The 72089-nt window shown below is 32.3% G+C and overlaps 1 protein-coding gene across 1 annotated transcript; it reads right to left on the bottom strand.

Moving 5' to 3' along the window:
• Positions 1-24009: 24009 nt before the first annotated feature.
• On the bottom strand, positions 24010-51946 carry LOC149542250 (uncharacterized). Its single transcript, XM_089795705.1, has 5 exons — positions 51908-51946; positions 51669-51748; positions 51564-51579; positions 25213-25851; positions 24010-24750 (listed from the first exon to the last, which is right to left on the bottom strand). The coding sequence occupies exons 1-5, from the start codon at positions 51944-51946 to the stop codon at positions 24010-24012; spliced, it is 1515 nt and encodes a 504-aa protein (XP_089651831.1).
• Positions 51947-72089: the final 20143 nt, after the last annotated feature.

The following is a 72089-nucleotide window of genomic DNA, read 5'->3' as shown; positions in this document are numbered from 1 at the left end:
TTACTTTGCACTAGTTCAAAAATATCATTTGAAGTGTATTTCTTTCTTGAGAATTTTGACTTTTTCAACTTATCGAGCCAACATTCTTTACACATAGGATTCTCATATTTTTTAAGATTCAGTAAGCTTCTAACTCTTTACTTTCTACTAACCTTCACCATCTTCACAAAGTTTACATGATACAACCTTTTATGCACAACCATACATCCTAAACTTTATTAAATAATTATGTCTCAATAATAGGATCAAGGTAGAATAAGTTACCTTTAGTTTGTATCCCAATTCCAAATAGTTTTACTTCATCATCATAGATCCTCAATTTTCTATTTTGAAACCCTAGTTTGGGACCTGAATTATTCAATTAAGTAATACAAATTTTTTTTGCCTAAGCATTTGTACCAAGTCTGTATCATCATATCTAATCTTATCATTCAACATTACTGATCCTCTACCCTTTATTGGACATGAAATGACATTACTAAAAATAAAAATTCTAACATCATCCATTTCTTAAAATTTTTTGAACTTTCTTAAGTCACAAGTCATGTCATCTGAACATCCACTATCCATAGTCCATGAATTATTTTTGGTAACATGTGAAACAATGAGAGTTTCAATCCTATCCCTTTCTCCATTGGGATGTTCCTTGATAGAAACATATACCATCTCAATGACTTCCTTCTCTTCATTAGTACTAGATTTGGTGTTCTCTTCTTAAACAAAGTAGCATGATTTATTCCCTTTATCTTTACAATCCTTATTCTTCATGTATTTGTAATATTTCTTGTCATTTTTATCACTTTACTCATGTTAAAACACTTAGTAGAAAAATTACCAACTTCATTGCACTTGAAATAAATTAGGGGTAGTTTACCTTTGAGTTTACCTTTACCTCTTAATAACCTTCCTACAAGAAATGGCTCAAGTTCACTTAAATCATCTTTAGATTTGGACTCACTTTCTTCCTTAATTTTCTTATATTTCTTTAAACTTCAATTATTAATTAAGACTTAAAATAATTTCAATGTCTATCCATAATATTATCATAATTTCTCAATACAAATGTAGTCAACTGAAAAATAAACTATCAAGTTTGAAAACATTACCAGGGATTGCTCTTAGTTCTTAAATTTTTGAAACTTTGATATAATAGATAGGTAGAAGAGTTTTAAGAATTTTATTTACAATATCACTATCACTAATAATACCTCCAATAGCTCTGATTGCACTTATGACTTCTTTGTTCTAGTTCGCATATTGTGCAACATTTTTACCTTTTTTCATTCTCATGTCATCACATTTGCCTCTAAAATTTTTAACTTTAGCTCTAGGTACATTTGGATGTCCACCTCAAGTAGAAGTACTAATTTGTCCCACATTTTTTTAGCATTTGAGTAGATCTTGATATTGTCAAACTTCACATTATTAAGTGCATATACAATCTCAATCATCAAGATGTTATGATTCCTCTCCCTAGTCATTTGTCCCATAATAGTACAAATAATAGGTGTAGTGTATTCATTATCCAAGTAGTGTATAATGTTGTCTCCAATTCTAAATAGATATAACTTCATTGTGTCTTGCCGTGATGATAAATTATTATTGTTAATCTTTGGAACCTCTCTTTATACATCTTTAGAACTTTAGTTGAAGTTCTTTAAGCTTCTTTCTCTAAACACTATGCTCTGATACTAATTGTTAGATAAATGAGAGGGGGAGGTGGTGAATATGTTATGTCCTTTTATCTTACAATCCCTTTAAACAATTTAGTAGCAATTCAATCTTCATAAACAAAAAAATTAATCACTCATTTCTCGCATTCATATTTACAATTAATACACTCAATTACTTCATTCCAAACTATTGAATCACTATTCTTATTATTACCAACTATTAGTAATAAAAGTTATTTTGTATCTATTTGTTACTAAACATTTACCGAGTTGGAGTAAAAACTAAATACCATGAAAAATAACTCGAAACATGATAACATTCACACATTTGACAACATAATTTTTTATGGTTGAACCCTCTAAAGAGAACAATCATCTGGGACTAGCAACAATTTTTTTCCACTCTTCTAAAGTGAGATCTAGTAGGAGCCAACCTTGTCAAATGTTTATATAAATATTTTTAATGTGACCTAGTTAGAGGAGACAATGACAAAAGAAGGGAAAGAAAGTACAAAGGAAAAAAAGATGAAATAGACAATAGGAGAAACAAGAACTACAAAGAAAAAGGTAAGAAATCTTGTTATATTGTTGAATAAGAAATTGACAATGAGTCTCATAGTAATGATGAAGAAGTTTTCTATGTTGCTATTAAAGAAGATTTTGAAGAAGTTAAGAAAATTGTATAAATTTCCTATGTGATTAAAGGTGATAGATGGATATTTGATAGTGTCTTCTCACATCACATACTGGTGATAAAATTAATTTTAAAACCATGGAGCCACACAAAGGTAGTTGTGTTAAGTTTGTTAATGATTAAACATATCTTGTGAAAGGTACAGGATCAATTCAATTAAGTGATAAGATCAAGTGTCACAATATTTATTGGGTTCAAGGAATTAACTATAACTTGTTGAGTGTTCCATCAAAAATTAGGATATAAATTTGAATTTCATCACAAGAAGGCCAAGATATTTGATGTCATAGGTGAACTAATTGGAAGTGGTGATCATAGAAAATGTAAATTGTTCTATCTAGATTTATATGATGAGACATGTTTGTTTGCACTAAATAAAGTTATATAGTTGTGACGTTAGATGTTATGTAATGTGAACTTTGATAATTTGGTAAGCATTAGAAATATGAAAAGAGTATTATGATTACCAAAATTGAAGAAACCTAATACTACTATGTGTAATCAATGTCAGTCAAGAAAAATGACCAAGTCTAGTTTCAAGAGAAAAGTCTATTCATCTAATGATTTTTTTGGAATAGTTTAATTCTAACCTTTGTAGACCATTGGAGTGTAAAGCTATTGTGGTGACATATATTTCATTCTTTTTTTTGATGACTGCAATGTTTCTTTTTCAAAAAAAATTGATGCTTTTCAGTTGTTTAAGTGGTATTTGGCAAGAGTTGAAAAGGAAATAGGTGAGAGTTTGAAGTTCTTGAGATCTGATAAAGGAAGATAATTTATCTCTAATGAATTCAACATATTCTACAATGGTAGAGGAATCAAAAGGTAGATGTTAGCACCTAGGTCCCCTCCACAAAATGGAATAAATTATAGGAGAAATAGATTAATCATGGATTGTGCTAGAACACTGATGATAAAGAAGAATGTGTAAAAGAAATATTTGAGAGAAGTTGTAAATACAAAAATGTGCACTTTGAACTGAGTACAAGTCAAGAAAGGTACAAATTTTACACCCTTTGAGTTATGGTATGGGTGTCCACCTAATATAGAGTATTTTAAAGGTTCTGGAAGCAAGTGTTACATGTTGAATTAAAATAGGAATGAGAAAATTGATGCTAAAAGTGATGAAGGTATATTCCTAGGATATTCCAATACGAGAAAAGATTTGAAATGCTCAAATTATAACACTAACAAAGTTGTGAAATGTGCAAATGTGAAAGTTGATGGAAATGTAGAAAATAATGAAGTTGTGTGCAAAAGAGAAACTAAAGATTACATAACCTTCATATATGTAAGTGAAGGTGTTCCCTACACCTTTATTTGAATTTTTAAAAAAAAAACTACTGAGAAAAATACAAATGTTCACTAAGATGCCGAGAAAAATACAAATAAGATGCTGAGAAATAGACTATGGGTTTCAAGCACTAGTAGGATGATCCCAAGACACATGAAGAAGATGTCAAATATCAAGAAGACAATTTCAAGAAGCCAAAACCAAAAGAAGAGACACCAAATGGTTTTGAAATACAATTTCAAGATGAACCTGTGGATGAAAGAAGGAGAAAACAACCTAATTTACCAAAGTATGTGAGAAGACATCATGGACCTCAACAAATCAATGGAGATAATGACTCTAGAGTAATGACAAGTAAAAGAATCAGAAGTGATAAATGTTTACTCAGTGAATTTTGATCCTAAACTAGTGAAATATTATTTGAAGTATGAAGATTGTATAAGAGAAATGAATGAAGAAATTAAATAAGTAGAAAATCACAAAACCTGGTCATTTATCCCTAGACCAAAGGACAAAAATATTATTGGTATAAAGTGGGTATTTAGAAAGAAGTTGAATGAGAAACGAGAAGTAACAAGGAAAAAGGCTAGATAGGTATGCAATATATATGCACAAGAATAAGGTATTGACTATGAGAAAACATTTTCCCTTGTTCCAAGGTGAAAAGGAGTTAGAACATTACTTGTATATTCTACTTACAAAGGATTTAAAGTGTACCGAATGGATGTCCAATTTGCATTTCTATATAGAGTACTATAAGAAGAGGTTTACATTGAATAACTAGGATTTTTTGATCCCAACAAGAATAACATGGTATGTAAAATATACAATGCTCTATCGGTATGTGCAGGATCATGGTCAACCAAACTATGCTCTTAAGTCAATAAAAAATCAAAAAATTAGGGTTATGTCAACTTCACGTGCAATTTTCTACTTGTTATTAAATTTATATCAAAAATTTGAGTTCAAAGAATCTCTAGGAAATTGTATTTAGTTTATGAACTAATAGGCCTTTTCTATAAAAAAATTTAAAAAATTGGTCAAAATTTTGGATTTCAATGCAATAGTACAAAAATTTTAGGAAAAAATTAAATAGATGTACGTTTGACCACCTTAATAAAAAATCAAATGATAATATTTTAAAATAATATTCTAGATAGAAGAAGTAGACTCATGCTTGGATGTGAAACATATTTTTTGGTATTTTTATTCTAAATAAATAAATAATTATTAATGATCTACTTCAATATTTTTGGACTTTAAAAAAAACTCTTGTGTCTAATCACCTTAACTAATTCAAAAGCTCTGCAAAATATATATTTTTATTTATTTTCCTTATAGTAGAAGAAGTATAGAATTTGATGCATCTTTTGGATTTAGAAAACGTTGTACCATTAGAGTTTTATAGTTGTTTTTCAAGTAGTGCGTCAATCTACACTTTATATGTAACTCGATTAGAAAATAAGTAATAATTACTTGTTGAACTTGTAATTTGACAAAACATAGATTTATGGAAAGCTAAGAACATTCTTAGGAAACCCTTTTCATTTCATCAAAATTTGGTTAAAAAAAAGAGTCAACTACATGTTTGAAGTAAAAAATACATGAGAACAGGCCAAAAATAATTTTTTAGGATTGTTTTAAAGTTGACCATATAGGTTTGGTATCAAAAGATATAGCAGTCCTTATAAAGGTATTAATTTTTTTTAAGTATTAGGATGGGTTGGAAAAAAGTTGAAATAGATTTTGAAATGCTTTGAGGCATTTCAAAACTACATATTTTTCAGATCACAACTTTTTGGAACACCATGATCCTACAAATACCCCTATATGGATGCAAACACGCTCCTAGAACATGGTATGAGAGGTTACCTAACTATTTGGTAAATATTTGTTAATTTATGGTGACTAATCAGAGAAGTACTATACATACTTCATAATTCTTTGAGATGTTTGTACTGTAAAAAAAAAACTATTTGCTCATATTTTATCATGCCTTATTTAGATAGGCTTATTGTAATCCTAAAGCGGGAACATATCATATAAGATAGCTTAGGGTTAGGGATCAAAATAATGTGATGTATAATGAGATAGGTTGATTTTGTGGAAAGATTAAGCTGTAAGGGTGTGTACTGTAATCACTGGATAATAAAAAAAGGTTGGACGACTATGTAGGTGGACGTAGCCCAAGTTTTGGGTGAACCACATTAAATATATGTATTATCTATGTTTTTATGGTTTTCTTCTTTTGTTTCTGCATTTAACTATTTATTCTTATATTGTTCTGGATCTGTCAATTCCTTACAATATTGGTTTTGCAAGAACGAATAATTATATCAATCTATACTTGAAGAAATGAGGCGATAATGAGATATTTTTATCTAATTTTTTTTTTTAAGATATCAAACTTGCATGAAAGGAAGCATTATGAAAATTCATTTATAAATGATATGAAGAAGGATTTTGGAATGTCTATATTTTGTGAGATCAAATTCTTTGTTGGTTTACAAGTATGTCAAATTAAAAAAAGGATCCATATTACACAATTAAAACACATCAAAGGGACATTAAAAACTATTGGAATGAAGATTCAAGACCACTTAGCACATCTATGGCTATAGGACATAAGAAATCTAAGAATGATGATTCTACTAATCTGAAGAAGACATTGTATAGATCAATGATTGGAAGCCTACAATATGTTGTTCATAGAAGACTAGATATTGAATTGGCATTTGGCATTCTTGTAAGGTTTTATAAAAATCCTAAGGAGAATCACACAATAGTAGTAGAAAGGATACTGAGATATATATGAAAGGAACAAAAGACTATGGCCTATACATCCACGGATAAAAATATTTTTCTACACCTACATGTTCATGTTGTCAAAGTTCACATTTTACACATGCTCCTATTCAATCATGCTCCCTTTTGCTTCACATATCCATCCGTTAAAGGCTTTTGCAAATTTAAATCATCTTGCAAGGTAATGTTGGAGTGGGGAGTCCTGGTGGGCCTAGTAAGAGAACAAGGAAAAGCATAAGGAAGAAGGTTGCTGAGGCTCTTGAGGCTCTTGTTCATTCACCTACTGAAATTATCCTATGTACTATTGATGTAGGAGCATCTAGAGGTATAAGGGCAATCCTGTGTCACCCAAAAAAATGTACTTAGACTTAGTTTCTATTTCATGTGTTTTCATTTTTGGATACCCATTTGGGTCAAATAAAGGTTCCAACTCTCATAGTTGAACTATCAGTGTGCTAGAAAATCCTGAAAAAATAGGAGCAGGCAATTTGGCAACCATTTTGGTGACCTAGAACATGTGAATTGGCTAGATGAATGTAATTGTGACTTAGAGCATTCCAGAAAAAGAGTCAGGTCAAAAGGCCTCACGGTTTGAAAGTTATTGCATTTTTTTGGGTTCTCGAGACCTCCTAAGAATGCTTCAAAGTTAGGTTAGGGGCATTAAATGACCTTGAAAAGGGCCAAAAAATGGGGGACGAGGAAAGCTAGTCCATAGGGCTATAGAGCGCTTCGAGAGCTTTTCAAAAATGTAAACAGTTCGTTAATCGGAGCTACAGTTCAAAAGTTATGCCTCTTGGAAGTTCAGTTACCATTTCTGAATTCTTCTGGATTTGCACCAACTTCTAACGCAGCTTTTGGAACCTTCTATTTGGTTAGTGGATGCCTACTAGCACTTTCTAGAATGTACTCCTAGTCCTTAACCCTTCGAGGTCTATTTAAGGAGATTTCTGGCATTGTAAAAGGCAGTTCGGAGTGGAGTTTGAGAGGAGGTACTGAAAGGAGAAATTATGTCCAGATTTATTCTATTGTAAGCCATTAGGGCATGTTTTGAAGTTTATTTTCCTGTACTGTTGTACTAGCTTATTTTCTCAGTTAATATAATTTTCCCTTTGCTGTTGTGTCCATTTTGGTTCTTGGGTTTTGTCCCCATCAACTATAGAAGTAGGTAAAGAGGTGCCAAACATTATCAAGGAGTTGCTAAGGTGTAATCTGTGGATTGTGCATGCTGGTTTCTGATCTAGGTGATCTTGTTGGTTTTGTCCTTTTTCTTTCCCATTTGATTAAAACTCTAGGTTCTAGGTCCTTGTAAAACCTATTCTTTTACGTGGTTTAAACTCTTGGTTTTAGGCCCTTATAAAACCTAGTTTGGTTGTTTCTGAACTTTAGGTTTCAGGTCCTTGTAAAACTTGATAGTGCTTTAAATGTTTATCTTTAGATGTTTGTAAAGGGTTTTTTGTCCCTTCAAAACTTTCTTTTACCGCAATCTAAAACATCATTAAATTTTAAAAATTATCCAACGATTTATAATATCTCCAAAATACCTTGAGAATAAATGAGTCACATAGCTCCTATCATCAAACTTATCATCAATGGTATATAAATAAAATGCCTTGATAGTAATGTGTTCATTTTTTTCCAAAACCTTTTATCACATTCACATCAAATTGTGTGTTTTTGTAGCTCAATTTTAAAAATATCGCAACATATCTAGCATGATAATATTGATATTGAATGAATAATTGAGGGGAGAATATATAGTTCTTAGAGAAATCCTCAATTGATAGAACACAATCAGGTGGAAAATAAATGTTGGAATCATGAAACTGTTTATCTTGTCATCATGCACCATGACAATGTTGGATATTTAGATATATCATAGGAAAAACTTTGGTTAGAAAATAAATGTAGTATAATTCACTTTCCTTCAATATATGTTTTTTGGATTCATTTCTTGCCTTAGTTTAATATATCTCATATTCAAATCTCTTCCATGAAACTGGAATCATCAATATTCTCAATTTATTGTGGAGATTAAGAAAATCTTGTGAATCTTTGCATTAATGTTTTTACATTATACTTTGATTCATTTGAATATTAGATAATTCATCACATAATATAGACTTCACAAATTGTGGCATATTTCTAGGGATGACCATATCTGAATTAAGTGTTTTTACATGATTGCAAGTATAAATCAAATTCAACATGATTTTAACAACAAGTTTCACATATCTATTTTATGTATACAAAGAAAGGATGCAAGCTCTCAAAAATTGTCTAACATATTTTAAGGTTTGAGAATTCTTTCTTGGATACTTTAAATAGTCCACTTTGTGTTATATATTTATAAAGTGTTTTGGATGTTCAATTTTCTTAGCTATTTCTTGATCTTTAATTTGTATAGTATTCTTTCTATGGTAAGAAACACGAGAGCATATGATCCAATATTCAACAATCTATCTTTTTACATGTTCATAGATTATGTATTGTTGAGGATGTCTAAAAATAAATAAACAATAGTGGGTTACACCATTTTTTAGGAAGAAATTCCTCCTAAAAAGGGCAAGATGAATTTTTGGCCCCAAAATTTTTGATAGAAAGTACTCTTGTAGTTTTGATAGAAACTATTAAAGTTTTGATCAAAACTATTAAAGTTTTGATCAAAACTATTTTTGAAGGTACTTTCAATCAAAACTAAACACGGCCTAAAGAAATTGTATCAAAATTAAAGATTAATTTTTGGCCTAAATAGTTTCTATCAAAACTAACTAAAAATTGCTTCTATTAAAACTATTTGAAAACTTTTGATAGAAAGTTAGTTTCTATCAAAACTAGCAAAGTAGATGTCTTCTACAAAGTTTATAAGATTTTTGGTTATTTTCATGGCTTCCAAGCCCAATTGATACATTTAGATGGAGCACTAAAGACGTGTCATTTTGCATGAGATGAGTCCTCAAAATGAGCTTTCTAATCACTATGGATTTGATATAATTTTTAAATTATAGGTATACAAATTTTAACATGAATTGAATAGAGGTTCGTTATAAAAAATATATACTCTTTATTGGATGCATATGGAAAAATAGTAACTTCGAGAATATGTTTCCTAAAAAATAAAAACATTCTCTCTATTCATGTCCACTTTTAATCAAAAAATAAAAATTAGAAATTGGATAAATATATAATAAGTTACATGCATCAAAAGTTGTGTATGTCCAAATTAGAGTTAGGTCAACCTTAAAAACCAATCAAATATGAAATACTAAGGATAAAGACATCAAACCACCTCCAAAATTTTGGTGTGGACGATAACAAACTAAATTTAAAAGAATTGCATTGATTCTATTTTAGAGAGAAATTATGCGTTAGAAAAATAGTGTTTGTCTTTAAAAATAAAGTTTTTATAATGTACCAAAATTTGTGATAGAAAATATAATTTAATCAAATCCATTCAAGAAGAATTAAAAAATAAATTTTAGAATATACACCAAAAATATGAAAAACTATAATTTACTTCATCTTTGAATTCCTAACCATTAAAAAATAATTTGCATCTAAAATTGAAACTTTTCTTTAAAATTCACAGTTTAGTGTCAGTTTAGGTAAAAAAGTGCAACCCATTATTATGGGTCCACTTATCCAATTGTTTTCATCAAACATATTCGTTCTCCTAATATAGATTTAAATATTTCTTCTATTAATCTATGGTAAATTAGAAATTGCATGTACTTATTTTCTCTATGTCAACTTTAGATACTAGATATTGTAGGCATCAACACTCTACATGAAGTACTTAAATTGCATTCTTCAGTTGTGTTGAAATTTTTTGTAATGCATACTGAAATTTTTTAACCATTGTTTTATTAACATTATGTGCGCAGTTTTCTTGTTATCAACCTCCAAAAACTCAAAAACAAGATCCATCTCTCTTCTCCTAAATAACTTGACAACATATTGTGACATCCCAAATATACTTAAGTTATTTTTGAAATATTCATTCTAAATTTCTCTACAATATATTTTAATAGTGCTTTCAGATAAACATATCTTTAGATGAAATATAACTAAAAATTTGTACATACATTTCTACCTTAGGAACTATAAATTTATTCGTCTACTTGAATTCCATTCTCTTCAAAATTAGCAGTCTCTCAATGAGCTTCAACAGGTTAGTTTTGGTTGCCATTTTTTATGACCTTTCATTTTTTTGACTCTTTCTCATATTTCCTTAATCTAACCTTCCCCCATTAAATACTATAATCTACAAAAGAAAACTTTAGCTTAGGAAACTAAACACAATAGTGCTTCAATTTAAAGAAATTAAAGTATAAAAGCATCTTGAAAAGAAAATAGACCTTATTAATGACCCTTCATAATTGTCTTTAAAACTCCACCAAAAATATGATCGAAAGCACTTCCAAAAATTACAATTTCCTAAAAGTTAGGTAATTTTTTCTATTTAGATTGATTAAAAAAAATTATTTATATGTGCCAAAGGGATAAGTTGGCATGCAATCGCATTTAGTTGACCAATGTTATAGACGAAAAGGGTTTGGCTAGAGCGCTTTCCATGAAACCATGTCCAATAAAAACAAATTATGTGGCATCCTATGTTGTAGCAACACAAGCAGAAAATATAGTTTTATAAAATTTCAAAAAACTGAAGTTTCTTCAAAAACTAAAAAATATCCGTTTGTAGATCTTAGAGTAAAGATTATGACCTTATATAAATTTTATAGATTTTTTTTAATAAATAGTCCTTTTCTATTAATAAATAATTGACTGAGTTTACAATTCAAAAAAAAGGGCCAAGGGATACTATTAGAAATGCTTTAGAATAACTAAGAGGAGGGGATGAATCAGTTATTCAAGGTCCAAATGTCTTGATAAAACTTTTTCACTAAGTATAGTGAGCCCATTTAAACTAACCATGTATCCAAGCTAGAAATTCATCTTAGCAAGTTATTGAAAAATCAACATGTAGGAATAACACATGAAAGATCAACACATAACATAGTGATTTATGTGGAAACCCAATTTGGGAAAAACCACTAATAACATGCTACTCGTTTCTCACTCTTCTGAAGCGATGCCCTGTGAAAGGCTTGCCCTGCTAAAGGCTAGAAAACACACTGTTAAATGTGACCTAGTTAAGGGATTTCAACCACCCTCTTAGAAGTGAGCCTGGTTAAAAAACTTTAGAACATTCACTTGGAATGTCACCTTGTTAAAGGATATAAAACATGGTTGTTAAACCAACCTATGTCCATAGGATTTTTCACTAACTGATACAATTTCTAGAGAGTAATAATAAGGGCTTTTGATTTGATATAACTCACAACATAACTTGTTGATTTCAAATTCAATTTAGTTCACAAATTTTCCTAGCTTTGAATCTCTATAGCTTTGACAGTTTGTCCTCCTTTGAAGCTTTTTCTCCTTGAGTCTCCATGCTCATTGTTCCAATGCAATCACCTCTATGGTCACCTATCAAGGCAGAGTCTCTTTACTCTATTCCTCTTTCTCAATGCCTTCCCCTCCACATCACATACTCTCTCTAACCAACAACTCTTGCTTCTTGATCTGTAACTCATTAAATAGAATTCTGGAGTACTTTTCCCGCTGTATTCTTCCCACTCTTATTTTTACTTTGAATGAATTAGGTAAGATACAATGTATCTACCCCTTATATTGTTTCTTCTAGAAACATTATGTAGAATCCACCAATATTCACCTAAAAATGGTTCACCTAGAATTTTGTGCCACCAACTCAACATTCTTATCTTCCATCTGGTTCAAAAAATTCAAGGTAACAAACTTGTCGCCTTGAATTTGGGAATATTTGACTTTTCAAATAATGCAACAGGTCAACACTACTGGCTTTTTGATGTTCGCAACATACTGTGTTACTCGGCACCTACTATGGATTCACTTGGCATCAACTAAGTTTTACTAATGCTCAACACCTATTGCATTTTTTCTAGCTTAGTGCATGAACTTTCTCAACACCTTCTATTTCACTTAGTACACAATAGATTTTATATTTTCTTGGCATTAGTAATGATCTTCTCAGCATGAACTAACTTGCTTAGCACCCACTAATGGATTTAGTCAAGCTTTGCAGACAACTTTGTTACAATTTATTCTTCTAGAGTTTCTAAGTGTAGCCAACCTCTATATCTTCAAGTGTATTATCAATACATCATTTTACCATTGTCTTAACTGATCCTTGTACTTCATTATGAAACCATAACTCAACCTTTCCCTTAGGTGCTTTTGTTACATCTTATTGATTAAATCTTCTTTATCAATCAACTAAGTGATAGTACTTGGATCTTATAAGAAATTGTCATTCTAGAAAATAGTAGGTTTGACATTAGTGAAAAAACAATGATTGGAAACATTTTTTTATCAACAATATCCCTTTAATCTCCCTTTTTCAACAATGATCTTTTCAATCAGATTTCAACAATCTCCTTCTTTGGCATTGATGGCAAACCAAACTGATCAACCAATTTATCAAAATGCTAACAAGGTTAAAACTATAAGTCAAATTCCAAAAAGAAAATCTTTTTATCCAAAATTATTCATTGTATCAGTAACTTTGAATTTCTTATGACTCACTCTAAATTCTGCAAGTAACTCCCTCTTTCAAAGTATTAGGTATATCTCTTTTGTTGATACATTGTCTCCTCCTTTTTTCTCTACTCCCTCTCTGATCTTGTCATCCTCATCCTGATTAATTCTTGTCTATGTTTTTTTCTCCCTCTTAGATACTATTTCATTATCTTTCCTTTCTGCTATTTCTCCCTCATTTTTGTAGCTTTCCACTTTGATTAGTTTTTGTTATTTCTCCCTCTTTGACAACAATAACTAAAACATATTGTTTCAACATCTTATCATGCAAGTGTAGCATTTATAGGAACTCCAATTTCTCCCTCTGTCACCTTGCTTGTAACTTATTTCAAATTTTATTATATTATTTACTTTAGGAAAAACCCAAAGTAAGTATCCTCTGCGTCAATTTATATCATTTCAGCAATCAACTCATTTGATGTAGGGTAGTCTTGTTGTTACTTAAGTAGCCTTGGATAGGGGTATCACCCCTAACTTACCTCTAAGATACTCAAATTCATCTTTAGGTAATGGTTTTGTGAGGATGTCAGTAATTTGTTCCTTTGAGTTGACATATTCCATCTTCACTTGTTTGTCTTTGACTAGTTCTCTTACATAGTGATACTTAATTGCAAAGTGCTTTATTTTGGCATGCACCACAGGATTCTTTGATATGTTGATGGAACTTGCATTATCACAATAGAGTATCATAGGTTCACTCATCTCTTCCTTCATACCTTTCAAAAAATGCTCTATCCATACAATATTGATGTAGTTGATAGTAGCAGCAACATACTCAGCTTCAACTGTGCACTGTGAAGTACAACTTTGCTTTTTTCTAGTCCAAGTGACTAATCTTTTACCTAAGAAGAGTGTTCCTCCACTGGTAGTTTTCATGTCATCTATATTACCTCTGCAATCTACATCAGTGTAGGCATTCAACTCAAACTATTCAGTCCTCTTGTAGTATATACCAAAGTCATTTGTTATGTTTAGGTACCTCAATATTATTTTTACTACCATAAGATGATTTTCTCTTGGGTTTGAAAAAAACCTTGCCACTATTCCAACAGATAATGCAATGTCTAGTCTACTTTGTACAACATATTGTAACTTTCCAATCATTGATCTGTACAATGTTTGATTTACATTAGCTAACTCATCATTCTTGGATAACTTATGTGTTGTTACCATTAGTATGTTGACTAGTTTTGAATCTTCTAAGCCAAATTTTTTGAGTATCTCCTTGATATATTTAGATTGAGTCACAAATATGCCATGTTTTAGTTGATGTACTTGCAATCCAACAAAGAATTTTAATTCCCCAAACATTGACATCTCAAACTCATGTTTCACCTAATCAGCAAAATCTTTGCATAGTGCATCTTTTCCTCCAAATATTATATCATCAACAAAGATTTTAGATATCAAAATGTTCTTACCTTTTTCTATCTTGATATACAGGTTGATGTTGTCATCTGTTTTCTCAAATCCTATCTTCACACGATATTTGTGAAGTCTCTCATACCATGCTCTACGAACTTGTTTCAAACCATAAAGTGCTTTATGCAGTTTGCAAACCATATCCTTTTTATTGTCATCAACAAATCCCTCTAGTTGTTCTATATAGACTTCTTCTTGTATACCATTCAGAAAAGAAGACTTTACATGCATTTGATAGACTTTAAAACCTTTGTAAGAAGCATATGCAGGTAGAGTTCTTACTCCTTCCATCCTTGCAACAAGGGAAAATGTTTCCCCATTGTCTAGTCCATCTTGTGCATAACCTTTACAGACTAATTTGGCCTTATTTCTTGTGATCTCACCATTGTCATCTAACTTGTTTCTAAATATCCATTTGGTACCAATCACATTCTTATCAGTAGTTGTTGGAACTAAAGTCCAAGTTTTTTTCTTGTCTATCTAATCAATCTCTTCTTCCATAGCTTTACACCAATCATCATCTAGTAGTGCATCTTTCACTATTTTGGGTTCAATTTTTCTCAACAGACATGATTCACTTCTTAGTCTAGTCCTTGTCATTGGTCTAGCTTCTTTGTCACCAATTATTTATTTAGCAGGGTGATGTCTTCTCACATACTTGGATAGCCTTGGTTCTATCATTGTTTCCAAGTTTGGTCTTTTAGCTTTAGAGTCACTATACACATCTCTTTTAGGTAGCTCTGCATTTCTTTCATGTGTACTAATTTCAGAGTCAAAATGTGCATTATCTTCATTCTACAACTCAACTTATAAATGCAACTTGGCATTCACTAGTTGTGACTTGGCTGATATTGAAACTCATTGTTGATTCCCAACTTGATTGTCAGCTTCTTCTTCAGCAAACATTCCTTCATAGAAGTATACAAAGGATATGTAGTCTTCTAGTTTCCTAGATTCATCAACCTGAACATCTGTATGCTCATCAAAGTTTACATTTTCACTCTCTAGAACTTTTTTAGTGTTAGTATATAAACACTTGTATGCTTTACTTCTAGTGGAGTATCCAAGGAATATTCCTTCATTACTATTTGCATCAAACTTTCCATTTCTATAATCTATAAGAATATCACACTTAGAACCAAACACTTTGAAATTTTTTACATTGGATGAGTGACCATACCATAATTCAAAAGGTGTTACACTTGTACCTTTCTTAATTTGTACTCAATTCAGGGTATAGACAACTATACTTAGAGCTTCTCTCCAGTACTTTAGAGCAACATTCTTTTTCATCATTAATATTCTAGCACAGTCTATCACTGATCTATTTCTTTTCTCTGCAATTCCATTCTGTGGGGGAGTTCTAGGTGTTGATGTTTGTCTCTTAATTCCTTTATCATTGCAAAATGTCTCAAATTCTTTTGATGTGAACTATCCTTCTCAGTCTCAAATTCTACATTGCATCTTACACTACCTAATTGTGACACACTCAGTAGATTGTAGTTTAATCCTTCAATATAGTATGCATTATCACATGAAATTTTCTCTATAAGCTTAATGAAACCTTTTCCTTTGATTAGACATGGAGTGTCATTTCCAAATCTAACACTATTTCCATCATATTGCGTAAAAGTAACAAACTTACTTTTGTCTCATGTCATGTGACTGAACACCCATTGTCTATGATCCACCTGTCATTCTTTTTTACACAGGTTACTAGTTTTGTTGCCTCATCTTCTTCTGACTCATACTTCATGGCTACATAGACTACCTCATCATCATTTCCATCAAAATCCTCTTCTTCAGCAATGTAGCACTTTTTTCCTTTGTCTTTGTAATCTTTTTTATCATCTTCTCTTCTACTCTTGTGCTTGTTTCCTTCATTGTAGTTCTTTTTTTGTGTGCACCTTGAAGCAATATCTCCTCTTCATTGTAATTAAAACAAATGATAGATAGCTTACCTTTAAATTTACCTTTGCCTCTGTGAAATCTTCTAGGCATCAATAATTCCAATTGTTTCACATCTTCTTCATTTGTGCTGCTATCACAAGATGCATATTTTATCTTTCTTCCCTTCTTCTTTGGTTTCACTTCTTCAATATCTTTCAAAAATAGCCTGGCCTTAAAAGAAGATTCAAGATTCTTAGGTTTGTAGTTATCAAACTTGGATTAGTCAAATGTAGTAAGTCTTCCCACCATACCTTCTAGAGTTAGATTGTTTCTGGGTATGCATCTTAACTTTTGGATGGCTGATACTCTAATAGCATAGATGGGGAGCAAGGTTCTTAATAATTTTCTATTAATAGTATAATCATCTAAATGAGCACCCAAACTTCTTATTGTACTTACTACTTCCTTTATTATAGAGCCATATTGAGCAATGTTCTCGCCATCCTCCATTCTCATGCCATTAAATTTTCCTCTAAGGCTTTGTATTTTTTCTCTTTAGACTTTCTGATCTCCTCCATAAATATCTAACAAGGCTTTCCACATCTTGAATGCAAAGTTGTATCCTTTGATGTCATCAAATTCAGCATAGTTGATGGTAGAGGCAATCTCCAACATTACCTAGAATCATTCTGCTTCTTTTTCTTCATATCTTCTATAGTAGGGGCACTAGCTAGATCAACATGTTCCACTTCAAATTGAGGTTTGTGCATGACCACCTATTGATCTAATATGCAACTTCATTAAACTTTTCCATGCAACGAAGTTATCTCTATTGAGCTTGAGAACTTCTCTCTTGGACATCTTGATCTTTCTGATTCTAGTACCTTTAAACCAAATTAGCAGATGCCTCTAATACCAATTTATAGATATGTTTTAGAATAACTTACAAGGGGGTGAATCAGTTATTCAAGGTCCAAATGTCCTGATAAAAATTTTTCACTATGTATAGTGAGCCCATTTAAACTAACCATGCATCCAAGCTAAACATTCATCTTAACAAGTTACTAAAAAATCAACATGTAAGAATAAGACATGAAATATCAACACATAACATAGTGATTTACATTGAAACCCAATTTGGGAAAAACCAGCAGTAACATGCTACTCCTTTCTCGCTCTTTTGAAGTGATGCACTGTAAAAGGCTTGCCCTATTAAAGGTTAGAAAACACACTGTTAAATGTGACCCAGTTAAGAGATTTCAACCACCCTATTAGAAGTGAGCTTGGTTAAAGGACTTCAAAACATTCACTTAGAATGTCACCCTATTAAAGGATTTACAACATGGCTATTAAACCAACCTAAGTCCATAGGATTTTTTCCTAACTGATACAATTGCAAGAGAGTAACAATAAGGGCATTTGATCTAATATAAATTACAACATAACTTGCTAATTTTATATCTCAATTTAGTTCACAAATTTTCTTGACTTTTAGTCTCTACAGCTCTAACAGCTTGTCCTCCTTTCAAGATTAGTCTCCTTGAGTCTCCATCCTCTTTGTACCAATACAATCACCTCTGTGGTCACCTATCGAAGTAGAGTCTCCATACTCTGTTCCTCTTTCTCAATGCCTTCTCCTCAACATCACATACTCTCTCTAAGAAACCACTCTTGCTTCTTTACTTGTAACTCTTTAAATAGAAGTGTGGAGTAGTTTTTCCACTCTATTCTTCCCGCTCTTATTTTTAGTTCGAATGGATTAGGAAACATATTATGTATCTACCCCTTATCTTGTTTCTTCTAGAAACATCATGTAGAATTCACCTATATTTGCCTAAAAATGGTTCACTTAGAAATTTGTGTCACCAGCTTAGCATTCTTATCTTCCATCTGGTTCACAAAATTCAAGGTAACAAAATTATCAGCTCAGATATGGGGAATCTTTGACCTTTCAAATAATGTAGTTGCTCAACACATACTATGTTACTGAGCACCTACTGTGGATTCACTTGGCATCAACTAAGTTTTATTGATGCTAAGTACCTATTACATTTTTTTCTAGCTCGACACCTAAACTTGTTCGACACCTTCTATTTCACTCAGTACACACCAGAATTTACATTTGTTTGACACTTACTGATAATTTTCTCAGCATGAAGTAAATTTCTCGGTAACCACTAATGAATTTAGTCAAGCTTTGTAGACAACTTTGTTAGAACTTATTCTTCTCGAATTTCTTAGTGTAGCCAACCTCTATATCTTCGACTGTATTATATATACATCATTTTACCATTGTCTTAATTGATCTTTGTACTTCATTACAAAACCATAACTCAACCTTCACTTTAGGTGCTTTTGTTACATCTTATTGATTAAATCATCTTCATCAATCAACTAAGTGATAGTACTTGGATCTTATAAGCAATTGTCATTCCAGCAAATAGCAAGTTTGACATCAGTGGAAAAAAAATGATCGAAATCATTATTTATCAACAATCTCCCTTTAACCTCCCTTCTTCAACAATAATATTTTTAATCAAATTTCAATAGATACAAGATCACCCCACGAGAGTTCACACAACCGAAGTCAGAATCATAAACTATTCATCAAAAAAACAAATAAATCAACCTCAAAAAACTAGCTATTATGACATTCAAGAGGATGTCACTTCAAAAAAGAAAAAAAAAAGTGAATCATGTGAAAAAAAATTCTTTATATATATATAACACTTGAAGACAGAACCATCTTCAAGAATATGCAATTTATCTTTAAAATGGTGTAGAATTGATAGGAAAAGTTTGGTGGGGAAATTTTTTGTTGATTTTTAAGAAGCTTGACTTAGAGCACTTTAGAAAATATAAATCAAAACATCATCTCTTCGTGTTCTAGCCATTTACCCTACCCCCTTTAAGATTATTACAAAGTAAGTTCTTATTTTATGTGCATATCATCCTCTCTTTGGTTAATCTAAGTCTCCTCCCACCCCATCTATAAAATGGTTTCATACATTTGTTTGTTGGGAATGCAAATCTATATTTCTAGCATTTTATTAAATTTTGAAAATGGACTTGAATTTTTTTATTTTTATTTTTAAAAGATAAAGCTTTATTGAATTATTTTTGAAATTATACGCATAAATCTTATCTAATTGTATATATTTCATCAGTTTACACCATCTTCGAATTCTAAATACAAATGTCACTTTTATATCATTAAATTTGAACAATTTTCTTGTTGTTGTCCTTTCTCTTTATAAAATTGTAACATAAGTTTGTCATTTTAGCCATGTATTAATAAATTCTAAGATACTTCAATGAGCCCTAAAACATGCTAAGTTACATTAATGAGTCCTAGTGGTCCTAGGGGGTCTTAACATGTTGTAAGGGATGGAAAAGGGTTCTTTAATTCCTTAAGGGATTGTAAGTCATCCAAAGGGACCATATTATGTCTTTAGGGTACTTAAGTGCTAAAATGGATCCTATTAATGAAACCTAAGATACATAAATGGGTACTAGGACATGGTAAGATCCAATATTAGGTTGTAGGGGTCTTAGTGGGTCTTAACATATCATAAGGGATAGGAAAGAGCCCTAGGATGTCTTAATGGGTCACATGCATCATAAGTGGTCCCAAGGGATTGTAGGTTACATAAGTAGGTCCTAGCAAGTGTCTTAAGTTATGTTAAGTACAACAATGTGTTGTTTTATGTATTAATAGATCCTAAGATATATTAATGGATCTAAGTGGTTGTATGTATTTTAAGACATTGTACCAAGGGTTCTTAAAGATATTTTTATGTAATAGTGGGTCTTATTGTATGTTATAGGTCTTAGCAAGGGCTCTTAAAAGGTTTTATGTAATAATGAGTCTAATGTAATAGATTTTTATGTTTCCTATCATAAGGGGGCCTAGGTGTCTTAAAAGGTTTTGGGATACATCCTCAAGGGTTCCTATGATAATATATTATTTGACTAACTAAGATAATATGATAACATGGAAAATGAAAACATCTAGAGCATACACCTAACATTTGAACATTTTAAAAAATATCTAAATGTCTAAACATCTAAAATATACATGTAGTCATTAACAATTTTTTGTGTAGTCATTAAACTAACATTTTCTTACTATGGCTTTCTTACCAGGGTTTTCTAGTTAGATTTTTGTAACTAAATTTGTGTAGTTATTCTCTCTAACATTGTCAAACTAAGATTTTCAAACATTACTTTAATTCTATGTGTTTATGAAAGTATCTAAAAAAACATAAATAGACACATAAATAACAACATTAAAATATCTAAAAAGAAATGCATGTACATAACATATTTTTTACACCTTTATAGACTAAAACTTTTAGATATATCTAACTAAAAAATTTAAAAGAAAATAGTTTTAAAATATTTTCTAAGCTTTTGTAGTTTTTTTTAAAACTATATTTTTCCTTTGCAATTTTTCTAACTATGATCTTGTAGGTTTATATTTCTAAATAGCATTTTTTAAAAGCTTCAAAAACCTATTTAAAATTCTTTTCTAAAAATTAATATATAAAATTATCTAAGAGGATACAAAAATAATTATAGAAAACATAAGACTAACTGAGATATATGAAGATATACCAAAAAAGCTACTTTAATAAGACTAAGTAGAATATATATGGAAAAAATATAATTTATAATTAGAAAGAAAATAAAGGAAGGAAGAATATCATGTAGGTTTGGTACATGAGAGAAAATCAAAAGAGGTCAGCATTTTTTACGAGGTGTTGATGCAAGAGTAGGACATCACTAGGTTTTCTCTAAGGCAACTTCAACAATTCACCTAAAAAAGAATGTTGAAAATGAGCCCATCACCATAATATAAATATTTTTGGCCTTGGGAATTTGAATGAACAACCTCACTTCATTTGGCCCCTCGTCCCAACATGTTCACACAAAAGCAAGGTGTTTGCATAAACACCCCACATATGTGTCTTTGAGGGACATCCAAATGGGTCTTTGAGCGAACACTAAACATCACACAAAGGTGTCAAAATTAGATTATTTTTTAATGTTGAGTTTTATTTGTGGTAAAAATTGGGAACCACTTTAGAATTTTCACAAAAATAAAGATGTATATGTCGAAACATATAAGGTATTTTGAGTTCCCAAAATATTCTTGATCTTAGACAATACTTTTGTAGCCTTTTAGATGAATATATTTATCCAAGTTTAAAAAAATCATCAACAAAGATCATTGTCCCTATAAGTCTTGTTTCAATCTATTAAAAAGATGGACCACAATAGATCTTTATAGCCTTTTATAAATAAAAAATTAAAATTGCATGGTGATGAGAACAAGGAAATGTATTCAATGAGGAGCATAATACCAAGTCAAACATCAAAGCATGCAATTAAAAGTATTAACTATTGTATTGTAAAGTGAATTTCCACTAAAGCATAAATGAAAACAATTTCCATGCTTATGATGGAAGGACGATCCAAGCTTTGGTCCCTTACAATTCACATCACGTCCTAAGTCTTCAAGTGCATTCCTCCATGCTTTAAATATAAGGTTATCTGCAATATTTTCTTTTTAATTATAGTAGAATGAAAATATTATTAGACAAAGATTGTGTATATTTATTATAGAAGAAATTGAGTTTGGTTATTTTATGATTCTAACATTAACAATTGTTGTTGCATTTTTCAATAATTTCTTATTAGATCTTACTAGTGTACCTTAAAATTTGAGGTTTTATTATGATACCATATAAGGATTGATTGATATCTTGTCACAATAATAAATGCATAATAATTCCCAAGTTAAATGAGGAATAATTAAAATAATTTCTTCAAAATATTAAACATAAGATTTATTATTATGATTACTTTGTTAAGTTCAAGTAGACTCAACTTGAAGACATGTAGGATTTTGCATATTTTAGAAGAATATTAGTATAAATGAAATGAGCAATTACAAAAATATATTAAAATTGTATAAATAAAAGATTTTAAAAAGAAACTTCACCTTTTGGACAAGGGCTGATTTTTTCATAAAACAACAAAAAAAATTATTTGAAAAATTAGGAATAATTGCGTTTCACTAATATTGTTGAAGTTTTCTTTCATAAGATTCTTATTTTTCCTTAAACAATTGTTAATAATAAAATAAAAGTTTAAAATGTATAACTAGTATCAATTAATTTGATTAGGTTTCCACAATCCATTAGACTTTTTAATATTTTGCTTCTGGATTTGATTGTGTTCATTTTTTTAGCATCAACATTTTGGATCACACTCTATGATCCATCATCAGGATGAGAGAATGCAAGAATGAAAAAGTGAGCAGATCAAGTCAGTCTAGGGGTTAATAAGGGAAAAAATTTGAAGGAGGTGAGGTGGATAGAGGAAAAGACAATAAAAATAAAATAAAAAAGTAAAAAAGCTAAAAAGGGGGGGACCCATTGGAGAGAAAAAACTTAAAAATAAGGAGTAAAAATTGACATTACCCCTAGGAAATAAAAAAAAGAAACAAATTAAAAAGAACCTAAACTAGAGCAAGTGTATGAGTCTCCCATGCAAAGAATTAGAGATATTAAAAAGTAAAGAACAAAACAATCAAGAGGCAAAAGCACGTAGAAAAGGAAAACTAAAAGCGCTAAAAAAGAAAGGAGATATTAAATATAAATTTATATATATATATATATATATATATATATATATATATATACACTGATATAGCCAATTAATCCTATACAATGAAAAGAATAAAGTGTAATCATAATAATATAAATAAACAATAAATATAAATACTATTGTATCTATGGTAAATTTTTTTACTATAGCAGAATAATAATGAAATATATATAATACTATAGCTCTAAAAATAATATATATATTAATACAATATATAATATATGGACTAGTACTAATGTATATATTAATACCAACTATTAAACCTACTAAAGTTGCAATAATAATAAATAAATAAAATAATAATAAAAAAAAAAAATATGAAAGCTAAAAAAATGTTACTAAAACTATATATTAATACTAAAGAGATAATAATAATATATATTAATACTGTTATAGCATAGTATTAATATATATAAATATATAAATATAAATAAAAAAGCAAAGGGGGCACGAAGCAAAAAATTGCACCAAACAAAAAGAACCACAAAAAGAATAATAATAAAAAACTACCAAGGGAGAAAAACTTAAAGAAAAAAGAAAGAAAGCAACTAAAGCATAGAAATAATAAATATACCAATATAACGAAAAAAAATGAATATATATATATATATATATATATATATATATGCAAAGAAGAAAAGAAACAAGGAGCATGACACAATGATAAAGAGAAAAGACACCAAACATAAAGAACAACAAAAACAAAAAAATGAATAATTTAAAAAGGAAGAAAAAAGCAAGAAAAAATGTAAGAAGAAAGAAGGGAGGAGGAACCAAGAAAAGAGAGGACAAAACAGGGGAGGTTGAGGTGAAGAACAAGAAGGGGGAGAGCCACGACACAAAGGATAGGCAACGCAAGAGGCAAAGGAGCAAGCTAGACCAACGAAGAAGAGAGGAGAAAGGACAGGGAGGGGGGATGCTCAAGGATGGTGACGACTATACAGCGAAGTTAATAATGGTTGCCAAGACTGGCTCAAAGACCAACCATCCTCTCGATTAAGATTAACGGGATGGTGGTTAATTTCAATGGCTTCCATTAACTTTCTCTTGAAGTAGTTATCTTCCTTGACAAGGATTTGGGTGCTCTGGAGACAAATATGGTGTTTGGTTGCAGATGAGTGCTCTGTTAGAGCAGATTTTTGGACCCTATCATGTTTGATGTCTGCACCATGCTCCCTAATTCTAGTCTGGAATGAGCGACCCGTTTCTCCTATGTAGGCTACACCACAAGAGCAAACAATCTTGTAGACTCCTGAGTCAAGAAGAGCTTCTCTGGGGTCCTTAAGAGGGGGCACATAGTTACAGACCCTGGATAGGGGCTTGAAGGAAACCCTGAGTCCCTTCTTAGACAAGATTTTGGCAATCTTTTGGGATATACCATCAACAAAAGGAAAGGCAACGTTCAAGGGAGGCAGAGACAAGAGAGGTTTGGGGTTGGCACTGGCGAGAAAGAAAGATTTGGCTTGGTTAAGCGCCTTCGAAATTTGCTTATGAGAGTAACCGTTAAGCTTGAAGACTTGGCGGAGATGGGCCAACTCCTGGTTTAAGTTGTGATCATCGCAAATTCTAAGGGCTCTAAGAGCAAGGGTCTTGAGGATGCCAACCTTTTGGCTGGGGTGATGGTGAGATGAAGAGTGGAGGTATAAATCAGTGTGGGTGGCCTTGCGATACACACATCAGCTGAGAGTTCCATCTGCCTTCTTGATGAGAAGAACATCGAGGAAAGGTAAATGGTTGTTAGACTCAAGTTCCATCGTAAAGGAGATGTTAGAGGAAAATTTGTTGATGTTCTGGTGGAGCTCCACAAGCTTGTCATGACCATGTGGCCAACACACATTTGTGTCATCCACATATCGCTTCCATCATCTGGGTTTAAGGGGGAAAGAGTGGAGGGCCACTTCCTCAAAACACTCCATATAAAGGTTAGCGATGACCGAGGAGAGGGGAGAGCCCAATGCCACCCCGTCAACTTGCTCATAGAAGACGCCTTGGAAGGAAAAGAAAGTGGACCTCAAACATAAATCCACTAAGGAAGAAATTTCCTCACCCATCTTATCCTTGATGATGTCAATTGAGTCAGGAATTGGCACCTTGGTGAAGAGAGAAACCACATAGAAACTCACCAAGATGTCATTTTGCTCCATCTTGACATCTTTGGTAAATTGGACGAAGTGGCTAGAATCTTTGACAAAGGTGTCAAAATTTCCCACCAATGGGGAGATAAGCTTGGTAAGATGAGATGCCAACCCATAGGTTGGCGAACCAATGGTGTCAACAATGGGTCGAAGAGGGATACCATCCTTATGAATTTTCGGTACCCCATAGATGCGAGGGGTTACTTCTTTAGATGGCACCAATTTTTTCTTAGTGGTCTCATCAAAGGAGGATCTGGATATGCCAGCCTTGACAAGCTTGAGAATCTTCAAACAAGGGTTACGAGGAAGGATTCTGTAGCTATTCGAGTCAGAGAGTAAAACCTGCATCTTGGCGACATAATCATGTTTGTTCATGATCACAGTGGCATTACCTTTGTCAGCCTTGGTGATGACAATATCGTTGTTGGCAACTAAATGCTTGAAGGCACACAACTCAGCTTTAGGGAAGTTGAGTCTGGGCGGTTTGGCACGTTTGAGGGCGACAGCACAATCCTGTCTAACCTCTTCCGCCAAATCAGGGGAGAGGGAGCGGATAGCCTGCTCGATCTCAACAAGAAATTTAATGTGAGGAATAGATCGAGGAGCACAGGAAAAGTTGAGACCACACTTCAAAAAATTAAAAGGATCTGGCTTATTAACCCCTAGACTGGCTTGATCTGCTCACTTTTTCATTCTTGCATTCTCTCATCCTAATGATGGATCACAGAGTGTGATCCGAAACGTTGATGCTAAAAAAATGAACACAATCAAATCAAGAAGCAAAATATTAAATAGTATCAATTATTCAAATTGGTAATTTTTTCGTGCAATATAACTATTACCAACTAGGTATCCTTCTATGTTTTCATGTATCCTTATGTTCATATACATCTCCACTTTCTCTCTTTCCCTAAATAATAGAACATACTTAACTTCCAAGAAAAAAAATGTTTAACTTAAGTGGAGAAATAGTTTATTTGAGGCTATATCACGTCTTTAATTAAACACTTATTCATAAAAAAAAATATTTTCTTTAATGAAATAAAAATAACAAAATTATCATAATTAACATTCTATATGTTTTTGGCATAGTCATTGCATGTTGTAAAATCTAATAAGAATCAAACATTTCTCCAATGTGAATAAATGAATATATTAGTTGACATTATCAATTTTGTGATATTGCTATCAAGATTTAACTATGTGATTTTGAGTCAAACTCATTGACCCATGTTTCATGAGTAGTGATTCAACATGAATCCATCTCTTATGAGAATAAATGGAACACTTAACACTCATTGGATCTAGATGATGCTCATAGGGGTGAAGCACCGGGACTCCATCCCAATACTACTCCAGCTTGAATGTGCTTAACTACGGAGATTCCTCCATGGTTAAACCCAAAGCTTGCAACCCCATTATCAATTTCCACAGTTCATTTGTAAAGTAAAGTATTTTGTAGATTTGATTATATCTTGAATACCATAATGATGGATAATGTAGTGTGATCTAAAATGTTGAAAATATATTAGCATTTGTGCTTTTCTTAATTCAAAAGTAGAATAAAATCAAAAGTCAAGTGGGGTTGAGGACACCTCTTTATTTCATTTTATTCTACCAAAACGAACGACCATCAATTGCGAAACTCCACACCGTCGATCTCTTAAATCAAACCGCTTTCTCATAGAAAAGTCTTTTACTTTTCGTTTTTAAGTTCTGAAGGCTGACTGATAAGAGAATCAATAATTTTTTAATCATGCGAAAATTTCTCCTCTTGAAATTTTCAACTGGTAAAGAGAAACCGTATTTTTTAAGCGGCAATATTTTTGTAAATCAAAGAGAATTTCAATAAACGGCTTAAAAATCGTTTCCACTTACAATTTCACATTATCACATTGACTAATAAAAATAATAAAAAGTAGCCACAGTTGACAAAAGAAATCAAGTGGAGCAAGAATCTATCGTACAATCCAACTCCATCATTTCGTATTTTAAAACAGAAAATACGACTCCAAGAATAGATGACAGTGTGTAAATATAATTTAAAAGTGCAAAGGTCTAACTTTGGCAGAAACTTGTATTCCAATAAAAAAGTGGAAGGCTGAGAAATCACAAGTCATTTCAAATTGTGGAAAGCGGGAAGAAATTGTTACGCTTCGATCAACGGATTGTTTTTCCAAACTCAACTTCCAACGACAAACAACTCAATCAATTTCACAGTTTTTTCCGAAAGCAAAAGAAAAGCATTTCACTTTTCATTATGCGCCGAACAGTAGTGAGGGATCATTTTAACAAGAACGAACTTATTACAACTTTATAGGTTTTGGGTGTTCACTTGGGCAAGCTAAGATTGAAGATGGGGATGATGCTTCTTCTGCTACGTTTATTCTCATGTCTGTCTATTGTTAAAACAGACCATAAATAACACAAAAACTAAAGTAATAACTTTTGTAATGTAGAAAGTAGGGCAATACAGAGCCAAAAAAATTATAGATATATAACTGATAAACAACAATATATTAATCTAGCTTTCTTACATACATCAGGCCTTCAAATGTCTTTTAACAATGCACAGCTTGCATGTGCACATCACATATTTATAAATTTAGTACCAAAATGTAGAAACTTCTTTTCTAGATTATTCTATATCCTAGAACATTCTACATCTAAATTGGATTGTACAATGGAAGGCTCTAGAAAGTCTCTTCTCTGGATTCTTCTAGACAATCTTAACCCTTAACATCCCCCCTTAAGATTCGCTACGAAAAAATACAAAAGAGAGGGGAAGAGGGGAACATTATATGACTATCCCCCCTTAATGTTCACCTCAATCATACCGAGAATACTCCGTAGCTTGAGAAATTTAGCCTCAAGCATACTCTTAGTAAATATATCTATTGTTTGATCTTCACTTGGACAAAATTGATGATTAACAATATTTTCTTGAACAAGATCCCTGATATAGTGAACATCAATTTCAATGTGCTTTGTTTTAACATGAAAAATAGGATTGCTTGCAGCTTGTATAACACTTTGATTATCACAATACACAGTAGTAGCTGAACTTTGTTCAAAGCCAAGCTCACATAAAAGATGTCAAAGCCAAACTACTTCTTTTCCCACTTCTTTTGCTGCTCTATATTCTGCTTCACATGAAGATAGTGATGTAGTGGCTTATTTTTCGCTGCTTCGTGTGATTGGATTTGAACCAAGCTAAAAAATATAGCCTTATCAAGTAGATTTTCTATTATCAATATCACCACCCTAGTCTAAATATGTAAAGCCAAGCAAAGAAATAGGGGACTTATAATTGTAATGTATGCCATATTACATTGTTCCACGAACATATCACAAAATTCTCTTGGCAACCACCCAATGACTTGCTTTGGGTTCCTGCATAAAATGAGATACTAGATTGACTGCAAAACAAATGTCTAGTCTAGAATGAGTTAGATAAACTATGCTACCAACAAGTTGTCTATATAGAGTAGGATCTACTTTCTTGGAGGTGCATTCTTTAGTAAGCTTGACTCCAAATTGAAAAGGAGTAGGGGTTGGCTTGCAATCAAGCATTCTAAATTTCTCTAAAAGATCCAAAACATACTTTTTTTGAGAGCTGAACAACCCATCATGAAGCCTACTAATTTGCAAGCGAAGAAAATAAGTTAGTTCACCCAAATTAGTCATATAGAATGCCCCTTTGCAAGTTGATTTCAAATCATTAATTTAATTATTCTTTGGTCCATCAATGAGTAAATCATCTACATAAACTGCAACAATGATGATGTCATCTTTCACCTTCTTCACATAAAGATTTGGATATGATTTACATTTTTAAAACCCATGAAGCTAAAAATACCTGTCAACCTTCTCATTCCATGCTCTTAAACATGATTAGGCTTTTGTTGATCTATAAAACACGGAGGTTGATCCATATAGATTTCTTCATATAAATCTTCATTTAAGAAAGCATCTTTTACATCCATTTGATGAACATGCCACCCAAGACTTGCAACCAAAGATAAAATAACTCTAATTGTATTCATTTTAATGGTAGGAGCAAATGTTTTTTCATAATAAACACCCTTTTTTTATTTTAAAATCTTTTAGTAATCAATCTAGCCTTGAATTTCTCTACATCACCATTTGATATAAAATTTTCTTTTGTAAACCCATTTGCAACCAATAACATTCTTACCTTGAGGTTGAGGTACAAGATCCCAAGTTTTATTTTCCATTAATGCATTATTTTTTTCTTTCATGGCTTGCTCCCATTCTTTCTTCCCGCGAGCTTTCTTGTAGGATTTTGGATCATTTTCTTGCAATTCTTTGGCCATGAGAGCACAACCATTCCTTCCATGGACTTTTGAGCCTTGCCTATAGATTTCTTCAACACTACTTGTCCTTTGTAGTAGCTGGAGAAACATCTTCATTATCACTACCTATAGATAATGGCTGATCAAAAGCATTAGTAGTTTCATTTATATCAGCAATGCATATGTCATCATCATCAATATAGCCTTCACCTTTTTCTAGAATAAGAGAATTAGTTTTTGTTGTAAGTTGTGAATGCTCATCAAACTTTACATCTCTACTAACAAATACCTTATTTTTTGTCAAATCATATAACCTATAAGCCTTTGATTCTTCATTATAACTAATAAAAAAACACTTATGACTCCTTGGTTCTAACTTTTTCCTCTTTTCATCGGGGATATGTGCCCAAGAAATACACCAAAATTCTTTAAAATAACCAATGTGGGGTTTTCTACCACTCCAAGCTTCTTTAGGGGTGAGTTGGAACTCTATTCATAATATATGTAGCACAAAAAACAACCAAACCCCAAAATTTATTATGTAAATTTTTAAAATGCAACATCCAACGAGCCATTTCTAAAAGAGTTTTATTCACTTATTTAGCCACCCCATTTTTTTGAGGAGTATATGTTACTTTTTTGGCAATTTAATTCCACAATTCTTACAAAATGACTCAAATGCATACTTACAATACTCAACCCCATTATCTGTTCTTAAGAATTTAATTATTTTCCCACACTGATTCTCAACTAAAGCCTTAAATTTTGGAAAAAATTCAAGTACCTCATTCTTTCATTCAATGAAATAAACCCATACTCTCCTACTATGATCATCAATAAAAGTGATGAAATACCTAGCACCTGAAAGTGAGGGATAGCCTAATTCACATCAATCACTATGAATGAGTTGTAATGGATGATTGGCTCTCCGTACTTTACTTGAATCAAATGGATCTTGGTGATGTTTTCTTAACACACATCCTTCACAAACTCCTTTAGATGGTGAGATTTTGGTTAACCCTCTAACCATATCCATTCTAACCATATCTTTCAATTTCCTATAATTGATATGTCCAAGTCTAGCATGCCAAAGTTTTGACATATAATTAGCTTGAGAAATATAAGTATTAGAGTGTTTAAATTCTTCATCAAAAAATCCCAAAAATTTAAAAAGACTTTCTTCATGATCAACTCTTCCAATGAAAATTATATTGGCTAGGTCTTTTCTATCTCTAGCAATGCCTTGATCAGTAGTAACAACAAACTCATATCCAATTTTAACTATTTTGTATACTAAATTTAGATTCACCTCTAATCTTTTAACCACTAAAACATTTTTTGAAGACCCATTTGTTACATTAATAGTTCATGTACCTATAACTAGTAGTTTCATTTTATTGTCAATAGTAGTTTCGTGATCTGAATTCTTTCTTTCGTAAAATTTAGTAAGCAAAGATCTATCTCTGGTCATATGAAATGGTGCACCTAAATATAAAATCCATTCTGAAGAAAAGTAACCCCTCTTAACATTAGATTTTATTTCAGGTGTAGTAGTAACCTCCTTACTTGTTTTATCTTCTCCTTTTTGGGAGATGGCTACAAAGTTGTATCTATCCTTCTTGCCATCCTTAAACTTTCCTTGCTTGGGCTTGTTTTGTTGCCTTTCATTGTCCTTTTTCAAAATAGAATTTGTCCATGTGATTTTAACCCCCACAATACCTGCAAATAATGAATTTTCTTCCACCTTGTTTCTCTGCACCATCATTTCTAAAAAAGTAGTTACAACTCTCATTATTCTAAAATTTATTATATCCTCTCCAATTCTTCTTTCCATCATTTATAAAAAAACTTATTTCTAGTTGCATATGCATGATTTTTCTTAATATACCCTTCTTTAATAAGTTGGGCTTCTTCATCTATAATAGACTTACAAAATTGATCAAAAGTTTGTTGTGGAGTATTAGGATTTAGCTAAATAATCATTTTCATTGTTTCCTTAAATACCTTGTATGGCTGGGAAAGCTTACTTTCAACCATTGCAATCAATTGAAAATCTTTCTTTGCATATTCAACACATATTTTCTTTAGTTGAGCATTTAAAAAAGTAAATTCATTGAAATAATCAGTCATTTTTTCAAAATACGATGGATCCAAGTTCACCAATTTTTTCTTTATAATCTTTTTGTAAATTATCCCACAACACTATTGGATCATTAATATCAACACACCTTCTATTGAGATTGGGGATTAATGCTTTACCAATAATACCTCTAGCTTGCTCCAACTTGCATCTCCAAATCTCTTTTTCTTTATTAGTTTGGAGTTCTCCAATCTCCTTATTCACTATCCTCCATCAGGCCTTTTCTCTCAAAGCATTCTTGACTGCAATCTTCCAATCTGTAAAACCTTCCATCAAATATAGGCAAAAAATCATTTAAAGATCACATGTTAGAAAAAGAAATAGCCTTGCAAACAAACCATTTCCAACAATGTATTTCTTTTACCAAATCTCTATAGAGATATTTCTAATTGAATTTGTAGCTAAACCTCTAAATGAATCTCCAGCAAAACCACACAAAAATTTATTTCTAGCTAAGCCTAAGCCCTGATACCATGTAAAAATAGGCCATAAAAAAAATAAAAACCAAAGTAATAACTAGTGTAATGTAGAAAGTAGGGCAAAGTAGAGCCAAAAAAATAGAGATATATAGCTTCTAAACAAAAATATATTAATCTAGCTCGCTTACATACATCAAACCTTCAAATATCTTCTAACAATGCACAACTTGTATGTGCACATCACATATTTATACATGTAGTACCAAAATCTAGAAACTCTTTTCTTAGAGTATTATATATCCTAGAATGTTCTACATTTAATCTCAATTGTACAATGGAAGGCTCTAGGAAGCCTCTTCTTTGGATTCTTCTAGACAATCTTAACCCTTAACATCTGTGATGATGTCTATTCATTATATGTTGCATCCTTCTTATGAATAGGCTCTCCTCACTTTCAGAGCTACCATCTCTATCGATCCATTCAATATCCTCCTCAATTGGTTGCCCAATTAGACCTTCTACAACTAGATTGCCATCACCCGCTCTTCTCATCGATAGTGTGTGGTTTCCTTGAATATTACTGGTATGGGATTATATGGAACTCTTTCCCCCTTTCTTGGAAACCTTTCCTTCCTCAAAGTACTTGATCTAAAAAATAATATGTTAGAGGACCATATCCCACATCAAATTGGAAGGCTTTTTCACTTGAGATGCCTTCACTTGTCACATAACAAATGAAGTGTAATTATTCCCCTTGAATTTAGTCTTCTATAAAATTTAGAAAGCATGGCATTGGGAATAAACTGATTGATAGACATAATCTCACCTTTCCTAGGAAATTTGTCTTTTCTCAGAGCCCTTGATTTTCCTGAGAGTAAACCCCAAGGTGGTATTCATGTTGAGTTGGGTTAAGAATAGGGTCGATCCCCCTTTTACCTTTAAATTGCACCCATCTCCAAATTTTTGAGATCAGTTTGTACAACTTAAAAGGCCCAATTCCAAGGGAGTTTGGAAGGCTATCAGAGCTACAATGAGTGACATTTTGGGATGATCAACTCAGTGGAGAAATACCCTTCTCAATGGGGAATTTGACTTAGCTAGAATTGCTACACTTGGAGTTCAACCACCTAAATGACACAATGCCTCTAGAACAAGATAATTTTTAGAAGCTGGGAGCATTAAGTTTAGTGGTAAATCAATTAGTGAGTGGAAATGTTGCTTCATCTTTTATAATAGTGTTAACTAATTTGTCTAGACTGGGACATCTTAATATGGGAGCTAATAATCTCACTAGTGTCTAGCCCACTTCAATTGGTCATCTTTCAAATTCACTCTCATTTTTAACTTTAGAATATAATGGAATCGAGGGAAACATACTAGATGAATTTGATAACCTCACAAACTTGGTGATATTTAGTTTGGAAGGAAACCAATTGAAAGTGACCAGTTCATTTGCACTCAATAAACTTTTAAATCTAGAAAGATTACATCTGGTAATGAACAATTTACATGGAAGCATTCCAAAGAGTTTTGGCCAATCAAAAATGATTGGATTGTTGTCACTCAATGAGAATATGCTTTTAGGGTAAATTCGAGTTAGTCTTGGGGAGCTTTCACAATTGAGAGATCTTTTATTTGATCATAATTAACTATCAAGAAAAATACCTACCAATTTGGGGAGATGCTAGACACTGGAGATGGTGGATTTTGCATACAACAAACTAATGGGAAGTCTACCTTTTGAAGTTGCAGGTCTTCAAAATCTCTATATTTATTTCAACTTTTCTAAAAATTTCTTGCAAAGTTCTATTTTTGAAATGAGGAAAATGGTTATAGTTCGAGCTATAGATATTTCTCAAAACAATTTCTTAGGTGTCATTCCTACTTCACTACCAAGCTATAAGGGCTTGGAATATCTAAATCTTTATGTGAATAAATTTGATGGTCCAATTCCTGCATCATTGACGAATCTATTAAATCTAGAGTACATGGATCTTTTATGCAATAATTTGTTGGGTATGATACCAATGACATTCACAAAGATGAAAAAGATCCAACATCTCAATCTCTCTTCAAATAGCCTAACTAGAAAGGTCCCAAAGGGAGGAGTTTTTGAACACTTGATGCCACAAAAATTATGGGAAATCTTGGCCTCTATGGAAGATGGATAAACTTCCCACCATGCACAAATTCTAATAAAAAACAATCATTAGTCTTCAAAAAGGTGATTATTTCTATTGTAGTAGGCATTGCAATTTTAATTTTGTCTCTTCTATTTGTAGTGCTCTCCCATATATATTACAAACATTCCAGTACCCCTAATGTAAATGTACATGGCCTCTAAAAATTTCATATGAAGAACTTGTAAATGTAACTGCTAGATTTAGTAATGAAAATCTTTTAGGAATTGGTAGTTTTGGGTCAGTTTATAAAAGGATTCTAAAGAATGGTACAAATATTGATGTTAAAGATCTCAATTTGCAAGATGAACATCCTCACCAAAGTTTCAAAAAAGAATGCAATGCATTAAAGAGAGTCAGAAATTGCCATGTTATCAAAATCATTTCAGCAATGTTCCTACCTTGATTTTAAAGCCTTAATTCTTCCTTTCCTCTCAAATGGAAGTTTAGAGAGATGACTATACAATTTAGAAGGTGTTGTATGTAGATTAAACTTAAGTGATCATATAAGGATGGCAATAGAAAAAATAGAGGGGATGGCATATCTTCATCACTACTGCTTTGTTCAAGTGATTCATTGTGACCTCAAGCCCAACAATGTCCTACTTGGAGATGACATTACTTCATATATAGCAAATTTTGGCCTTTACAATATTATTTTTGACAATTCAATGGATTCTTTAACTTCTATAACTACACTTAAAGGATCTATTAGCTATATTGCTCTAGGTATAGATTTCTCATTATTGCATTATTTCTTCTTTTGGTTTTCTTAATCTTATAATCTATTAAATGCTTCACATAAATTAACTATCATTCATTCGATTTATCTATTCTTATAGAGTATGAAACATGAGGAAAGCCTACTACAAAAGGTGATGTATATAGTTACGGAGTTCGAATTCTAGAGCTATTAATAAGGAGGAGACCAATAGATGATATGTTCACTAAAGGACTCAATCTACAAAAATGGATAGAAATGCATTTTCCAAATAGTATCTTAGATGTGGTGGATGATTATTTTCTTATAGATGCTCATGAAATGGAAACATCAATGGTAATAGAATGTCTTACCAAATTTATACAAATTATGTTGTTTTGCACAAGGAATTCATGCCAAGAGCAACCTAATATGATTGAGATAGTTTGTAGACTAAATACAATTGGAGGTGTCTTTCTTAGCATCTCTAATACTCCTCAATTACCAATAGACATCTCACCTTTTCTTGACAATGAAAGAGATATAAATATGGATGGTTCAAGGAACAACGAGAGTTCATCTACATCTACTTTCGAGGTTTTTCTATAAGTTTTTCATTTGTTTTCTAGACAACTAGTTTATGTGTTATATTTTGTAGTAGATAGTATATTGTGAGGAAAACAAATAATATTTAGATTATGATACCTAGAATATTTATAATATTGTGACATTCTTTATTTCATATTTGAAATTCTTTGCACAAAGGAGATATTCATGGTTTTATGTTTTTGTTTATTAATTGTATAAAGTTAACATTTTTATAATATTAATCATTTTATTTTGAGTTGTAATGGTAAATTTTGTATTTTTTTTGTTTGTTAATCTTGCCTATATAGGTGGAGACTTGTCTTTCCATCTCTTTTTTTACGTTATTTTTTTTGTTGAGAAGTCATGCATAAAAAAAATATTAAATAGCTTTTCTAATGTTCAACTATCTTTCCATTTTTACTTTTTTGAATATTATTTTTAAAAAACTTATTCTTTATTGTGTGGCCAATAAAAAAAGCATTAGGAAATGTTATTGTTAGATTTCAAAAGTTCTAGAAAATATTTCCTTGCACTATTACAAAATTTAGGCTACCTTTTTCCCAATTCATGAAAAAATAATAGCTCTAGATTACTAGAATTTTCTTGATTGCTTGCTTTTCTATGCTCTCTAGTATTATATTCATTAAATATTTATTCTTTATATATTCCTTGTTATTTTTATGGCTAAATGTGGACATGGATACTCAATTCTTGTAATCAAATGATACTTTTTTTTCAATTTCTTGTTTCCCTATGCTCTACAATATTAAATTCATTAAATATTTTATTTTTAGATAGTCCCAATCATTTTATGGCTTAAGGTGGACATGAAGGCTTCATTATAGTAATCAATTGCTAAAATAATTTTAATTTCTAATGCAAATACTTATATACACCAAAAATATTCTAAAAGCTAATTTTCATTCATTAGGGTCAGTTCAAGAAGTTGTGTCTCACTTTTGGTCAAAAAATCGATGTGCTTTTCCTAGTTTTGAAATATTTTGTAAATAGAGGCATTTGGATATTAAATATTAAAAAAAAATAAGAAATAAAAATTGTAGTGTCTGGAATCTCCTTATTGAACATATAATTAATTTGTATATCCATAAAATAGATAGTTTCTTTGGTATGGATCTTTTAAAATAACTTTTTCAAAATGTTTGTTTTAGGACCATACCACATTCATGTACGGACACCATAATTTTGACACAACTAAATGAATTTTTGTGAATCCTTTTAAAAGAAGTTACCTGACACACAAAAGATTGATGAGAATAATTTTATTTAATTATTTAAATAAATTATTTAAATTTATTTTTAATTGATGATTAAGCTAATTTGTAAAACCTCTCATATACAGACACCATAATTTAATCAAAATTTAACTTTTTGAGTTTTTTTTCGATTAAAACTTCAATAGAATTTTGTCTAGATTGATGACATGTAAATTAATTTATGAAATATAAATGTTTTTTTAAAAAAATTAAATTTTTAATGAATCTCACTTTTCTTTTCGTTTAAGAGACACTTTTGATTAATAAATAATGCAAAAATAAAATATGAGCTCATCACACTATAAAATTTAAATTTTTGAAATCAGAACAATAAGACCTTTAATGTTTTTTTGTTTTATTAAAAAATTTAATTGGGAAGACTGTATGAAAATTATGACAATCTTTGAAATTATGACATTAAAATTGGGTGCCCAATTCTCAATTCAAAAATTGGGTGCCAGATTTTAATTTAGCCATTATACAAATTAGGCACTTGATTTAGAATCAGGTGCTTGGTTATTTAAAAATTGGTTGCCCAATTGTTAAGTACTCATTGGTCCCCAAAAGTTGACCCACAAAGCACTTATGAATCATTTCAATGAATGATTGATAGTTTCAGGTTGCAACAACAAATTTCTACCATAATTATTTTGTTTTCTTCTCATCTTCTACAATTTGAAAGCTATTGATTTAAATTCAAAACTAGTGCAAACATGGGATCAAAAAGAAAAAAGAAAAAAAAAAGGAAACTTTTTTAATGAAAAATGAGGAGATTGCAACGAACAAAGAGAAGGAAGCACAACATCAATTAGAGAGAAGTCAAAGAATTAGAGATTTGAGAATTGGGTCTTCAATTTCAAATATCATTTCAGAAGAGAAAGACATTGGGGATACCATAGTAGATGAAGAGGTTGAAAAAGAAAACCCAATACAAGAAGATTTAGGTGCACATTCTAATTAAACTTTCAATATAGGTGTGTCTCCAAACCCTCAAGTTTTTTCTAATGATGAAATTGGTGATTTTGTAGAAGAAGGTTATGATTTAAATGATTTAGGTTTTCTCCATGAGAATAGATTATTAAATGATCATACGAAAAAAAATTAAATTGAAATGCAAGTCCCAAAAGAAATGCCAAGAAAATATGAAAATGAATTTCAAATTACAAATAACTTTGAAAATAATAATTATATGAATGTAGCCATGGAAACACCAAGTATTGAACAAACATGTTTGAATGATATTGAAGTGTGTGAACATAATTTTCATTTTTCTAATGATGTGCTAGATAATCTTCATGGATTGGTTTCATGGAGACAAATTAGGAAACATGCTAATAGATTACATAGACATTTTTTTTATAATAAGAAATTTGGGTTTCAGTGTCAAGTGATGTTCCAACTAATTAAAATGTCTAAAATGTAAAAAATAATGAAAATGTTAGGAATGTATGCAAAACCCAAGAATAAAAATGATTCTTTAAAGCAACTTGTATCCATTATTGCTAGTGCCTTTAATGTTATCGAAAAGAGAATTAGCTCTAAAGATAAGAATTTAATACAACAAGAAATAACAACTTTAGTTAACAAATCAACTACTAAAAAAAAATTGATTACTAACATAAGTGGATATCTTAATGTGAATTACAAAAAATTAGAAAGAGATGTAAATAGAAGGGTTAACTTTAGATGTGATCCAACAAATAGTTTATGGACTTCCAGTGGCAGATTACTAAGATCTAGTATGAAACTTACTATTGAAATCAAAACTTTGGGTGAATTTTTTTGGCATGATAATAGAAGAGTATCACCTAATTCAAGAGATGTTCTTAAATTAAGAGTTGGCTCAAAAATATGTGATCTACATCCTAAAAAGCTTTTGGACATGACTCAAATTGTATTATTCAAAAAAATTTGAAGATGATAAGATGTTAACTATTACCATTAGTCAAAGATCTTTTGGAAAGTGTAAACCATGGTATGTGAGGATTGAAAAGGAATGAATCAGATGTTGTTGTAAAACTCACATTCAATTTCATTACTATTATGATGTATTTCGATCTATATTTAGTATCATGAATAGTAAAAAAATGTTGTAGGAATGTGGTAGAAAAATACCACCTAAAACTATAAAGGATTTCATATCAGGTGTGTTTCATAAGCTACCTAATGAATAATATTTTATTTTCAATGCATGTCTTTCTGGTACATGTGATATGTGTGACAATATCTCTCTTTTAGATGAATGTTTGCATGAAAATTATTTGACTACTCTTGAACAATAATTAGTTGATGTAAAAAGATCCAAAACTATTCAATATCCATTGAAGGATGGGAAGATTAGAAGAAGGTTGTTGATCTCATCTTGGTTTTGACAAGGTAGTGACAAAACACTTAGTCATTTTTTAGCAAAGAATCTAGTTCAAGTTGAGTCCATACTACATGCAAAGTGATCAGGTAGAGTAGAGCAATCAATGCAAACTAAGTGATCATAGTGTGGTAGGCATAAGTTTCCATATAGTACATGTGTAAAATGACTAGTTAGTGTTGAGTACTTGTATGTGGTGAGTAGATAGTATCTTCTGAGTCACTTGAGTAGTCTATACATGTTGAGTGATTCAAATTCCGAGTAACAATAAGTGTCAAGTTCTACAAAAGTCAATTTACAACATTTAGATCATAGTGATGGCTTAACATTAGAGCCTTTGGATACTGAGTGAATATTTTTTGGCATAGTTGTTTCTCATAGCACAAACTGGACTATGTAAACTATTTTTGATGACATAATCATAAATTTATGATTATAAGAGATAAGTATGGAACCACATTTTGAATTCCTATGTAATGCAATCAACCAATTAGATTTAGGGAAGCTTAAGATGATAATAAGAATCAACCACAATATTTGATTTTGACCTAGCCCATCTCCACCAATACCTATTTAAGGAGGTAAATCCTAAAGAGTTTGTGGATGTGTGAGGAGATGAATGCTAAGAGGATAGAGAGAATTCATGGTGGTGATGATGGTTATGTTAGAGTTATGCAAAGCAGAATCAGTCTAAGAGAACAATGACAAGAAATAAGAAGTTTAGAAAAGATAGATTTTAGAAGAAGGATCAAGAAACAACCCGTAAAGAGAAGATGTAACATCAAGAAAATTTTTACTAACTAAAGATCATGTGCTAAATCATTCTAATATGTGATATAGAGAAAAAATCTTAACAGAGTAGTCCTAACGGGTTGTTATAAATCTCTTAAATGAGTGGTTACTTAATTGTGAGATTGAAATCCTCTAACAAGGAGAGTCCTAATAGTCTTGTAAGCCTTTAATAGGGAAGAACCCTTATAGGGTAGATCATATCTTATGATCAACATTTTGTAGCCATAATAGGCCACAAGTAGTGAAGATTTGTGGGTGTCCTCTGCACCCCAGTTTTACCTTCTCCTTGGAGGGTTTCTTGGTAACCAAATTTATTGTGTTATATATTAATTTACTTTATACTATGGGTGTGATGCATGCTAATTTATTTTATTTTATATTTTAAGTTATGAGATCACCCTTCAGAACTTGCTTTCCCATTGTTATTTCAAACAATTGGTATCAGGGCTTTCTTCTCTTGAAGGAAAGTTTGACAACTTTGGAGGTAAGGTCTTGAAGATATATGTCTACAAGTTAGGAAAGACAATTGAGAAATAGAAGATTGAAATACAACTTTCCCTACATCAACTCAAGGAAACAAGAGATGAACTACAATAGTGATTGAAGAGAAGGAAAGAGATATGTATTCAACAAGATGAAACTCGTTATAAAGAAGTAGACACTACTAGATTATTCAAGGATAAAAACTCAGAAGAGTTTGATGCAACAATTGTAGATCTAATGCAAAATAACAATGCCCTTAGAGAAGATGTTAGGAATTTGAAAATAGAACAAGAAGCACAATCAATACTTTTGTTTGAGACAAATGAAATAGAAAAGAAAGCTAAAGAAGAAAGAGCCACAATTGAAGAAGTCAAAAGACTTCTAGCTAATAGACTTGAAGAGAAGACATCAAATGTGCAAAATCTTGTAAAAATATATTTGGATACAATGAATCAACTAATGATTACAAATCAGGAACTAAATAGGAAAGACATTGAGATTACAAATTTGGAAACATAGAATACCCTACTATAGAATTAATAGAAGACTAAGAAAGAAAATCTTCATAAGCCTAGTAAAGCCATCAAGTACTTTGAGAGAATGTTGGAACACTAGTAGAATTTTGACAAATAAATGACAATGTGACTAAAACTTTTAGTCACAAGACTAAAAAATTTAGTCACGTGACTAAAATTTATCAAATTCTAGTAATATTTTGTAAATTATAAGTGACTAAATAAATGACTAATCTAATCATTGGGTAAAATCACAAGCTTAGACAAAGATAAGTGACTAAGTAAATGATCAAATAAGTGACTAAACAATTGGTCTCTAATAATTAGTAACCAATAAGGGTGAGTGTGTAGCTAATTTAGTGTCAACATGACTCATGCTATGTAGGCAAGGAACTCTTGTATGATCTAAAAACCTAAGCCTCAAATTCAAACATTTTTGAGAGGGAATTTTACACAAAAATCAGCATTATTTTTAATATTTGTACCTCAATACCAAATGTAATTACAAAGAGGATATGCTCAAGTATTTTTTCAAAATAATAAATGGAGGTACATATTTATAGATATGACCAAAGTGAAGTGTTTAAAAATTATAATATCACAATTAGGATTGAACTATGTTGTTTTTCTAGTCAAACTCATTGACCCATATTTCATGAGTAGTGATTCACATGAGAATGAATATAATGTCAGTTAATGCTCATTGGATCTAGAGGATTCTCACACAACTAAATAATTGATAATTAAGGGGAGGTCACTCATCTTAGGGCTACTAGAGTTCAATACAATATTTCTAAACTTAAAATTAATGCATTGTCATGAAAAACTTAAGATATTATTTTAATTATCTCTAATTTAAAATTAAAACTATTTTAATTTTCTTAAACTAAAAATAAAAACAAAATAACTTAATGTTTTCTATACATAAAATAAAATATATTATTCATTGTAATTAATAATTAATAAAATAGAGTAAAAAATTAATTAAAAATTAAAAGAGAATAAATACATATTTTTAAAAATAATTAATAACAATGACATAACCATACCAATATAAGGTGTGCAGGATCTAGGGTTGAAAAAAATAGTTAATTAATAATAAATAAAGAACTATATTTATATGGGGTATATGATAGAAATTCTTCATTTCATCGATGATTAGGTACAACAGACAAAAGATTGACATAGAAGAGAAATGATTGGCAACATTATTAGAGATTCTAAATAAAATTTTCTTTCATTTGTTGGAAGGATTAGTGACAAAGAGAAAAAAGATGAGGGTTGAAGAAATTTGCCCAAATCTTTAATTCAATTCACTATCATTTCTTCTTCGATTCTTTGACAACCTAGATTAGACAATAAATGGGGTTATAGTTCCTTTAGCACACATATATAATTTGTGGTACAAAAGCTAAGGTTTTCTCTATTTTATCTTCTTATATGTTCATTTTTTTGTCTAATTTGTTTAGATTATTGTGTACCTTAATTTTTTTATTTATTTTTTGATCCAATCAAAAGTATATGCATTAGTTAGGGCATGTTTATCTTCAGATCCAAGCTCTTTACTTCTAACATTTATATCTATAAAATCAGCTTAAAATTGTCTCATAGCATTCCACAACTTAGACAAAATTATGATTTAATAAAAAAAAAATTTGGGCCATCAACAAGATTTATAAGCACTAACATCAAGGGGAAAATAAGGACAATGAGGTGTTGCAACTCATTTTTATTACTCATGCATGCTTTATTTGTTCATCAAGAAATAAGTGTCTTCATACAATCCTTTTTCTTTACAAGGACAATGTTTGATGGTACATGCAAGTCCAATTAGACTCTAATGGCACAAATTTGAATCAAGATATGAATTTATAGGGAAATATAATATTTGTGTTACATCCATATGATTTTACAAAGAAAAACTCTTGCTTCATTATAGGAACCCCACTTTCAAATGGAGTTGAGATTAAAATCATATCATTTGATGTTGGTTTTGTATGGATTCAAATCATAAAGTGAAAAGACAGGTTGGAATATTTAGAGGACCAATGATATTGTCATTCTATTAATGCCAACATGACAAACACTTTCAAACTTTCCTCCAACAATGCAAAGAACAAACAAGTATTAAAGGACCAATGACATTGGAATTCTATCAATGCAAACATGAAAAACACTTTGAAACTTTCCTCCAACAATCCAAAGAATTCCAATAGCCTCTAATATTCTCCCAAGGTAGCTCAAAGCATGTTATATTCCAAAATAATACAAAAAAGATAGTTTAGATATGACTATTACACAATAGAGAAGATGGGGAAGAGAGATTTCCTTTGGAACCAGGATCAAGTATACAAGCCAGAATTGAGACCTATAATTATCAATTCTTTTGTATTAGAAATTAGGTCATCTTAGTGTTACTCTTTAACCATTTTAGTAGTGATCTAAATCTCTTAGTAGAGTTGGTTTAACAACTATTTTTAAATCCTCCAACAAGGTGACATTTCTAGATTGAAGTGTCTAAAGAACTCTAACAAGGCTACTCCTAATAGGGTGAATAAATCTTCCAATAGGATCACATGTAATAGTGTGTTTTGTAATCATTAACAAGGTTGGCTCTAAATAGGGCTCACTTCAGAAGAGTGAAACCTAGTAACTAGTTGTAATTGGTTGTTTTCTCCAAATTGGGTTTCCACGTTAAATCTTGGTGTCACCTGTGTTCATGAAATTTCTTTCATGTTTATGAAAATAAGCTAATTAATATCATAATTTTTTTATTTACCAAGTTATAGTTGTTATTTTAGTGCTTACTAAGTTTTAGCATAACATTAGTATTAACTAAGTGCCTGTGTGTTTTCCAACCATCAGTATTTGTAGTTGAGTTTAAATATTCTGTATTGACATCTAAGGGATCTGAGATTTATTATTTTAGTAACTGATTTACCCATCCCCTCCTAGTTACTCCTATATTTCCAACAATTGGTACCAGATCTTCTTGGTATTTACAGAGAAGGTTTCAAGGACCTAGACTAAAAGATCAAGATGTCTTATAGAAGATGGATTCTCAAGTTGAACAGAGATAACTTTGTTTCAAGGAAGGAACTTATGAAGTTTCACCTAGAAACCATCAATGATTCAGGTTTAAAGTATTTGGAAAATTCTTAGAAGGCTCCAAATGGAATATTGACTATGGAGCAGATTAATAAAAAGAAAAATCATAACATCATGATGATTGGCGTTGCATTAGCTCTTAACTATGTTGAATTTGATGAGGCCAAAGGATGTGCTACTATTCATGACATGTGGACCAAACTGAATGATATCTATGGAGATGATAATAATGTGAAAAGAGCCAACATAAAAATCTTACGAGTCTAGTTTGATCAGATAACTCTGATGAGAGAGGATGAAAACATTACAAAATATGTTGAGAGAATCAAATCCAATGTTAATGCTATCAAAGCCTTTGGAAGAACAATTGAAGATGTGAAATTGGTAAGCAAGGTACTTAGAATCCTTCTTCCTAACTATACAATCAGAGTGTCTTCTATTCAAGAGATGAGATGTGATCCAAATAACAAGATAAATTTTGATGCTCTAGTTGGAAGATTGACCACATTTGAACTAGATAACTATGATAATTATACTCCTAGTTCTAGCAATATTGAGTCTACATTTGAAGCCAAGTTCTCACTCAAGAAGAAAGCTACAAAGTCAAAAGGAAAAAAATTTGAAAGTGAAGAGGAAGATAGTTTTGACACTAATCTTGAAGCCATTGAAGAATTACTTGCAAAAGTATATCCAAAGGAAAAGGAAAGTACAAAGGTAAAATTCCTTTGATCTACTTCTCTTCTAAAGAGATTGGTCACATTGCTACAAGGTGTCCAAATTGAAGCAAGAAAAATAAGTACAAAGCCAAGAAGGATTTCAAGAACTTCAAAGACTACAAGGAAAAAGGTAAGAAATCTTGTTTCATATAAAAATATTTAGGTAGTAGTGAAGATGATGAAATGGTCTATATTGCTATAGGAGATGAATTTGATGATGAAGCAGATAAAATGGAACTTATCTCTAATCTTAGCAAGCACGATACATGGATTATTGATAGTGATTGCTCACAACATATGACTGGTGACAAAACTAAGTTAAAAAATTTAGAACACTATGATGGTGGAAGTGTTAGATTTGGAAACAATGAGCCATGTTGCATAAAGGGAAAAGGTTGTATCTAACTAACTGATGAACATATATGTAATAATGCTTATTGGGTTGAAGGATTAAAGCATAATCTATTGATTGTGGCATAGTTGACTAACATTAAATTCAAGGTAGAATTCATCAATGGGAAGGCCAAGCTACTAGATAGAAAAGGAAATCTAGTTGGATCTAGAAAGCAATCAAAAGGTAACCTATTCTACCTAGATCTTAGTGAAAGTTCATGTTTCATTGCTCAAGTAGAAGAAAGTTGGTTATGGCATAATGGGTTATGTCATGTGAAATTTGATAATCTGATTAAGATTAGAGAAAAAGGAAAGAGTGAGAGGTATTCCTAGTTTGAGAAAACCTGATATGGGTCTATGCAATAATTATCAAATTGGTAAGATGGGCAAGACAAGTTTCAAAAGAGAGAACTATAATTTTGAAGAAGTCTTGGAGCTGGTTCAGATAGATGTATGTGGACCTATTGGAGTTGAGAGTTATAGTGGGGAAAAGTATTTTATTCTTTTTGCTGATGATTATTCTAGAATGATGACTATAATTTATCTAAAAGAAAAATTCGAAGATTTTTAAAAATTTAAGTGGTATCTGGCAAGAGTAGGGAAGGAAACATGAAAGAGATTGAAATGTTTAAGATTAGATAGAGGTGGTGAATTCATATTGAATGAATTCTACACTGAAAGAGGTATTAAAAAAGATAAGTATTAGCTCCTGGTACACCTCAGCAGAATGGTATAACTAAAAGAAGAAACAAATCCATCATGGATGGTGCAAGAATGTTGATGATAGAAAAGAATGTTGCAATCAAATACTAGAAGGAAGAAAACAACACTACAGTGCATACTTTAAACAGAGTACATTTGAAGAAAGACTCAAATTAAACTCCTTATGAGCTATGGTATGGATACAAACCAAATGTAAGTTACTTGAAAGTATTTGGTAGCAAATGTTATATTTGAAAAGAGACTAGGAAAAGTAAATTTGATGTCAAAGGTGATGAAGATATATTCCTATGATACTCCAATTGAAGTAAAGAATATAAATGTTTGAATTTATCCACTGAAAAGATCATAGAAAGTGCACATGCAAGACTTGATGAATTAACAAAAAAGAGTGAAGAAGAAAGTAGAAAAGAACCCTAGGATTATAGAAAGTTCATTTACTATAAACCTAATACATTGCCAAATAAAATTGGAAGTTAGAAGACTTCACCTCTCAAGTCTCTAGAATCTCTAGAAGCACCCCATATTCAACTAGTGTAACCCAAGTCATAGTTTGAAGGACATGAGTATCTATCAGAAGCTCCTAAATTGCAGCTAAAGAAAATCAAGTTTAAAGGACCTAAGTCATAGATAGTGGACCTAAGCATAATGCAAAAGATCATGGTGAAGAAAGTGGAACAAGTTTTAAATCCAAAGTACCTATGCTACCAAGATATGTTAGAAGGAATCATGGACCTAATCAGATCATTAGAGACAAGTCAGATGTTACAATGACAAGGAACAAATTGAAAGGTACATGTTTGCTTGTTGAATTTGAACCTAGATTAGTTAAAGATGTTTTGAACAATGAAAGTTGGATTGAAGATATGAAAAAATAAATAGAATAGATAGAGAGGAATAAGACCTGGACTTTTGTTCCTAGACCCAAGGATAAGAATGTAATCGGCACAAAGTGGGTTTTCAAAAATAAGCTGAATGAAGATGAAGAAGTTTCAAGAAATAAACCAAGATTAGTATGAAAATGTTATTCTAAAAAAGAAAGCATCAATTATGTTCAAAATTTTTCTCCTATTGCAAGATTAGAAGGTGTTATAACTTTAATTGCATATTCTGCACATAGACAATTAATTTTTTTATCAAATGTATGTAAAATCTATATTGTTGAAGAAGAAGTTTACATAGAACAACCTAAATTTTTTGTATATCCTAGCAAAAAGGATATGTTTTGTAAATTGCATAAATCATTGTATAGTTTCAAGAAAGCTCCTAGATCTTGGTATGAAAGACTTCATAACTACTTGATAAAGATTGTTTTTCAAAGAAGAAATGATAATAGTAGCCTAGATATCAAGGAAGGACCAAACAAGAAGATTGTGTTGATAGAAATATTTGTGGATGATACATTATTCACTGAAAATGATGATTTATGCAAAGCCTTTTCAAAAGAGATGAGTAAATAATTTGAGATGTCTATGTTTGGAGAGATAAAATTGACTGATGGATTATAGATTCAATAGAAGAAAGATGCTATCTACATTAAACTCAATCCAAATACATCAAGGAGATACTAAAGAAGTTTGGAATAGAGGATTCAAGACTAGTTGGAACACTTATGTCTACTAGAAATATTTTTTCAAAGATGATGATTCTAAGGAGGTAGATCAGACCACATATAGATTAGTGATTGGTAAACTACAATATGTAGTACACATAAGGCTTGATATTGCATTAGTAGTCAGTATGGTGGCAACATTTAAAGAAAATCCGAAAGAAAACCATATGATGGAAATCAAGAGAATCATGAGGTATCTGAAAGGTATTGAAGAATATGGTCTATGGTATAAGAAAGGAGGAAATTTGGATTTGAAAGCCTTAATAGATGTTGATTGGGCATGAATTATTGATGATGGGAAGAGAACCAATGGTGGAACATCATTTCTTGGTAAAAGACTAGTGCATTGGAAAAGTAAGAAGTAGAATTGTATTTCTCAATCTACAACTAAAGCAGAACATGTGGTACTAGTAGTTAATTTCTCTAATGTTGTTTGGTTCAAATAATTGTTTGTAGGTATGAAGGTAGAGATCAAGGATCCAGTGGTTATCTTTTGTGATAAGAATAGTTCAATTAATATATCTAAGAATCTTGTGATGCATACCAAGACCAAGAACATAGATATAAAATATCATTTCCTAAGAGAATTGGTGCAAGATAAAGAGCTAAGATTGCAATATGTGAATATAAAAGAACAAATTGCAGACATACTCACTAAGCTATTACCAAAGGATACATTTTTGTATCTAAGAGGTAAGTTAGTGGTCATTCCCCTATTTGAAGCTCACTAAATAAAGATTCGTGATGCATCAACTAGATCATGTTGAAGATCAACAAGTTGATGTAGTAATAAAAGGGTAGATTGCAAATGAATCAGTACATAATGTACATTGATACTCATTGAATATATTACCCCTGACATTGGATGCCAAAAAGGGAGAGAGAATTCTATCATATCATCAAAGAAATTTCTATAAAGGAGAGAGAGTTCTATCATTCATATCATTGAAGTTTTAATGAATATGTCAAAGAGGGAGAGAGAGTTCTATGATAAGGAAGAATTTGTAGAGAGTTCAAAGATATAAGATCTTCATTTGAAATATTCAGAGTTGATATTAAAGAGGGATAGTTTTCTATTAGAAGGAGATGGTGAAGACAAATTTTGCTGGTAAAGGGAGAAAACTAAAGTCACAGGGAGTTGACGCTGATAGAGGGAGTTCTCAAGGATGAGAATTAGAATGAAACTAAGGATATTTTACCTTATTTTTACTAAAATTTCATTGTATTAATACATGTTGTTTGCCATCAATTCCAATGAGGAAGATTTTTGAAAAAAATTGGTTGATTGTATATTGTCTTTGATGTTACAAAACATATCATATCTTTACTAGTTAGTGTATGCCAAGCCCACTTAGGTGATGAAGATGGTTGTGTCTACCAAGTATTCCAATGTTTTCCAAGTTTAGAAGTCAGTGACTATCTAGTTCACTCAGGCGTCAAAGAGAATTTTGTAGAAGTTGAGTGTTAACTAAGCTAATTTGGTTAATGAAGGAAAAGTTGGATGGAACTAGTGTTAATCAAGCTCACTCAGTTACCAAAGGAAGTCTATGAAGATGTAGTTTCAATTGAGTCCACTTGGTTAACTTAGGAAAATCATTTTTGAGTTAGTGGAACTACCAAGATGGGTTGGCTAATAAAGGATTTTCTTATTTTGGCATATTGAGTTTAATGTATTAGTCTGTTGGTTCTAGCTGACTGAGGAGATAAATATTAATTATTTTAAAGTTGTATTCAAGCATACTTGATGATGCGTAATGTATAAATAAAAGGTCAAGCTAAGGATTGAAAGTGCAAGTGAAAGTGAATAGAAGATCAAAAGATGCTAAGAGGAAGCAAATTTGAAGGATAAGTAGAATATCCTTCTATAGCTACAAAGATATATTCAATTAGGAAGGATCAAGTATACAAGCCATAATTGATATCTATAATCAGCAATTCAGTTGCATCAAAAATTAGGTCATCTCATTGTTACTCTCTAACCATTGTAGAAGTGGTCTAAATCTCTTAACAAAGTTGGTTTAATAGCCATTTATAAATCCTCTAACAAGGTAGCATTTCTAGATTGAAGTGTCTAAAGACCTCTAACAAGGCCTCTCCTAACAAGGTGATTAAATCCTCTAATAGGGTCACACCTAATAGTGTTTTTTGTAACCTTTGATAGCACTTTCTCCTAAAAGGGCTTACATCAAAAGAGTAAAAAATAATAACTAGTTTCTATTGGTGGTTTTTCCAAAAGTAATTTTCCACGTTAAATCTTGGTGTCACTTGTGTTCATGTTATTTATTTCATGTGTATGCATCTAAGTTAATTAAGGTTAATACTAGATAATATCATAAGATTTACATTTACTAAGTTACATTTGTTATTTCAATTGTTACTAAGTTTCAACATAACATCAATATTAATCAAGTGCCTATGAATTTCCTGAGCATCAATATTTTTAGTGAAGTTTATATTACATGTATTGAAATCTTAGGGATCTGGGATCTATTTTTGTAGTAACTGATTCACCTCTCCCCATCTTAGTTACTTTTCCTATATTTCCAACACATATTATGTTTTGAGTCACTGTTGTGTTGAGCAGTCTATACATGTCAAGTGATTTAGGTGCAAAGTAACAATAAGTTTCAAGTTCTATAGAAGTTGAGTTACAACATTTGGATCATAGTGAAGGCTTAATATCAAAGCCTTTGGATGTCAAGTGAAATTTTTTTGGAATAGTTTTTTGTTATGGCATAAAATCCTATGGAAACCATTTTTTTCTAAAATGATCATGAATTTACAACTATAAGAGATAAGTATGGAGTCACATTTTGAATTCCTATGTAATGCATGAAAACGATTGCATTAAGGGAAGGTTAAAGCAATAATAAGAATCAACCACAATCATTGATTTTGACCTATCCCATCTCCACCAGTACCTATTTAAGGATTTTATGGATGCGTGAGGAGACAAATGCTAACAAGATATAGAGAATGCATAGTTCCAATGATGGCTATGTCAGAGTTATGTAAAGAAGAATCAATCTAAGAAAAATAGTGAAAAGCAATAAGAGATTTAGAAAAGATAAATTTGATTAGAAGGATCAAGAAAATACCCACAAAGAGAAGATATAACATCAAACAGAAAGGTGTTAACCGAAGATCATGTGCTAAATCTTCTAACATGTGATACAAAGTAAATCTCTTAATAGAGTAGTCCTAACAGGTTATTGTAAGTCTCTTAACTGAGTGCTTACTTAACATTGAGTTTGAAATCCTTTAACAAAGTGAGACCTAATAGTCTTGCAAGCCTTTAACAGGGTACACAACTCATAGTGTGTTAGAGTAAATAATTAATTTACTAATTATTTATTCTATTTACTTAAGCTTACTTAGGTTAATGCATTTATTTAATATTTTGTATTTAATACATGTAGTGGTTAGTTGATGACAACACGAGAGTTTGTTCCATTCTAGCATGTTCCACCTTTTGTGGATATGTCTTGAGTTGTCAAGCTTATCTTCTACCACCTTGCAGCTTGTTCTACAAGCTTCTTTGAGGTCTTTATAAGCGACCTCTCTCTCATTGTATTTTCATCAGATATCATAAGACATTGTGCATATTGTAAATATATTTTTCTTGTGTTTGCATATTTGTCTCTCGTGTTTGTTTAGGGTTTTTCCCTTGCTCCATGCTCTTCTTCTCTTTGGCTTCTCTTTGATAGGTTCTCGCATGCAGGTGATCTTGGGCATCTTCGAAGTTGGCTTTCCTTAACTCCAACATGGTATTAGAGCCTTCCTGCTATTGCTTGGTTGAAAAATTTTGAAGCCGTAATTTGAAGTCACAAACTCTAGTTTATTTGTTTCTTTTTTCTTCAAATTAGGGAATCAAACAATTTTTGGAGCACTTTGGGCCCAGACGGACATCACCATTGGATTGGAAAGGTTGTTTGTAGTCAAGATTCATATAAAACTTGTCGAATTTGGAGACAGAGCTCCGGGAGGCAAACATTTTTTACATCAGGAGCTGTCTTACGGACTGTATGGACGATCTGTGATTTTAAAAAAAAAAAAAACAAAACAAAACTTGGGTGCACCACCTAGCAGCCACCTCCGCACCACCACCACATGGCCTACTCACCTCCGCCGTCGTCGGCAGCACCGGCGAACCGCTAAGGCGCAACCCTCCGACAATTTTTCAGGCACCGGTAGCTTCGTCGCCTATTGCAGAGCTCAACTCCGCCTCCACCGATTTCCTCCGCCCAATCTTCACTCAACAGGTGACAGCCAGTCTAACATCAGTGCCACCTCTATAGCATAGTCAATGCTTTATCAACTATTGCAGCAAATCCGCATCTGACACATGGATAGTGCACTCACCCCTGCCACGTCACCCACTTCGCCATGTGGCACTGCCATGTGGTAGCCACATGGCCTCTTTTTTGCTGTGATGAAGGTTTAGCAGTCAAATTTTTTCCAAAAGTTTGCTGATGTCAGCATGATGTCATCAGACCCTGCCTTACACCTCTCTTGATTCACTTTTGGACCTACTTGTTGTTTTTTGGCCATAACTTTTGCATACGAAGGTATTTTTCGATCCGAAAGAAGTGCCGAAAAGCTAGTTCCGAGACAGAGACATTGGTGTAGGTATTTTTATGTTTTGATGTGTTTTTATTGCCATTTTTTTAGTTAAAGTCTAAAGTTCTTTTTTGACTCTAGCAAGCATATCTTTTGCGTCCCATGCCTATTTTTTGAAAACTTTATATTTTTGGAAAGCTAATTCTGAGTAATTTTCAGAAATGTAGTCCTTTTTCTTAGATTTTGGCAATTGCTCTTTCTATCATAGTTTTGGCATTTTAGGTATATGGTGGATATTTTGAGTGTTTTAGGCCTGAGGATTGTTTTTCTGGCATGGATTCTCTTGTTTTTAGCTGTACTTTATTTTGGTTTAGCTTGTTTTCAGTTTTGATCATTGTAGCTATCATTTTAAAGTACTTTTATGTATCAAACTGAGATAAAGTGCCACTTTTGCATTCCGAGGATCATGAATGTTGTTTTGAGTCAGTTGTACATGCACTATTTTCATAAAACACCATGGGGGGATTACTGTTTGCTATTTTAGGCATTCTCCCTTTGTCAAGTGAGTGTCCCTTCCACGACATTAGCCCCATGCAGAGTCAGTTTGACTGTGTCTTTATAGGTATCTGTACCTCTTTTCCTCTCTCCTCGTTCTAGGTTCGTCTATAGGAGACTTTAGCCCACCTTCTTAGTTGCTTGTCATCACACCCCGTCTGCATTAAGGGGGGGTTATGTTGTTGTTCTAATGCATCCATGGTTCGATGGTTCAATAGTGTGAACTATGTATTCAGTGGTTAATCCTATGTACAAGGTGATTATAGTGGCTGGCTACCTATGCATTTGGGTGAGATGGATCATCTACCATATAGACATGCTCGGTTCGTTCCTTCTTCTTCCATGGAGGTTCTTCAGATCAGCAGTTTGACAAATTTGTGGCTTCTTCATGCTTCAGTGATGCTTCTTCATGATCACTTCTTGTTCCTTTTTTAGGGGACAATTTCCCTACTTGGAGACTTCTTCAGCTCTTCACTAGGCTACCTCTTTTTGGGGAAGGGTTTTTCCCATGTGGTTTTCTCTCTTTCCCCACTTTTAGAGGTTGCATTTTTTTTCATTGTACTTGGGTACCTAAAATGGCCTTATTGCTGGGACCCATTCTGCATTCATATTAGTTTTGTGAGCTTAAGGCATTTCCCTAAGTTGCACTTAAGGGGGAGTGTTAGAGTAAATAATTAATTTACTAATTATTTATTCTATTTACTTAAGCTTACTTAGGTTAATGCATTTATTTAATATTTTGTATTTAATACATGTAGTGGTTAGTTGATGACAATACGGGAGTTTGTTCCCTTTTAGCATGTTCCACCTTTTGTGGATATGTGCTGAGTTGTCAAGCTTATCTTCTACCACCTTGCAGCTTGTTCTACAAGCTTCTTTGAAGTCTTTATAAGCGATCTCTCTCTCATTGTATTTTCATCACATATCATAAGACATTGTGCATATTGTAAATACATTTTTCTTGTGTTTGCATGTTTGTCTCTCATGTCTATTTAGGGTTTTTCCCTTGCTCCATGCTCTTCCTCTCTTTCGCTTCTCTTTGATAGGTTCTCACATGCAGGTGATCTTGGGCATCTTTGGAGTTGGCTTTCCTCAACTCCAACATAGGGTAGATCATATCTTATGATTAATATTTTGTAGCCATAATAAGCCATACTTTATAACTGCGGTAGTGAAGATTTGTGGGTGTCATCCACACCCCAGTTTTACCTTATCCTTGGAGGGTTTCTGGGTAACCAAATTTATTGTGTTATGTGTTAATTTAAGTTATGTTATGTATGTGATAAATGTGAATTTATTTCATTTTATATGTTAAGTTATGAGATGGATGATGGTGATATCTTTTAGAGGCAAAAGTTTTAAGTGTTGATTCACCCCTCTCCCCCCCACACACTACCCCCCCCCACCCCACCCCCCACTCTCGAAACATATTTTCCCATTGTTATTTCCAAAAATTGGTATCAAAGTTTTGTTTCCTTGAAGTAAATTTTGATAGCTTTGGAGGGAAGATCTTAAAGATGGAAGTCTACAAGTTGGGAAAGACTATTGAGAACCAAAAGATTGAAATACAACTTTCCCTCCATCAACTCAAGGAAGCAAGAGATGACATACAATAGTCATTGAAGAGAAGGAAAGACATAGCTATTCAACAAGATGAAACTCATTATCAAGAAGTAGACACTATTAGATTATTTGAGGATAAAAAATTAGAAGAGTTTGGTGCAAAAATTACACATCTGATGGAAAAGAACAATGACCTTAGAGAAGATGTTAGGAATCTAAAAATAGAACATGAAGCACAATAAATACTTTTGTGTGAGACAAATAAACTAAAAAAGAAAGCTAAAGAAGATAGAGCCATGATTGAAGAAAATAAAAGACTTCTAGCTAACAGACTTGAGGACAAGACATTAGATTTACAAAAGCTGTCAAAGATGTAATTGGATACAATGAATCAATTGATGATTGCAAATCAAGAACTAAATAGGAAAGACATTAAGATTAAAAGTTTGGAAACATAGAATACCCTACTACAAAATGAATAATAGACTAAGAAAGAAAATCTTCACAAGCCTAGTAAAGCCATCAAGTACTTTGAGAGACTATTGGAACACCAGTAGAATTTTGGAAAATAAATGACTATGGGTCTAAAACCTTTACTCACAAGACTAAAATTTTTAGTCGCATGTCCAAAAGTAATCAAATTCTAGTAATATTTTGAAAATTATAATATAAGTGACTAAATATATGACTAATTTGATCATTGGGTAAAATCACAACCTTAGACAGAGATAAGTGACTATGTAAATGATCAAATAAATGACTAAACAATTAGTCTTTAATAATTAGTCACAAATAAGGGTGAGTGTGTAGCTAATTTGGTGTGAATGAGAGTCATGATATGAAGATGAGGCACCCATGTATGGATCTAAAAACTTGAGCCTCAAATTCAAACAGTTTTGAGAGGGAATTTTACAGAAAACGTTAGCATTATTTTTACTATTTGTACATCAAAACCAAATGCATGTACAAAGAGGATATGCTCAAGTATTTTTTCATAAGAATTAATGGAGGTGTGTATTTATAGACATGATCAAAGTTAAGTGATTAAAAATTATGCTAACACAATTAGGATCAAACTATGTTATTTCTCTAGTCAAACTTATTGACCCATATTTCATGAGTTGTGATTCACATGAATCCATTGATTATCATGAGAATATATAGAATGTCACTTAACACTCATTGGATCTAGGGGATGCTCACACAAATGAAGCATTGATAATTGGTGGGAGGTCACTCATCTTAGGGTTGCTTTACTTCGATAAATATTTCTAATGTTAAATTAATACACTGGCATAAAAAACTTAAAATATTATTTTAGTTATCTCTAATTTAAAATTAAAAAGCTATTTTAATTTTCTTAAACTAAAAATAAAAAAAAGATAATTTAATGTTTTCTATACATCACCTAAAATATATTATTCATTGTAATTAATAATTAGCCATAAAAAAATTTAAAAAATTAAGTAAAAAGTAAAAGAGAATAATTTTTTTTATAAAAAATTAATAATAATGACAGAACCATAGTGATACGGGGTATGTGGGTTCTAGTGTTGAAAAATTAGTTAATTAATAATAAGTAAAGAACTATATTGATATGGGACATATGACAAAAAAATTTGATTTCATCTATGATTAGGCATGATAGACAAAATATTGGCATAGAAGAGAAAAGATTGGTATCATTTTAGAGATTCTAAACAAATTTTTTTTTCATTTCTTGGAAGTGTTGGGACTAAAAATTGCAAGGTCAATTTTGAGCACCATTGAGAAAATCAACCCCTATAAGTGCTTTTCAATGCATATGTACCCAGTTGTACCTGTGATTGTTGGAATATCTTATTGGAAAGAATGCTTCTGAGAGGGGGGGGGGGGGGGGGGTGAATCAGAAGTATTGTGCTTTGAAATTTTAAAAAATCTTAACTTAAAGTAAATTGCATGCATATAAACATTAAGCAATCATAAGAAACAAATATGCATCACCACATAACACTTAAGATTTGGTAACCCAGAAACCCTCCAGAAATAAGAAGGTAAAATTGGGGTGGGGATGATACCTACAAAATCACTGCAATAATAATGTTTAACCACTTCTGATGGTCTACCCTATTAAAGGCCTACCCTGTCAAAGGCTTTACACTGTATCAATAGTGACCTAGTTAAAGGATTTACAAACACTTTACATGAAGTGTCACCCTGTTAAAGGATTTAATTACCTAGTTAAAGAATCTATAAAATAGCTGCTAAGCTAACCTATCATTATAGGATTTTCTCTCTAATACAATGGTTAAAGAGTATTAGGTATGATAAAATTGATGGCTTACAATCCTTCGATTGTTGAATACAGGCTCTTGATATGCTCTTCTGTGATCTTGATCTTCTTTGAGATCTGATAGTTTTCTTTACACACCTTTTTCATTTGCATCTCTCTCTCTTCTTGATCTAATTTCATCTTCCTTATAAAGAAACTCGAAGACTTAGGGTTAGGTATGGATCTACGATCCATATTTAATCTCTGATATTTTCTTATTCCTTGCACATCGCTTATTTGTTGCATGCCTTCTCCATTTTTCTTATTGGTTGTATGTAGATTGCATAGGAAATATAAATGATTTGATCTTATTGCTTAGATCCTTTGAGATTTGTCTTATGTCGGCTATGAAAATGTTTTACATCTAAGTTTGTGAAGTTTCAAACTCATATGCTAATTCTAAGTTACTCGGCACTTACTGCTTCCTAATGCTCGACACCTTCTGTAACTCGGCTTCTGTACATGCTCCTATGTTGCTTGGCATCCTTTAAGACTCGGCACCTGAATGATGCTCAATACTTGGATCATGCTTGAGACCTTTACTCACTCAGCACCCGATCTTCACTCGACACCTGAAGATCACTCGACACCTGATATCTTTTCTGAATTGGCTCATGTTGTGGCTCGGCATACATGGTGTACTCGACTCCAATGTAGAATATAATTAAGTGTGTTGGCACTCAATTGTCAAAAACCATTATGAGGTTAACAATCTCCCCCTTTGACATGAGTGACAAAAAGACTTAACTGACCTTATGAGTAAATGTACTAAACTTACTCAGTATATACAGAGGTTGAAAAACCTTACTCAAAATAGAAAAATGTATATATACCTCAAAATTTGTATAACTCCCCCTGAGTTGGTTATGCTAGTATCTGTGTTATCTTGTGCTATGTATTATGTTCCTTCATTAACTCATTATCTCCCCCTATGTATCATATCTCCTCCTTTATATCTTTTCTCCCCCTTTTTGACACTTATGTCAAAGGGTCCTAAATAGTAATGCCATGTTTGGCCAACAATGTTTTGTTTACCTCAAGGAGTATTTGGAGAGCTGCATCCCAATTATTTAAGGAAATATCCAATGAATTTTGTTGGATTGCAAGCTCTACTACGAGATAAAAAGTCCTTCATGTGTGGAAATATTGGGGTCCTTCTTCAGGACTATTTCTGCATACAATTGCTCCTTGTGCAATACTTCTAAGTGAGGAGTAATGGAGGCTTGAATTTGTATCAGCTTTTCTTTGATAGTGGCCTCTTTTGCTGATAATGCAGCTAATTCCCTCTGAATGTGTAATGTATGAGCAAATTTTTTTTCACTCTGTGCAGGATCTGAGGGTAGTTGCATGCTGGAGAGTTTTAATTTACTCTCAAGATTCAAATTTTTTTTATTTATTTCTTGTGTGAACTTGGAAAAATCACACAATTTACTATAAAGGGAAAATATGTTTCCTAATACACTTTTTGCATTTTCTAATTTCTTGGCTAGGTCAACCTATCCCAAAATTATGTTATTAGCTATTTTCTGGTTGAATTTTCCCAAAAACTACTTTTCTGACAATTCCAATAGTTTTACATTAGTACCATGGTCTTCATTATTTACTTGATCAACTATATCAGATAATTGTTCAAGTATTGGCCTGTTTGCATCTGGAGGTTGAAGACTAAAAGCATCCATGAATATATCATTTATTTCATTCATTGCCTCTTGTCTCCTCCTCTTATCCAATGCACTTTGTATTTCATTCATCTTCTCCTCATTGAGAGTGCTTGAATCATAATAGGGTATTTTGATTTATTCATCAAGCTTAGGAATACCATAATGGATGGCCTTGGCTACCCTTGTAGAACTTGAACTTGGAATACTGACATGTAAAGTTATCTTTTCAGTACTCTGCTCATGATTGGATTTGGTGGGAGTTGTTATTTTTGGTAATTCTATCAAAGTTTGTATTGTAGACTCCTCTTTATTCTAGGTTTCTTCCTTTTCCTCTTCTTCTTTCTTTTCTTCTACTTGATGTGTTATTTCTACTGGGAGTGTACTCACTATCTGAGTTGTTGTTCCCGTGACAACCTCTGTTGTTGCACTCAGCTCCTGATGAGTTTGAGTGACTAATATTGGTGGTGACGGAGGTGGTAGAAATGTAAGTCCAGTAGTTTGAGTGATTTGAGGTGGTTGTTGTGATGGCACCTTGACCTCTTTAAGTTTATCTACTGACTTTTGAACACTATCCACACTGACCAATATGGGATTTGTACATAATTGTGCTTGAAGATTCATTTGGTCAAGGATCTTGGTAAGATCTAATGTAGTTAGTGGATTGATGTTTTGACAAGTGGTGTCAACAATATCCTTAATCTTTATGATTTTTGCAGGTGTGGTAGGTGAGTGAGGCGAGCTAGGAGGTGAAGGATGTGTGTCTCGGACACTTTGCTATTGTTCAGTTCCTTTTTCTTCATCTTTCCTTTCCTCCTCTCTTTCTTTCTTTTCCTTTCCTCCTCTCTTTCTTTCTTATTTTCCTCTTCTTCAACCTTTTTCTCTTCTTCACTTTTCTCTTCTCTCCTCTTCTTCTTTCTTCCAGTTTGGCAACAACTTTTTCTTTGTATATTTCTTCAAGAACATCTTCACATGTTTTGTACAAGTTTTTCCATACTCTTGTTGTTCTCTGCACAACTTCTTCAATTTTATTTTCTAGAATGGAGAATGCCCTATATTTGGGTGTAAACCTTTTATTATGCCATTGGACTGCTTGAGTTACCTGTTCTTTTGTCAAATCAGGCAGTAAGTTTGCTAGGGTTGATTCCCTCATTTCTTTTCTATCATTAGGCAGAAATGCCATCTGTCTTCTACAATTTTAGACAATTCCTTTGGCAATTGTCTATCTAGTTTAAGAGGTGTATACTTGAATTGTACCATAAATGCATAGACTGATTCTTCTATGCTATTTTGTTCCTCTTTACTAAACTTATTGAAATCAAGCTTTTTAATTTCATTTAGGTCTCCATTCCTAATCTTCTTACATAATATATCAATTGAAGATTTAGGAGGACTTACCTCTTCAATCTGATCTTCTTCATCAGTATCAGGTTGGGCCACATATCTTTCCCTTTTCTTTGGGTCTTGTTGTGCCTTTGTGTTTTTCTTCTTTGTGGCTTCTTCTTTAGCCTTCTGGGTAGAGGCCCTTCTTGTAGCTCTGGTTGTTGGCTTCTTTGGTGTTTGCACGAAAGCTTTCTTTAGTGAGGGTTGAGAGGTAGGAGAGGTCTTTGTTTTCCTTTTAATGACTTTTCCTTTGATAGGTGCTTCCTTGGTTTTTGTTTCCTCGACACTCTCATCTTTCTCTTCACCTTGTTTTTGAGTCAGTTCAGGTGGCTCTTTTTCTGGCTCACCTTCTTCTTCTCCTTCACTAATCTCTTCTTCTTCACCTACTGCACTTGATTCTTCAACACCAAATTTCTTCTTTATTTGTTTTACCAACTTGTCCTTTTTGTTTACTGCTGAGGCAGTCTTGAGTTTTGTAACAACTCTTGATTTTACAGTGTCATATGTCCCAAATTCCTGGGTAGATTTGTCCATTTCTTCTATAAGTAAAGCTGTGATGGCTAGAGAAGCTTCGTCAACATCAAGCTTGTATCCTAATGGTCTTAGCCATCTTTTTCTAGGAAGGACTTCTTGTATGTAAGTGTAATCAATATCAACAAGAAAACATATGTCATTTATATGCTTTTCTACTAGTGAGACTAGTATTCTCATTCTACTCTTCATTGCATTTTTGAAATCGTCAAAATAGATAGACATTTGATCATCAAAGCTATCTCCCATTTGTGCAATGAAATCATTAATTTGATCAACAATTGTTTTATTTTTACTCCAGTTGACTTTTCCAAATGAAGGGAATTCCTTCATTACATAGAAGAACATGCAAACCAACATTGAACCAAATTTGCACTGTGCTCCCTTGGATTTTCTAATAGCTCCAAGATTTTCATTAATCTATTGCAACAGGAGTTCTGCAAGGTCATAAGTGTGGTCTTTCTTTACAATTTTTTATGCCACATTAACTACTATGCAATGTACACTATTTAACCTGCTGGATTGATAGAACTTATGTGATATGATCCTTACAACAAAATCTAAAAGAGGATTAGTAACAGTACCTATGGTCATTCCTCTGTTATTCCACTTTGCACCTATATTTTTCTCAATTGTTTCGTTCTTTTTGCTCCTCAATGTTTTTGGCCGATCTAGGGTTGGAGAACCAGTAACCCTATGAACCATTTTCTTAGTAATCTTAACTTTCCCTTGTTCTAATTAGAATGATCCATCATGGATTCTGCTGAGTATAATGTGTATCCATTTATTTTTTAATATGATTGGGAAAACTAGGGCTTTGTTTAAACCCTTCTTTTCTATGATAGAAAACTCATCTTTCAGAATACCATTTTTGCAGAGTTTGTCATAGGCATTGAAGATTTCCAAATCTCCTATTGCTCCTATTTTATAGTTGTAGCATTTTCGCACATCCTGAACCATAACAACTTTTTCAGGGATGGCAGATAGGGCACTAGCGGGATCATTTTTGTATGCAACCTCTGGTATTGGTCTAAACTCAGGTTGGTTAACTTCGTTGTTGACAAGTTGAATTTCATGACTCATTTTCTCTTGGGTCATTTTTGAGCTTGTTACCAATTGTATTCGAACTAGGGTTTCAACAATTTAAAGAAAAACTTTTCAAACTATAAAACTCGGCACTTGTGGGAAATACCTGAATAGATACTTTGATCACTTGGGTGGATGTTGATTTGTTGCAAATCACTAGTTGAAAGCTTGAAAATTGCTTAGACGTGCTCGAAATAATCGCTCTTTGTTTGAATGACTCAGGAATGAATCAAATTTTACTTTTAAACAACACAAGAAACTTTTTCATTTAATGCATTTTAGTACCTACGCCTGTCACTCGGCTTCCAAATGTTCTTCAACTCGGCATCCACTCGACAGCTATGCTTACGTGGCATCTACTAACTTTGTTGATAACTTAGCATCCAAAGTAGTTTCACTCGGCATCCAAAGATGACTCAGCATCATTGTTTGAGTTTAGTCTTAGCATCTTATCTCATGCTTAATTCTTCTTTTTAGTGCTTCTTTGTCTTGGGACTGATGTATGATATAACTTTGTATATCAGTCCCATACATCTCTCTTATGTTTAGTTTGATGAAGTGTGATAACTTGACCCGTTAGGTGAAGTGATCCCTTTGCTTGATGTACTGCACTCATCTTTCTTCTTCCAAGTCTTGTTCATTTGTCCTCTTATCACATCAATCTTTTCTTTTCCTTTGTTGGCATTAGTATTTGGTGCTTTGGACCTTGTTGGATAGTTTTTGTTGGTATGACCAATTTTCAAGCAACTAAAACATGTAGTTTGACTCAACCATCTTTTATAGTTTCCCTTGAAATGTTTTCTTATGCAATTTTGGGGTGTATGTCCATATTCTTGGCAATAGTGACAACTATACCCGGTATTATAATCCTAATAGTAGTGACTTTCATTCCCTTTTATTGGTTGATATGATATCCACATTGGCTTTGATTTGCATTCAAATGCCCTATGTTCATATTTCTTGTAGTTATGACAATGTCCATCAAATCTTTGTGTTATTGGGATTTTGAATCTACAGTCTTGTGTCATATGTCCTTGCATCTTGGACTTGTGATAGTAACTCTTTCTTTTATGTGTGTTTGACTAATTAATTCTTCTACTCCTGCAAATATTAGCAGCGTGTCCCTTTTTATTACAGAAATGACAAGTGGGTTTAGACTCCTTACCTTTGTCACTTCTTTGCTCAATACTCTTTGATGATTCTCCAACTTTAGTGTTGTTGTATCCAAGTCCTGATGTATCATGAGTTGATCTTGGGAATTTTAGTAACTGTTCAAAGTACTTTATGGCTTCACTTGGCTTGTTGAGATTTTTTGCTATCTCCTTTTCTCTGTTTAGTTCATTTTGTAATTGTTCATTCTGCATCCTCAGAGTAGAGATCTCAATATCTTTCATATTAAGTTCATGATGAAGGTTCACCATTTGAGCAAGTGTATCCATCTGCATGTTTGAGATCCTTGTTAATTCAGTACTCTTTTCTTCCAGTCTGTTTGCAAGATTTCTTTTGTCATCTTCCATCATGACTTTGTCCTCAACTACTCTTTTCTTTTGTTCAGTGATTCCACATAATATTATGGCCTATGATTCATGTTCCATCTTGAGAAATCTTATCTCATTTTCTTGATCTTTGTTTTTCTCCATCAGTTCTTCTATTGCTGGATCAAATTCTTTAGTGTCTCCATTGGAAAACACTTGTGTAGTACAAATCTCCTTGTAGTGTATGTCATTTTCAGCTATGGCTATCTCCTTTCTTCTTTTTAAATATTTTCTTAATTCCACTCTAGGTTTCTCTACCTTTTGTAGAGCGAGATGCACATCTATCACCTGGTTTTCAATGATCTTTCCAAGTTTGAAGACTTCCATCCTTAGATCTTTTCCTCCAAGCTGTTAGGCTTCTCTTTGAGAGAAACTAAGCTTTGATACCAATTGTTGCAATATCTTATTGGAAAGAATGCTTCTGAGAGTGGGGGGGGGGGGGGGGGGGTGAATCAGAAGTATTGTGCTTTGAAATTTTAAAACTTCTTAACTTAAAGTAAATTGCATGCATATAAACATTAACCAATCATAAGAAACAAATATGCATCACCACATAACACTTAAGATTTGGTAACCCAAAAACCCTCCAAAAATAAGAAGGTAAAACTGGGGTGGGGATGATACCCACAAAATCACTACAGTAATAATGTTTAACCACTTCTGATGGTTTTTCCTGTTAAAGGCTTGCCCTATCAAAGGCTTTACATTGTATCAATAGTGACCTGGTTAAAGGATTTAATTACCTAGTTAAAGGATCTATAAAATAGCTACTAAGCTAACCTATCATCACAAGATTTTCTCTCTAATACAATGGTTAAAGAGTATTAGGTATGATAAACTTGATGGATTACAATCGTTCGATTGTTGAATATAGGCACTTGATCTGCTCTTCTGTGATCTTGATCTTCTTTGAGATCTGATAGTTTTCTTTACACATCCTTTTCATTTGCCTCTCTCTCTCCCTCTTCTTGATCTAATTTCATCTTCCTTATAAAGAGACTCGAAGACTTATGGTTAGGTATGGATCTACGATCCATATATAATCTTTGATATTTTCTTATTCCTTGCGCATTGCTTATTTGTTGCATGCCTTCTCCATTTTTCTTATTGGTTGCACGTAGATTGCGTAGGAAATATAAATGATTTGATCTTATCGCTTATATCCTTTGAGATTTTTCTTATGTCGGCTATGAAAATGTTTTACATCTAAGTTTGTGAAGTTTCAAACTCATATGTTGGTTCTAAGTTACTCGACACTTAATACTTCTTGATGTTCAGCACCTTCAGTAACTCGGTTTCTGTACATGCTCCTATCTTGCTCAGCATCCTTTAAGACTCGGCACTTGAATGATTCTTGGTACTTGGATCATGCTTGGCACCTGTACTCACTCGACACCTGATCTTCACTTGGCACCTGATATCTTTTCTGACTCGGCTCATATTGTGGCTCGGCATACATGATGTACTCGGCTCCAATGTAGAATATAATTAAGTGTGTTGGCACTCAATTGTCAAAAACAATTATGAAGTTAACAATTATCTCTATGAGGTGTTTAATATTTCTAACATTCTACATTCAGTATACCTATATGTTTCATGAAGTTAAACTACTATTCTGAGCCATTCTGTAAGGTCTTGTTTTGAGCAAATTCCAAATCTGCATTTTCATCCGAGTGTCAAACAGCAATAAGAGGCCTTGTTTGCAAGTGAATATCTCGCGCCTAGAAATTTTTTATGACTTTTTTATTTTGGAGTATTTATTGTCCATACCAAAGAACCTATGTTTTAGATTTCAAGTCATTTTGAATATGTTTGACTAGGTTTTGAATCCCTCAATGTTGGTCATTTATCAATGTCATGTTGATGCAATTTATTTTGAATTCTGGGAAGCCCTGCTTGACAAATTATAAATTTTGACCAGTTGACCAAAATGGTGAAATTCCTTTTCTATTTCATATTAAAGGTAAGAGACTTGTCATGTTTCAAGTTTTAGCTCATGACGAATTTGTTTGATCAGATGTCAAGAAATGTAGAGTTGTCAGTACCCATGTTCAGGATGTTATAACTTGAAATCTGTGATAGGTGAGATCTAATGGATTATACAATTATGTTTTCCTTTGAAGATACTTTAAGTGTGCCAATTTGCTAGCTTTCACAAATCCATTTGCACACTTTTCCAGGTTCATTCCAGTTCCAAAAATTGCTTTTCTACCATTGTTTCAATCTGCAAAATCCAAGTAGCCCACTTTGACAGCTTGCCATTTGCGCCCAGTTATTCATCATGAGCCCAACTTGCATATCCATACTCTCCTCATGATAGTGAAAAGGTGCCAAAATTTTTGTTTCCCCAAGTGTTATTTTACCTAGTTTTCAAAGCCAAATATGAACACGATTAATGCTTTCTGACATGTTTTCTTGCAGGCAATTCTGAGAGGTCAACTTTGATGGTCAATATTTTTTGACACTAAAATTTCCATGAGACAAGATTCAACGTGATGAAAGTATGTATAAAAGAGGATTAGTGTGCTAGATTCTAGAGCCAAGTCAAAGGTTTGGGTCAGTTTTTAAAGCTAGTCGACAGGCCGTGTTAGTAGAAAGTCACAATTTGTAGAAAAGGATAAAATGAGTTTCAAATGTTGATTCAGCACTCAAATTTGTTTCAAGCTAGTATCAGGTAGTCAGTGGGCTAGTTATAAGATTCAGTTGTATGGAAATGAATTTTTCTTTCCATGAGATTGATAAATATTGGGTGAAAATTGAAGTTTTAGAAGATGAAATTAATATGGAAATAGAATATATTTTGATGGAGACTTAAGTTGGTATAAAATTAAGATGAAAAGGTTTCAATTATGTTTCATAGAATGTAATCATCGTGTTCATTTTTTGGAAAATGCAAACATTGATTAGTCTTCAATTTTAAAAGCCATCTGCTATCATCCATGGACTTGAGAAGTACAATCTCTCCTGATCTTGGATTGCTTAGCAATGTAAATTGTTCAAATTCTCTTTAGTTCCAAATTTAAAACACAACAATTTTTAAGCTGAGTGAAGGGACATAATTTAGCACTATGCACATGACTGGGACATGAAAACCCTCATTAAAGAAATTGATTGTGTTCGAAGGATATTTCATAGAATGAAGGTTTAAAAGGAATGATCCCCTCTTCAAGATAAAAATTTGATGATGATATTAAAAGCCCCTTTAGGCCTTTGAAGACATTTCAAGACGTGATGATAGGTTTTAGAATAAGCTGAAGTGAACTCAATCACTTCATATGTTTTATCAATTTGTAAGTCTATGGGTCACCCTTCAGTGCTTGGGGTGAGCTTCAGAATAAGAATTCCCTTTTCTTGTCATTCCTTAATGATTCCCCACAAATAGGTGTAGAAACTATCACAGGAGGCTTACCAAGAAGGCATACATGTTTGAAGGATTTGAATGTTTGCAAGGATAGTCATGTCTTGCCACATGAGAATGGAAGAAGCTTGGGGGGAACTATTTGAGTAAGACGTCTTGATATATAATAACCTACAACAAACGTCTTTGAGAGAAAGCAATTGATATTTAAGGAAAGAAAAAAAAGGAGGCCTCCACATTTAATAGTAGGGGATCCATCTAAGAGCAAAGAGGAACCCTAAATAGAAAAAGAAGAAGCCACTTGTGGAAAAAGAGACACACAGCCAGCATAGAAAGGCAGTGCATGGCTTGTCTTAAGAAAGGAAAAATTTTAAAGTTTTTAAAGGAATTCAAATTCATAGCAGCAGACCTATGCATAAAAGATAAAGTCACCTTTGAGATTGGCACAAGTTTCCTTCAACATGAAAGGTAGAAGATCACATTTTTGAAGAGTGAAGTTAGTGTGCATCAACTAGTGAAAGCCGCTACAAACAGGTAGCATAAAAAGAGGAGTCAATGCATCCAAAAGAAGGAGCACATGACAAGCGCTAGGAAGCCACAAATAAAGAAGATTAAAAGCTACCCAAGTAAGCAAGCCAACGGTTATAACAAGGCACCATGTAAGAAACCCAGTGCCAAATGTGAGGAAAGACAAAGCATTTAAACCTACAGGAAAAGACATCCACGATAGTCAAACTAAAGAAGACATCACACATTTCATTAAATCTATGCAAATATAAATAAAAAAGCATGTTAAAAAGGTAGCTCCATGCATGAAAAATGGAACCGGTGTTCTATCAAGAGAAATCCATGCTAGAAATTGGGAGCAACACATACATAAAGAATGAACGCTCATAGAAAAAGAGCAAAGGACCCTACACAAAACTGAACCAGTTGGTAGTTAAAGACAGGAATATGCCATTGAAGAAGAAACTAATGCTATAATGCAGGACCACACCAAATCAAGAAGCCACGGTCAAAAAAACAAGGAACATGAAGAAGACAACATTAAATTAAAAGAGAATCCACAGTGGTAAGATGAAAGGAGTAGCTCACGAGTTTTCACAAAGATCCCACATTAAAAGAGGAGTCCACAATTTTAAAAGAAGAAGATGGCATAGACAATAAAGAATAGTCAAATGAAGAAGTTTACTCACTCACACCTATGCCATAATAGATCATGCATGTGATGAAGTAGCTAGACTACAAGAAGTCAACTTAAAATTAAGACATAAAACACATCAGAAGAAAGCATACACCAGTCAAAGTATAAAAAAAGAGGAACTCTCACCGATTGAATCAGCACTCTATACAATTGAAAGGGTCAATCAAATTTTTTTTAGGGGAGCCATATATGTAAGTCAACGAGAAAGGAATAGTTGTAGGGTATAAGAAGCTGAGCATGGTAGGGGGCAGTCAAAGTCGTAGGTGAAAAGAATAGGGAGCTCACATTAACAAAAGGCCACAATTTGAAGCCAATTTAGAAGACATTCATGCCTAGCATGTAGAAAGAACCCGCAAAGAACAAGAAGGGGACTCTTTGTCCATTTAGGGCTAAATCTCTAAAAAAGGCAGGGTGAATGACCAATGTCAAAAATGTTGAGCAGGAAGGTGGTGTTAAAGAGAGGTATGCATTTTTTAAAAAGAAAAGGGTTAACTATTAATCCCATATTCATGTCATTATAGTCTTTTTTAGATCTTTAAATACTTCCCAAATCAAGATTCATACTATCTTAAGAGACAAGCACTTTTGAAGTGCATGCTTTCAATGTGGGGCTTGTGGTTGGCCAGGAGATGTCAAATTTTGAGCCATTGCAAAACTTTATGCAAAGATTCAAACGTGATGACATGGCACCAAAAATGGAGATGTGCCAAGATGCCACCACATGGCAAGATGAGTAATGGGTGCAAGCCCAAAAAATCAACATGTTCAAGAGATAAATATTGTGGGTAAGTGGGTCCCAACTCATCATGAGGTGGTGTCAAAGGAGTAATTCAAGATGGATTCACCAGATAGTACCACGTATCAGATCTAATGGACGATGCAATCCCACTTGACAAAGATGTACATTGGTTAAGGAATGCAAGATTGTAAGATGCTGACATGTGTCAATGGGTCCTGAGCATGATGACATGGCACTATGTTCAAGTTGATGATGTGTGCAGAGGTGGACCAACCATAAAGTGCCACATGGTTAAGGAATGTGGGATTGCAGGATGCTGACACATGTTAGTGTGTCCCAAGCATGATGATGTGGCACTGTATTCAAGTTGATGATGTGTGTAGAGGTGGACCAATCATGAAGTTCCATGTTGCACTCAATCAACAGAGGTTTAACCCTGAGGATAGGAGAAAATAGGAAAATCACTAAAAATGTTATTTTTTACTTTTTCTTGAAAATGGGTATATGTTCAAATTATTTTTAAATTCAAAGGGCATTTAATCTAAAGTGAAAACTTTAGATTAGTTGAAATTTTTGAAAATTTTAAAATTTTGAAGTTGTAGACTTGAGTTTTGTAATAGAGGGGTATTTTTCAAATTGACTTCCTAGGAGTTTCTAAGAGGCTAACCTAGCAATATTATATATCACCAGAATCGGGAGAAACTAAATTTTTTGAATACGGAGTTAGTTTTTGCACAAAATGCCATTGGTTCATCTTATAGGAGATTTGCTCGCATATTTCTAGCTTGCAACTATATTCAGGAGACAATGTTTAGAACTAATTTCTGGCATGGAAATGACTTGAATGTGACCAAAAGACAATGAAAATATAGTTGGGGTCACATTTAAGTTACTTAAATGGAAATTTCACCAGCATTTCATGAGGCAGATCAGATTTTGGTGACTCAAAAGGTTTTCATCATTCAACAAGAGATATTTTGCAACTGAAAAAGTAATGATTAAACCAAATCAGATCAACTTGTGGAAAGTGAAAGGACGTTTTGCAACTAAAAAATATTGATTTCCAAGTGGACACATGTCAATCAGAGATCAGATCCAAGAATTCTTTCTTTCCTATATCATTCTTTCTCTCTTTCATTTGAGAGTAGTTTTCCCTAGGTAATACCAGCACTGTTCCAATGTTTTACTATTGAAACTAGGATTGTAGATGGTTTTGCTTCCTATCTATTGAGATATTCTCTAGCAGTGAAGGTCACACATCTGCTCTTGTGCATTTTTCTATTCATTTTCATGTGTTGTCATTCTGAGATGTTCGAGATTGAAGCTAGATTATATGGCATATCTTGAGTTTCATTTTGTGTTACCAATTTATGTATTTGGTCTTTCCAAGGATAAATACAAAAGGGCATTTACAATGAATTATCTAGGTTTTCTTATTTTGTCTCCTAATTCTTCATATGCCATTAACTTTGTAATTGAGTAAATAAAGTTTATTCAATTTAAGACAACTTGGATGAGTTGTGTATAAAATCTATTGTCGCTTTTGACTCAAGGAGATTAGGTAAATTCTTTAGTGTTTTGATAGGGTTTCTGGGTGTATGAAGGGGATATTTTGTAAGAATGGGATTTGGGGATTTTAGTTGATAAACTTGATTGTAATGCAAACAAGTTAGGTCATCCTGCTGGTAATGACTCTATGCTTCAATGGATAAGGCACTAATCATCAAATCAGATGCAAGTTGATATGAATGTCATTTGCACAAATTATTTTAATCAAATAAATTCAGTTCTTCATGTTTTGTAGTGGGCTGAAAGGAACAAACCTTCACTCAACTTGTGAATATCAGATAATTGTGATTTGCTACTATAGATCTATGTTATTCTATGAGTTATTAGGAGATATAATGGGTTTTTATCTATAGTAAATAGCTTCATATTTATGTTTTAATTGCACTGGTACCATATATCAAAACCTCAAGGTTAACCTACCTAGATCTTGCAGAGCTTGAAGTGAAGAAGGAGTTATGCCTTATAGTTGGCCCAAGACTGCAGTCAGGTGTATCTATCATAGGAATTTGCTTGCCTTAGATGCATTGGTCTAGTTTCTTGGTAATTTTCAAAACTGTTAAATTAGGAGCCAAAAAAATGCTGACTCTACTGGGGACGTTATGTTGAGATTCATGATAGACAAACCTTGAGAATTTAAAAGAATTCAACAGAAAAAAAGAAAAGATGTGGAGAAATTTTTCATACAACAATAAGTTGATGTGTTCAATCCATTTCCTCGCTACATTTTTGTGTTCCCCAATAAGCTTTGTTCTCTTACAATAGTAGTTCTTGAATTGGATGTAAATTGTGCTAAGAAATGAGTATACCTTCAATCATTTCAATTTTGTGAATTGTTTTTGTAAAAATTAGAGCCTAGAATCTAAAAATGAAGAGTATCTTGTTCTCTTTTCAAAATGTTTGAGGATCTATAAATTTATCTTATGCTAAAAGTCTAGTTTAGATTTAGATCAGTAATAATTTGTGCTTCAAAATCTTTTCTCACAATTGTGAGTGGTGACTCTATCTCTGTAACTAGTGGCATTTAAGTGTATGTGTATTTTGTTGAGGGCTTTTAGCACATTGTTGGGCATATCTGAATTTTTTGTTGAAAATCTTGTTTGAAAAGAGAAGTGTAGTTTGGATCTAATCATGTTGAAGAAGTTGTGTTTCAACTTTATTTAGAGAGTTCAAATTCGAGATAAATCTGAAGAGGTTTCTTCTATCTTCTATTGTTTCAAATCAATTTGTAATTCTATATAAATCTAATTCAATTCATCTCTCACTTAATTTGAGTGGCAAATCAAAGTTAATCTCTATACCAGTGCAGTATTATACATGAATTATGGTTAGTTGTTGTACGAGAAGAATAGATCTGAAAAGGTTGAGACATTTAATGGTTGCAAGATTTGTGGTGTGTTGATTCAAAATTTTTAGTAAGGATTTGATAAGATTTTGGGTCTATTGTTGTAAATTCTAGGTAGAGAACTTTCAACCATCCAGATCTTGAGGTATTCTCATTTTCATGTATTTTCTTTTCATGAAAATTGATTGTGAAAAGTGTATAGTCCATTTGCTGATCAACACTATACATAGGAGAATTTGTTTTATAAGTTTTCATATTCTTGAATTTGGATTTTGAAAAGAATATAGTTGACTATGAAAACTAGTAGAGAGAGGAAATGTTATTGTAGTTTTAATACAGGCTTATTGAGGTATATGTATAAGTCCAGTGATAAAAAAAATTTGAGAGATTAGGATTTCAGAATTTCAAAGATTGCAACACTTGTTAGATTATGTTTTAGAATCTCAAAGATTGCAAAACTTGTTAGATTATATTTCTTTCTATGAGATCAAAATTAGGGCTCCTATCTAGTGGTTTCAATACTAAGAAAATAGAGGTGGAAGTTTAAAGTTTCAAGAGATGGATTCTGAGTCTAGGTTTGAAAATGATGTGCCAACTCCCAAAAGCATTCGTGCAAATATTGCTAGATTGAAAAGAAAGATTCGTGATAAGATTGTCTTAATGTAAAGAAGTAGAATTGGTGATATTAAGGGTCTTAGTGGATTTCAAATTTATATGAAGTTCAAGTCAGTAGTTATGAATCTTGACAAGTTTTTCAAATCTAAGGAGTCTTCATGGCCAGTGGTATTCCTAGAAGTTTTTATGCCACATTCAATTCATTGGCCAGCAAAGTCAAGGTTAGAAAAGATTTGTGAAATCCAAGATTTTATCATGGAGATTGAAATTTCTTTAAATGCTAATGAATATAATGATAATGGATGTAATGAGTTTGTTGAAAGTGATGTTCAAGATGAAGAGTCTCGGTTTTATGAATTAGAGGACAATAATCAAAAAATTGATGACGTGCATAATGGGATTCATCTTGTTGTGATGATGAGTATAAAGAAGAGGAAAAGTGGAACAACAATAATAGTCTTTCTTCTAGTGATGAATGTGAATGTGTTATGATACCAATTGTTGATGTATTGTCTAAAGAAGAAGATGTATGTGA

Source organism: Cupressus sempervirens, chromosome 8 (assembly GCF_028749045.1).
Source record: "Cupressus sempervirens isolate cs-2001-9-10 chromosome 8, ASM2874904v1, whole genome shotgun sequence".
NCBI lineage: Eukaryota > Viridiplantae > Streptophyta > Pinopsida > Cupressales > Cupressaceae > Cupressus > Cupressus sempervirens.
This window is presented reverse-complemented; position numbering and strand designations above follow the sequence as displayed.

What these genes read in the sequence shown, in the direction of transcription:
- LOC149542250 (XM_089795705.1), bottom strand. Translation starts at nt 51,946, where the DNA reads ATGGCAGTGCCACATGGCGAAGTGGGTGACGTGGCAGGG. An exon ending in AAGTGGGTGACGTGGCAGGG is followed by an intron (nt 51,749 to 51,907) that starts GTGAGTGCACTA and finishes GCTCTGCAATAG; the next exon opens with GCGACGAAGCTACCGGTGCC. An exon ending in TGGAGCAAAATGACATCTTG is followed by an intron (nt 24,751 to 25,212) that starts GTGAGTTTCTAT and finishes GTGTATCGCAAG; the next exon opens with GCCACCCACACTGATTTATA.